General features: G+C 38.7%; 3 protein-coding genes across 3 annotated transcripts in view; all 3 read left to right on the forward strand.

Annotated features, from left to right (window-relative positions):
* Nucleotides 1-4,702: 4,702 nt before the first annotated feature.
* LOC308352485 (hyaluronidase-4-like) lies at nt 4,703-12,243 on the forward strand (the record flags this gene model as incomplete). The annotated part of the gene is made up of 3 exons (XM_080818733.1): nt 4,703-5,623; nt 9,144-9,233; nt 11,797-12,243. The coding sequence occupies 3 exons, from the start codon at nt 4,703-4,705 to the stop codon at nt 12,241-12,243; spliced, it is 1,458 nt and encodes a 485-aa protein (XP_080674859.1).
* Nucleotides 12,244-29,259: 17,016 nt separating this feature from the next.
* On the forward strand, nt 29,260-40,081 carry LOC308352486 (hyaluronidase-4; the record flags this gene model as incomplete). The annotated part of the gene is made up of 3 exons (XM_080818734.1): nt 29,260-30,213; nt 37,968-38,057; nt 39,680-40,081. 3 exons carry the CDS (start codon nt 29,260-29,262, stop codon nt 40,079-40,081), a joined length of 1,446 nt encoding a protein of 481 aa, XP_080674860.1.
* Nucleotides 40,082-70,246: 30,165 nt separating this feature from the next.
* The window catches only part of SPAM1 (sperm adhesion molecule 1), a gene marked incomplete at both ends in the record, with an annotated part of 8,490 nt that continues 6,647 nt past the window's right edge, over nt 70,247-72,089 (forward strand). The window contains 2 exons of the mRNA XM_080818225.1: nt 70,247-71,200; nt 71,872-71,961. Of these exons, the coding sequence (XP_080674351.1) occupies nt 70,247-71,200; nt 71,872-71,961 (1,044 nt within the window). The remainder of the gene's footprint in view (nt 71,201-71,871; nt 71,962-72,089) is intronic.

Raw genomic sequence — 72,089 nt, forward strand, 5'->3', positions numbered from 1 at the left:
GATAAAATGAGAAACTGGCATTCCACAGTCTGGGAAAGGGACCTCACTGCAACCTGACGGGGCTAGCGTCCCGATCTCAGACTTCCAGCCTCCAGAAGTGTGAGAAAGAAATCTCTGTTTATAAACCACCTACTGTGATATTTTGTTATTGTGACCAGAACTCACTATGCTATTTGGCCATACCTGAGACATAATTGATCTCTTCATGTTCGTGAACTTTCACCAGCCCTTTAAAATTTTTTGCCTTAAGCATACATTATGAATGTAGTCTATTATCATGTCCAGAGGTGAGGGTGGGTTTTCCTAACTAGGATCTCAGAGACAAGTTCCCCCACCCCTTTTTAAAAAATTATTTATTTATTTATTTATTTGAGAGAGAGAGAGAGAGAAAGCACAGGCAGGAGAGAGGCGCAGGGCGAGAGGCAGACACAACTCCCTAATGAGCAGGCAGCCCCACTCCAGGCTCCATCCCAGGACCCGGAGATCATGACCTGAGCCAAAGGCAGACGCTTCATTAACCAACTGAGCCACCCAGGTACTCGGAGACAAGTCCTTCTTAATCTCTGGCCTCTCTTCCCCAGGTTATTTTGGGAAGGTGGAGACAGCATGAGGCAGTAGATGCATTGCTGTGTAGTAAATAGCAAGAGTAGAGAAATCAAAAGTCCATTTATTTGGGTCTCCGATAATCTATCTCTAAATCTTGCACAAGTTTTGAATCTTCTCTTTAATTACATTTTCATGCTGTTATCTGCTGGTGAATAGAGATACATCCGACTTATATATTAATCTTATATCCAGCTACCTGTTAAACTGCCATTTTTTCAATTCTTTGTGGACCTTTTGAGTTTTCTACATAAGCAATGATGGTGTTTTTATTTTTTTCCTTTCCACTTATTAGGTCTGTAAAAGCAGGGGAGTGAGTGAATGGAATTATACTGCTGTAAGGCTATTACATTTGTGAGGTGTGGGGTGTCAGATGCCAAGTGGAAAGTGAGAACTGAAAAATGGAAAACAGAAACTGTCAGGTATAAAAGGTAAACTGTGAATATGGACAATATTGACAGGAAATGGAAATTGATGAGTTAAGTAATCCTACTGTTAGCTGTAGAACAAACATTAGCAACATAATAAAAAGAGATATAGCTATGAAGCCAGTAGATAAAATGGACCCACAAAAAAGAAAAAAAGAAGGCAAGAAAGGCATAACGGATTAACAAAAAAGAGAAGATATAAAATGAAAATAAGTAGCAATATTCGAGACTTAAATTAACTATACTGATAATTACATTATGTGCAAATAGACTAAACCACCAGTTAAAAGGCAGAAATTGTCAGACTGGGTTAAAAAAAGCAAGTTCTTATGTATTTCTGGAGAAATTATAAACCCCATAAGATTTTCAGAGAATTTTTGTTGCTTCCCTTTTTTTGGTACAGAAATTTGCATAATTTGCGGGCGCCTGGGTGGCTCAGTGGTTTAAGCCTCTGCCTTCGGCTAGGGTCAAGATCTCAGGGTCCTGGCATGGAGCCCCGTATCCAGCTCTTTGCTCAGCGGGGAGCCTGCTTCCTCCTCTCTCTCTCTCTCTGCCTGCCTCTCTGCCTACTTATGATCTCTCTCTCTCTTTCAAATAAATAAATAAATAAATAAAATTGTTTTAAAAGAGTTAGGAATTAGCATAATTTGAGTTTGCTCTAGCTTGTCATTTCATTAGAAATTGGAAATATGGCTGAATTTGAACGAAATACTGCGTTGAATCAAATCGGCTTTACTCACTCTTCTTTTTCTTTTTAGAAAACTTTTTATATTCTCAGAGAAAATAAAAGAATAATAAAATAAATAATCTGTAGGTTAAAAAAAAACAAAAACAAAAATACAAAACCTATTCTGAATGCCTTTCATAGTTCATGCAAACAAGACCCCCAGCTTGAGAGAAAATTTCATCTTTGCCTGGAATACCCCTCAATTGTAAGAGGCTCTATAGTATAGTTATGAAACTTTGTGTGTTTTTAAAAAATTATTTATTTGAAGTAATCTCTGCATCTAACCTGGGACTCAAACTCATGACCCAGAGATCAAGAGTCACATGCTCTTCCAACAGAGCTAACCAGGTGCCCCTAAACCTTTGTTGGTTTAAAGTTGTAAACTTCAAAGAGATTTTTTTAGTGGATCCTAAGTTAATACAGCATTATCATAATAAATTTAGCGATTGGTCATTTCATCACATGTAAAAAAATACATCTCTTTGGGAGACAACGAGATTTGCTATCTTTGAGTGGAAAGAATAAAATCCCCAATCATACATGAATTTGGACTCTAATATATGTACACACACACACACACACACACACACACACACACACCTGTATTTAGAACCATCTTAGCAAGTTCACATTTCAATTGAAGAAAATGTATAACAAAAGCACGGTAAAATCACATCGTTCTCACCTTTGACACGGGTCTTGGCAGAACTGAAAAGGGGGACCACAGAACTCTGAATGCTATGGGCAAAATGACGCTCTGTCCTCCTCATACCTCTCACTGCAAATATCTAAGACGTCAATGACAAGTAGGTTGTCATTGGAACGGATTATTTACCTTCCTTTAAAAGCCCATCAGACCTCCTTCCATTACGCCTTTAGTGCATAAAACCCAAACTCCCAGGTTATTTTTTTTTTAATTTATTTATTTGACAGAGATCACAAGTAAGGAGAGAGGCAGGCAGAGAGAGAAGAAGGGAAGCAGGATCCCTGCTGAGCAGAAAGCCCCATGTGGGGCTCAATCCCAGGACCCTGAGATCATGACCTGAGCTGAAGGCAGAGGCTTTAACTCACTGAGCCACCCAGGCGCCCCCTCCCAGGTTATTTTTATCACTTGTATTTTCTGCTCTGTACCTTCTCATCCAGAGAAATTCACATCACTCTCCGACCTGGCTAACTTGTCCGTTACGTCCTCTGTAACTTAAAATCTTTAATCAAGAAAATCCCCCAGATCATAGAAATGATCCGGGCAGCTATACAGCTAGTCTTTGCCAAGCCCAGACCTTAACCCACAGCCAGAGGCATGCAGTTTTCTAAAGTGGCACCACCTGGGCATCACAGGCTCTCTACGAGTTACCTAAAGTGGAGCCTTCTGTGCACCACTTTAGGGGAGATCAAAACAAGTCTTCCCACATTCCAGCCCGGGCTTACATTAACTTCCATGGGGCCTGGAACACCAGCCTCCATGGAGGTCGCTCAGTGGGCATGAAGAAGAGGGAGAGCCAAAGACAAGAGTCCGTGTCTTCAGCACTCCTACAGATTTGTCGAACAAAACCCAAAGTGTATACATATGTATACAGGTATGGATACAGGTTACAGACCAGAACACTTAGATCTAGTTTTATATTCTGAGTAATACCAATGGCTAGAACATGGAAAAAAATCTCAGTAAGCATTATGGGGAAAGAATTAATTATATTTAAAAATCCACACTGTTTAGTGACATAATTTTCTTTCTGTAATACAAGGTAATTGTAAAATGCATACTGGGGACCAAGAGAATGCTGAGGTCTTTACAAACTTAGGGTGCTATTTTGCCAGAATTGTATCCTTTCTTGCATTTAATGTGTAGCAAGAACTACACAAAAATATCCTGAGCTTAGTTACATGAGAGAAAAATCTCTGATTCCTATATATAAAAAAATATGTACATGATAAAATACTTTTGATATATAACTTCAACTGGACTGCTTTCCGAGTGAGATCTCACTAACTGGAATGCATCATTTGTCAGGCAGTCCTGGTATACTGGAAGATTCTTTGGCAGTTTTTTGGTCAACTGACGATTTAGAAAGGATTTAAAGAGCTAAGTTTCATTTGGGATTTAAGTGGTGAAAATACAGCCTAATTTCTTGATGAGAAAACCATGAAGTTAAAAAACTAGCAGGTTTTTAGGCTTATTTATGTACGTGAGAGAAGACAGGACCAAATCCATAATCAACAGCAGGTAAATGCCATGTCTGTTTCCCATTTTAACCTGTGCTAATTCCAAGGGTGATTGCTGTCCTTTACAAATAAACAAAACAGATAAACAAGTGGACAAGCAAATCTTTGAGGACAGCGCATTTGAAATAGTGAGCAAAGTATTGCTTACTGCTGGTATTACTTTTTTTTTTTTTCGGTTAATAGTTGCTAACATGCCATTATTTGTTAATTTTCAACAGGCCATGTTCTTGGTCACTTTTCCAGTCATCAAGAAGGAGATATGGCAATCCATTCATATTCTTTTTTCCTAGTTTCCCTTAAAACCAAAGTTTTGTCTGTACAGCACGGTTTAGAGCAATGCAGCCAGAATAATAGGAAATTAAAACCAGAACATCTTGCAGGTAGACTTGGCATAGATGAGAATTTGTGTGAAAACTTTAGTTCTTATCCATGGAATTTTGTTTTCACATTTCCAGTGTTTTTGTTTTTTTTTGAAAGCCTCATTTTTCTTTCTTTGTTCAAATGAAATTATAAATTAGCCTAGATATCAATAAGCCTCATAAATCTAAACCCCCCCCAATAGTCTACTATTTAAAGAACTGCTTGAACAGCACTGAGTTTACTTCATTTGCTATTCTCTGTGCAGTATGAAACAAAAAGGACATTTGACTCCATCATGTCTAATTTTTTGCCCCTCTTCTTATTTTTAAGGAGACTGCTGTGACGGTGGAAACTATAAGCCATGTGTAACCCATGGGTGGCATGGTTAGGAGTGCTACTGCCCTTGATCAAGTCTGCTCATTCAGTCCTCAAACCAGCACAGCCTCCAGTGATCAGGAACCGGCCTTTCAACATCTTCTGGGCTGCCCCAACAATGCAGTGTCAACATTTCTTCAATGTGGATTTGAATCTTCAGTTATTTAATATTATATCAAATCCCTTAGAGACTCCGAGGGGATCAACAATTGCCATATTTTACCCAAATGAATTAGGGTATTATCCTTATTTCTCTCAAGATGGAAAACCCTTTAATGGAGGGATACCACAGAATATGAGTCTTTCTAAACACCTCAAGAAGACAGCTGATGACATTGCACATGTTGTCTCTTGGTGGAGATCAGAAGGTCTTGTTGTCATTGACTGGGAAAGCTGGAAACCCCAATGGGGTAGAAATTGGGGACATAGACTAATATATAAAAACTACTCCTTAGCCTTCACCAGAAACCACCATCCTGACTGGTCAGAAATGAAAGTGAATACAGTTGCCCAACAGGAATTTGAAAATGCCGGAAGGAGTTTTATGCACACTACTCTCACACTGGCTTTAGAAATGAGACCAAAATGTTTATGGGGCTTTTATCTCTACCCAGACTGCTACAATTATGATTATAAAATAAACCCACAGACGTACACAGGTAAATGCCCCGATGATGAAATTTTCCGCAATGACCAACTCCAGTGGCTATGGGAAAAAAGCACAGCACTTTATACTTCAATATATCTGGATAAAATATTGAAGTCAAGCTTAAATGCTTTGAAATTTGTTCATTATCGAGTTAGGGAAGCCATGAGGATTGCTGAAATGGCTAGACATGACTACATTTTGCCAGTTTTTATTTTTTCCAGACCATTTTATTTGCATAGTATTGAAGCTTTGTCACAGGTAAGGAAAAAGTACACTCATCTAAAAATGGAAATTTAGTACAATGACTATACAAAATCTGTGAAAAAATGTTTTAGTATAATTATTTTCCCTTAATAATAGAATACTATTTTATTATTAAAGGTATATATTTTTCCAAATGTTAAGTCAATTCTGAAACAGTATCACTGACAATTAGATGTTTACTTGGTTTTAAGATGATGATTCTTATCAGCTTAGCATTTTTCAGGTTTCCTGAAACCCCTTGAGTTAAATGATGCAACAGATCAAGCTTGAGTTAAATGATGCAACAGATTAATTTTAACCCTGGAGAAATTTCAGAATCAGCTTTTTAATAGGGAGGAGTAATAGCAATTTTTCAAATCTAAAACATACAGACAAAGCTTGGGTAAATTATTAAGCCGTTACAGTTTTTGTTATATTGCATCATTATGTTTTTACTAAGTTCACTGAAAAATACCATAAATTCCATTGATTTTATATTGAAGATTCTACAATGTGATCTAGTGGCTAGTCTCAAGACTTTAAAAATAGTTTATGTAAATAGATACTGTCCTTTGACTTAATACAAAGTAGGAGGCACAAAGAGGTGGGAAGGAGCTTGTTCGGAAGATAATGAGTTTGCAGACATGTGGAAGTATTCAAGATATAGCTAGATTGTCATTTAGATAGGACATTATTATAGGGCTTCAATTGTTGGATGGATAGCTAGATAAGAAAACCCTTAAATCCCCATCCATACCTGTGAGCCCACAGTTCTGTTACTCCACTAACCAACACAGACACAGGACCACTGGAAAGACAACACCGCTCACTTTATTAGACTGCTTATGTTTGAGATGAGGACATTTAAAAAGCAGTATCAATTCTTCCTCAAAATTTTCAGAATAAACATCTACTGACACAAATGCTGTTGAGCAGACTTGACATTCTATCATTAAGGATTACTCATTAATGGGATGTTCATTCAATATGTTTAGGAGGAAAAGAATCATAACATCTTGACAAAAAGCTGGAGGATCTCAGAGGTGTCTAATCCACTCCTCACCCAAACATGGATTCTTACTTATCTGGCTCTGCTTCAGCACTTTTCCGTGGCTCTCCCTAGTCCAGAAGAAAAACTGCCACTTGCGGATAGTGTTAATTCCCAGAAAGTTCTTGAGTATGTTGAGTCTACTCTACCCCTGGATAACTTCATACCATTAATTTTAATTCAATCTTCTGGTGAAACCTAGAATAAATCAAATCCTTCTTGCCTGGGTGGCTCAGTGGTTTAAGCCTCTGCCTTCGGCTCAGGTCATGATCTCAGGGTCCTGGGATCGAGCCCCGCATCGGGCTCTCTGCTCAGCGGGAGCCTGCTTCCCCCTCTCTCTGTCTGCCTCTCTGCCTAGCTCTGATTTCTCTCTGTCAAATAAATAAAATTTAGAAAAAAAAAATCAAATCCTTCTTTCAGAAGTCAGGTCTCCAGGTATTTGAATACATCAGTTACACCTACCGAAATCTTCTCATAAGTCATTCCTCAACAGATCTCTCAAATCATGTCACTTTCTCAGATCCTTTTGGGAAAAAGACTAGGTTATGTTTATTCAGTCCACAGTTATTTACTGAGTGCCTATAATGTGTTATTGTATTAATAATAATAATAGTAATATTACTATTATTGTTAATGATAATTATAATGGTAGAAACTAATAATAATCCATATAGCTACACAGTTTGTCTTAAAAGAAAATGAGAGAATGAGATGAGTCACATTTTAATGAAAGTCTTATTCATAACTATTTTGTGCTATTTTTTGTGCTATTAGACTTCTGACATAAATTATGGGCTGAGTAACACCTCTGAGCTCTACTTCAGAAATCAACAGACCACATACTCTACTTACCAAAAACTATAGAATTAATCTGAGTATTATTATAGTGAAGTATTTTAATACATCCTATTGCCTTCACCAGCCAACGAATGATATGGATCTTTTTTACCTATTGTTTAAATACCATAACTTTACAAAGAAATAATTTAAAATACCAACTCTGTTTGATATTTTCTTTCAGAAGTTTCTCAATTTAAGTGAAAGACTTGATTTACATTTAAGGAATATGATACTGGCTAGTAAAATAGAAGGAAGATTTCCTTTCTTGTTATATTACCTACACAAATTATGTAACAGAAGCACTAGTGTTTTTGGAGTCTTCCCATAGTGCAGGGACACTGTGCCGTGGCACAGCCATTTTCTCATCCTAGTATTTGAACACCGTGTCTTTGCACTGGATCTCTGGTTCTCCACACCTTGGAAGGAAGGAAAGAATGCAGATTCCTTCATCTATCATCTTTTCTCTGTTCCATCTCCCCTTATGCCCTGCATCTTTGTTCTTACTCTATAATCGTGAACATAACCTTCTCAGTTTCTTGTCTTGGTAAATTATAATCTACTTAGTCGCCCAGCTTGTGTCACTTGTATCCTCCCCGCTCTTTCTATTATCCAAGAGATATCCATCTTCATTTCCAAATCACTCTTCAATCTGTCCCCTCTGTTTTACAAGGACTGACATTGCCTTCATTGAGACCCTCATCATTTCTCATTCAGCAGCGTGCATCACCTCCTAACTGGTGTCCCTCCCTACCATCTTGACTTCCTCCTTCAATACATGTTATATGTGACAGCCAAAAACATCTATCCAAGTTGCCAATTTGGGGTTTTCCAGTACTAAAACTTTTTTTGTACTTTAGTCCTAAGAATTTAAAATAGTTTAAAAGATTCTTTGCATTTGGATCCTCCCTATATACAAAGATTCAGATGCCTTCACTTCTTCCCCAGTCCCTGGTTTTACCACAAGAGCTCCTGGCAGTTCTCTGGGTGGACTGGTTTTTTCCTACATAGGAACCTCTGCCCTTATTCTTCCTACTGTACACAAAATTTTGCCCTCTCTAATCAGTCTTATGAATTTGCACTCATTTCCAAAGACACATCTAAAATCTCACCTCCTGAAGCTTTTTGAAGGAAGATTTCCCAGACTCTTCCATGTAGAATTAAGCAGTACCTCTGATCTATATGTCTAGTGGGACAATATGGAACTTAATTTGTTATACTATAATCACTAGTTTTTTTTAATCACAGCAAGCTTTGTTCTTTTTATTATTATTATTATTGTTAGTGGTTACAGGTAGTATCACATCAAAGTTAAGAATTCCAGCAAATTATAATTACTTGTTTATATGTTTGTCTCAACCATCACACTAAAGAGCTCCCTTGAGGACAGGAACTGGAATCTATTTCACTTTTATATTCTCAGTGTCTAGAATATTGCCTGGAACATCATAAATATTTATCAAGTAAAAGTGAAGTATCCAAGGCAGAATTACATTTCCTAATTCTGCTCTACAGTCTTTTGTTTAAGAAACACGGATAACATTATCAGTGTGTTTTTTTACCACAATTGATGGGTTGAGTCTTATCACTGAAATGTCAATGACTAAATTGAGTTTGGCAGAAACTACTTGTGATACTTCTCTTTTCTAGGAAGATTTAGTACATACAATTGGTGAGAGCGCAGCGTTGGGGGCAGCAGGGATAATATTGTGGGGAGGATACGAATACTCTGATTCGAAGGTAAGCAGTGATTTCTCTGTCAGTATCTTGAATATATTCCAGATACTGCTTTTTGTTTTACTTTTCCACATCAGGGACAAATGGTTATCTGTTCCCATGACGTCAATGAAGTTCAAAGAGTACAGGGACTAACATTGTTTGAAGCACCTACTCTGTACCCACCACTATGGCGAGTGTAGCCTGGAAAGAGCACAGGGTTTCCAATCAGACAGCCCTAAGGGAGAATTCAATTTTCACTAGAATTCAATTTCACTAGAAGTGCAATCTTAGGCTAGTTAATTAATCTCTCCGAGTCTCAGTTTCTTCATCTAAAAAAAAAAAGAAAAAGAAAAAGGTACCGAAATAAAACCTATTCTGCAGGGATTTCAGAAGATGCAATGATATAATGTATATGTGACAAAGAAAAAGAATAGTAAATTTTAAAAACAAATATTATTTCATCCACATTAAGGGGGATGAGTTTTCTAAAAATGGCTCTTTATTGCCTGATCAACGAAGATAGAAATGCTCGTGGGAGGAAAAAAATATATGTGTATAAAGTTTTATTAACAATCTGCTCTTGATCATAGTAGTGCCCACACAAAATAACTATTATTTTTCACAACTGAATTTGAACATATTCTATTGGTCGCCGGTCACACTGCCTAAGTGAAAATTCTGAACCACAGCTTTTCTTCACTTGCAGGTATGAACAGATAGTCTCAATTTCAGGTATTAAAACATCCAGTCTCATAACACATAAAAAGGGCCATCTCTTTCTCATTCAGTGTGGCATGAATGAGAACCCACACAGAAGAGCTGTTAAGAGCCGGAGGCCAGAAGTTGGGTTGTCTGGGGTCCGCTGCGTGCTTTTTGTCACCTACTAGCCATGTGACCTTGAGCAGCTCATTGACTCTACAATTCCTCTATCTGTAAAATGGGGGAAATAATAGTATCTTCTCACTGGGCTCTTATGCGAACTGCATCATAACATGCGTAAAGCCCTTAAAACAGTGCCTGGGATGCGGGATGTGCAAGGTACGTGTTGGCTATTATTCGGGTAAACATTTCCTGCCCTTTGTCCCCATACCCCCTGCTTAAGTCTTAGGTATGGGGAAGAGGAACGTGGGGCAATTTCTTTGTTCATTTGCTTTAAGGAAGGGTGTGGGAAACTGGGTTGGGAGGAGACAAAGTGGGCAATGTAATTTTTATTTATTTGGAACTTTTATAATTATTTTTGTCTTTTGAAGTTCTTCCCACACAACTGCCACATAGGAACTGGCTCTTTTTTTGCATGAGGGGTCACTGAGATTTGGTTAGAGACACTCCTACACAGCATGCAACTCAAGCATACCCCCAGACTTTGCTCCTGAGGCCTTGGTAAGAGGAAACTGTCGAATGCTCAGATGGGGAAGGCTGCCGGAGCTGCAGGCTGGCAAGAGGATAAGGAGATCACACTGGAGTGTGTTAGGTTTGAAATGCTTATAAGACTTGCAGGTGGAGATGTCACCCAGGCAAAGTCTGGGAAGTACACTTTTGGGAGTTCTATTTAGAGCAAGGAGATGGGGTGAGTGAGTGTATCCAGAGACTACAGCTGAGAAGAGAGGAGGTCTAAGAATTAAGCCTGAAGTTCTCCAGTGCTCAGAGGTAGGAAAGATGAGCAGAACCTAGCAAAGGACACTATGAAGGAACATCCAGTGAGGTAGAAAAAACCCAGGAGGGGGTAATGCCCTGGAAGCTAAGTGAAGAAGGTATGTCAAGAAAGAGGGCAGAATGGGAGATGCCCAAGTTGAACTTGATTGTACTTACCTGGGTTCTATGCTCTCTTTGATTATAGTCTTCCCCCAATCTCTCTCTCTTGTTCAATGGTTTGCTTGTTTTTATTTTATTCCATCAGTTCTAGAACCTCCCCTCAGATAAGGAGTCTGGTCCTGATGAAAAATAGCATTTGTTCCTAAATATAGCACGAGGCTAGCTTAGATGGATGTCCCTGGACCAAAACATGACATGCAAGATTTTCAGCCCTTGTTACCATCCGAAGCGACACCTTGTTAAACTGCCTGTCATCAGGAGTTTATTCTGCCTTGTAACTTCCCATTTGAACCCTCTCCGTCCTTACTAGATGGATTCACAGTACTGATGCCTCTTCTCACTGAGAAAATACCCCACTTCTTTAATTTAATTGGTGTTTAATTATGGACCAGTGTTAATATTGATCAAAATCACTGAAGTGCTAACGGAGAATTCAGTGTATGTTATTAACGAATCTCCTAGGATTTTCCCACAGTTCCTCCTATATGGATCAAGGCAGGAATTTATCTGACCTGTAATATTAGTGTATATTTAGTATGGATGGTGAGGACGTTTCACAATGAAAGTTAAATTTATAAAATAACCATACCATATTAATGCTGATCTTTTTAAGGCGCTACTACAAATATCTCTTTATATGAATTCCTAGTTAAAGGCATAGATCTTCCTCCTCAGCCTTACCAAATGCAAATCTTCAGGTATTAAGACCACCTGTATGATAATAGAATCCCATTTTGAGAGTGAACTAAACAGATCTCTACTTTTCCTACAGGAGACCTGCTTATCTGTGCAAAAGTCTATCCAAGGGTCATTGGGCCATTATGCTGTTAACGTGACATCTGCGGCTAAATTCTGCAGTCAAAGTCTGTGTCACAATAACGGAAGATGTATCCGAAAAATCCCTGAATCCTCTTCCTATCTGCACATGCCCGGAAGCAGCACTAAGAAATACATCCTAAGTAAGAGTTTTAGATTCATCATTTCTCCAACCAGTAAACTGAAGACAATAAAGACCATGAAGAATGGATTTGTGTGCCACTGCTATCATGGCTGGCACGGAGAATCTTGCCAGCAACACTCTTCAGATCTCTTGAGAAGGAATAATAAGGCTCTTAGGGCTAACTTTAATTTATCAGTTTTTCTCAGCGTGACCTTCTCTACGATTCTGTGGAATTCTCTCACCTCCTCTTTCAAGGTCCATTTTTCTTTGAAATACTGAAGAGTAGAAAATGCTGTGTTTTTTGTTTTTTTTGTTTTTGTTTTTTTTTCCCTTCCGCTTAAGCTACTTCTAAAATAGTTATTGGCTTTAAAGTAAAAAAAAATTTCAAAAGTGATCATTGGCTCCAGTCCTTGCCAGAGTGATTATTTTATGGGGCGCCTCCTTCGTGCTAGGCGCTGGGGACGAGGAAGTGAACACCCAGAAGTCCCTGCCCTTGTGGAGCTTAGATTCTTGTGAGAAACTGAACAATAATAAGTAAGCCATAAATAAATACGTATATATCAAATGAAGATAAGTGCTGTGGAAAATAATAAAGGAGGGTGAAGGGACCAGGGGGTGTGGTGGAGTACAGGAGATTGTATAAAGGTAGACAAATAAGCCCGCCAATGTGATGACCTGAAGGCGGAAGCACAGCCCAGCTACACCCACATTCTTGGAATGGGGAATAAGGAAGAGCAAAGGCAAAAACCTCTAAGTGGGAGCAGATGCGAAGTGTTTCAGGACATCAAGAAGGCCAGTATGGCTCATGCAGGAGGGAGAGGAGGGGGCGTGGAGAACCAGGTCATTCATTAACTTTGTAACAGACTCTTGGTCCAAGCAAAGGTATTTATTTTTTTTTTAAATAATTAAATAGAAATTTCTGGAGGAAAGCCAGTCAAATAAGATATAATATCTACATTTAAAAAATAAATACACACTTAAATTGGATAGAAACAATAGCATCGACTAGGATTAGATCGATACTGCTACAATGTTCTTGAGACTCTGATCATTTATAACAAACCGGGAAATTTGTAGTTAAGTCATATGGAATATGGAGCAGGCAATAACATGGGAGCTAAAGAAGGCAAACATTATGTTCTAGCTCTTTGTGCTCCAGGGATTGGCAATTTCTAAATAATTCAAGTGATCCCAGGATACCAAGTCATAAGGCAAGAGGAATCGATTCTGAATTCTGTCGGGTTCAGTTTTTATCAGCAGTATCTCCAGGGCTCTTAGAAATTGATTTGGCAATCATACTCATCAGATGGTGAGTCCTATTAGAGCCCTTTAAAATGGAATTTATATTAAAAATCCTTTGATATTTGCTGGCTTATTAAAATATACTATATCTAAGCAACTCATTTTCTTTCAATTCTTGATGCATGTTAAGTCATTTGAAAAATTTATTTGGTCACTTGGGCTGACCTAGTTATAATTCAGGTCAATGTCTTTCATAAAGAGAGATTAATTTCAAAACAGATTAATAGTATCCTAAATACTGTTTCCTTCAGCTTAGGGAGGATATGGTCTGACACTTTCCAAATATTGCACTTTCATATGTACTTCATCTTGGCCCACATATAGATTGTGGATACGTAGATCACACTCAGATTCGGACTTCATTTTTTCTATTTGTCCATTCATTCATTCATTTTCAAGAGGAGTAAAAGTGAAGGAGACAGTGGAATAGAATAATTCAAATTGAGGGTTCTTTGCCAAATTCCCCTATTTTGTTGGTATTCTGTTGCACCAAGGCTGAAATTACAGTCATTCAATGCTTTTGCCCAAACAAGAACTGTTTTTACAACTATCAAAGTTGGCGCTAAGCCATAATAAGTGAAAAGGAATGGCTCTTATCCTTACAGGGATGTTTTCAATTTTATCCTATCAAGGTTTTGATATGTAATGAACTCCACTAAAGCAGGAAAAGGCACATATTAATAAGTATTATTACCATTTTGAAGATGAAGAAAGTAAGATATGGAGAGAATGAAAGGTATAGGTGATTTTACCCACTTACCAATGAATACATCAACTATAGGATACACATCACTGCTCTCTACTGTTTAAACTTACAGCGCATCCAAAATAATCAAGAATAATAAGAATTAAGGTAGATGAAAGAAAAAGAGAATACATATAGAAGATACATAGAAGAAAATAGGAAATATCCCCAATTCTATAATTCACAGATAATCATTTTTTTCTAAATAAAAATGTTAAATTTTATGTCACTTAAATTTAATAGCAAGCAAAAGAAACTAAAACCCAAGGAACTACCACATTTCAATAACTGATTCTTCAAAACTTTGTTTTTTTAAAAAAATCTTGTTAAAAATAGATTATGAAAAACATTTAATTTTGTTGTAAATTTATTTTGACTTGTATAATTTTGGGTTTCCAGACTATAATACTTAGTACACTATCTCTTAAAAATGGGAAGTCATCAATTATGTCCAATCTAAACACAAATATGCACCCCTCTATTTCTCTTGTAAAAAAAAAATCTTGCTACTGGGATGGAGCCCCACATCAGGCTCCCTGCTCGGTGGGAAGCCTGCTTCTCCCTCTCCCACTCCTCCTGCTTGTGTTCCCTCTCTTGCTGTCTCTATCAAATAAATAAAATCTTTTAAAAAAATCAAAATTTATACTCTATTCCTATGTAATAATTCTTCAGGAGACATTAATAAAGGATACATCTGTAAGAAAAATAGCTTTTTTAAAAAAAGTTATTTATTTATTTGACACAGAGAGAGAGAGATCACAAGTAGGCAGAGAGGCAGGTAGAGACAGGGGGAAGCAGGCTCCCCGCTGAGCAGAGAGCCCGATGCGGGGCTCCATCCAAGGACCCTGAGCCAAAGGCAGAGGCTTAACCCACTGAGCCACCCAGGCGCCCCGAAAAATAGCTTTTAAATAGTACAGATCACTTTAAAAATGAAACAGAATTTCCAAGATGATAGGTACTCCTTGTTAGAAACCCCAAAAGCACCTGTTTCTCTCCTGACTTGCCTGAACAATGGCACTGTCTCTTCAAGGCACTGGTGTTTCTTATCACCCATTGTTCAAAAATTATAATACCTTTTATTTGGACACAAACTTTTTGATCAGGTCCTTGGTTTTTTCCAGTCTCTTAACTGTTTCACACCACAATCAGATGGAATGTATGTCTTCATCTCAGAAACAGAATGTCATAATCATACTTTCTGGTCCTTACTAAATTCCTGTCATCTTTATTTTAAAGTAGAGATAGTCTTTTACAAAGCCTTGTAGCATTCCCTTTTAATTTAGACTCTTGTCTCTAGCTCAGGACAATTTTATTTCATTATTTTTCAATGGTTTCCTTTCTTCCATTTTCTCTATCCACTTACAAAATTACTATTAAACGGGTCTTAGTTCCAGATCTCTACAATGTTGCTTTCCTTTCTGTGATTCTAAGTCTTTGTCCTTTTTGCTTTGTAACAGTTTTGCCCACCTTTTCTTCTAGAATAGTTGTTTAGTCTTCATCATATTTTTAATTCCAGAGAACTCTTTTACTGTGTGTAAGGAAATTGCTCTTTTTTGTAATAGGCTTGTTTTGGTTTGTGGATTTGATAGCTTCCTGAATCTCTCTGAGAATATCAATTAGATTTTTTAAATGGCAGGGGCTGTTAGACAGTTTATTCTGTCCCACTTTCTCTAAGATCAGCTGTTCACGTTATTGATTTCTGCTCTTTCATACTGTCCATGTGTATCAAATGTTTGGTGATCCTCGGCCATCTCCTTACATTCACGAAGGACCTAAGTGACTGGAAAAACTGTCCTAGGATTTCCCCTCCCCACATTTCTTTGGGCATATTTACGCAACAGGATTCTTATGTGGAACAGGAGGATGGACTGTATGTAGACAGTGAAAGGGGCTGGGGCAGGCTGACAAGTCAGATTTCATGTGGACCGTGTGAACAGAAAACAGGCAAGTCTAGTAGGAACCCTCACAATTATCTAAGTAAGGAGAAACTTACCATGGAAGAAGAGTATAATTCCTCATGGGTTGAGAAGGCTTTCCTTTTTTGTCCCCCCATGCCCACTAGGGAGACCAGTTCATCTTTTATAGTTCCAGGAGTCAAACTCTGAACTCTACCTAGGAAGATCTTTGTATTTAAATGTCCTGGGGTCATGGGGCACCTGACTGGCTTAGTCAGAAGAACATGTGACTCTTGATCTCAGGGTTGTGAGTTCAAGCCTCACATTGGGTGTAGAGATCACCAAAACAAATAAGTAAATAAATAAACTTAAAAAAAATGTCCTGGGGTCAAACGTCTTTGCTATTTCTCATTTTATATACTCTGGGGAGTTAAATGGTCTGACTGGTTCTGCTGTACTGGAAGAAATATTTAATTGATTGCTCTGATAATTAGTCCTCAACACACTTGATCTTTTGGGTACCTTGTCTCTGTACTTAGGGTTTCTCTCTCCAAAGGAAGGAATAGCTCATACCTCTGCAATAACTTTCTACTATTTTTTTTTAATTTAAATTTCTGATTCAATTTCATCTGGTTTCAGTTCTTTTTTTTTTAAATAGATTTTTATTTATTTATTTGACAGACAGAGATCAGAAGTAGGCAGAGAGGCAGGCAGAGAGAGAGGAAGGGAAACAGGCTCACCACTGAGCAGAGAGCCCAATACGGGGCTCGATTCCATGACCCTGAGATCATGATCTGAGCCACCCAGGTGCACCTGGTTTCAGTTCTTAAGTTATGTCACCACATCTTATTTTCAGGTTTATATCATATTTTTTCTAAGGGCATACACCAAAAACAATGCAGTAAATACATGTGCTTAGTGCATCGTCTTGAACCATTGATTCCAGTAAATTAATGTTGTATTTACTCAGGATGATAGCTAATGCCTTGCTAAGAGTTAGTTATTCCATTATCATCAAAGACAGCCATTAGAATCTATTTTTCAAATAATATATATTGTAGTACACATAGCATTTGACCTCCCTTTTTCTCTTTAATCTGGAAATCTTTTAAATATAGTTTTCTTTACCTCTCTATTTTCCAACTAAAGTCTCAATCAAAGTTTTCTTTCTTAAGTCAGTGAATTTAAGTTGGGTATTTTCAGAAAGCAATGGTCACTTCTACCAATATGCTTTTAAAAGAGTCTGAGTTTGGTTATAAAGAGATTTAATGCAAGCCTCCAGTTTAACTTGGAGGACTGAGTCACCCCTGTAATGACATGTTTCTCTGAACCACCACAGGGCATCCTTTGCCACTCAACCTCTGTTTGGCATCAGGTGACTAAAGGGCCAGGAGCAAACAAAAGCAAAGGTAAAATATACTTTTTGTTCTGTTGGAAAAAATGTAAGGACTGTTTTTTAGAAATATGTTTTCTTAGGGGAGTTAAAAGAAAAGTAATTTGTTTTATTTCTTGGAATACCCCAATTTATTTTCTGGACTAACTTTATTTACTTTGCAAATAGCTTACCTTTCAAAATGTGAGCTTGCTTTTATGATCCTAACACTCTACAAAATATATTTGTCACTGATAGTGATAAGTTTCAGTTAGTTTTTTATTTTTTGTAAATTGATATTTGAAACTGATTCTCCTTTGAGGTTTATTCCATTTCTCCTCTACAAGCACAGTTTCTTTGAAAAGTAGCTTTTTGCAGTACGTTGGTTATCATAACCTCATACTTATCTTATAATAGCATCAGAATGTATTCCCTGGAGTAGATTAGAAAACTAACTGTAAACAAGCCATGGGAGGGAGAGCACCACAACTTTGATATTTTTTGTAACATAGCTGTGAGGAATTCCTCAAGCTAACTTTATATACCTAAATAGTTATCTTTAGAATGTAATTGCATTTCTTTATTGGATAAATATTTTATTTTTGCTTAATTTTTAGTGAAGGACAGTTTTAAAGATATGTTCCATTGTTATCATATCTACCATGACATGCAGTATTAGAAGACTGTTATTCAGAAAAAGAAATTCAGTTTTGGGGAAATATAGGACATTTAAAAGGGTTCAGAAAATGGATTTTTTTGTCATATAAGTAGATTTTGAGTTTTCTTTCCAGACACTAATAATGGGACTGAATACTTAGAGATGACAATCAGTAGTCACTTCAAATAAGAAAATCTCTCAGTAATTGGGAAGAAGATATATACATAGGTAGATAGATTTAGATTTTCCAGAAAAGAAAGAGCAGGTACCAAAATAATATAAGAAAGAAATCTAAAACCATTTAATCTGGAGACAGAAAATCTTAGAGTCAAGAAATTTCCAAATGATGGAGAAAAAAGTCTACTTCAGTGGTTACATATATCAAAGGCAAGGTGAAAGATCTGAAAAATTATGAGTAGAGTAAGGTAGTGTAGGCAATAAAACTTGGTGTCTCTAAACCCCTTTGCCAGCTCCTGAATAACTAACTTTAATCTAGAGCCATAGCTAATTGGGATACTTATCTTACTGATAGATACTGATGTAGTAACAGCTAAGAAAGTTTAGTCATATGATTTATGTCAGCCTTGTCTGTAAATTAGGACCCAGTTCGATGCTGGAAGGAAGATACGTTGCTGAGGTATTCACAGATTCTTAACATCTAAGTAGAGTCACAAGCAAAGAGTTGAAATGGTGTGAAACAGAGAAAGTTAAGAAAAATTAGAAACTAAGTTATAAAAAATTCATGTGTAGAGACTCAGGGTTCATATTCTTCATGATTTTTTTTGAGAATTAAAATGCATACCAGATTTTCTTAGCAATAGACTTCTTTGTGAGCCTGATTCTTTGTCCGAAAAAGCTTTATCAAGTTCAGTGAAGTTCTATTTATATGTACATCATCATCTATAATTACTTGTTTGTTGAAATGTTAGTCTCCTTGGTTTAGCACATTCCTTGACTTTTTCTATGTAAAACAGAAGTGTAGATGCTGTGAATTTCTAACAGGAACAGTCTCCAGTTGTCTTTTTGACAGAATGAAGCCTTTCACCTGAACACAGGTCCAGTGTTCATAATAGGTCCAAATGAATGAATTCCATGTTCCCTCTTATCAAGTATATTTGAAATATACTACTCTTCAAGGAGCACTATTTCTTAGACATATTCTATTGGATGGCTCAAGAACTGGCTATCATTCTAGGCTGGGACTGCTCTGTCTCTGTCACAGGCATTCCAGATCAACCCTGCTGCATCTTTAGTCCGACTCAGAACCTGCCACTGGAACATTTCTGAATTTCCTCTTTGTGAGAGGGGACCCTCTCAAGGTTGTATTTGGAAATTAAAGACTATTTCCTAATATTTTCAAGTTACATGGTTTATATAATTAGACTGCATGCAATTAATGGCTGTGAATAAATAAACTTATTTTTAAATTAAAAAGTCTTTGTATAAAGAAGTATTTATGCCATATTTATTGTTGATGATCGTTAATGCAGAAGCTCAACTTTTTTTACTAATATCCAAATGTAACCCAGTTCTCGTTTCTTGTGAATGGGCAACCAGAGTAGAGAATGCTTTCTTTAATGATCTGTTATAAATGCATGCAAATTATTGATTAGTTATATATTTGGTGTTTCAACAGTTTATTATTATTTTATTAAGAAACAAAACATAAGGGTGCCTGGGTGGCTCAGTCAGTTAAGCCTCCACCTATGGCTCAGGTCATGATCTCGGGGTCCTGGGATAGAGCCCTACAATAGCTCCCTGCTCAGTGGGGGCCCGCTTCTCCCTCTCCCTCTGCCTGCCACTCCCCCTGCTTGTGCTCTATCAAATAAATAAATAAAACCTTAAAAAAAAAAGCATAATCCACTTGGTTGCACAATAATATATACTATTTGTTATTCAAACCTGATGGAAATTAGCCTAACTGGCACAGTTAGTTGCAATCAAGAGCTCATCATTCATTCAGCAGGTGTACCCGGAGTGAAAGCCTAGTGCCTTAGAAAGAGCAATGAGATAGCCCTGTAGCTCATTATACAAAATCCACACCTAAAGGCTGAAGAAAAATACACGCAAACAATTTCACCAGCTCTTACTTTCTTCATGTGCCATAATCTTTTCAGATAACTTAATGTTGATGAGTCTGACAATTTATCATCAAGTTTAGCAATGGTTGATAGCAAGATTTCAGGTAGGAAACATTAGTTGCAAAGCCAAAGGGCACTGTAAACCCGGGTGTGATTCAGTTGAGCACCAGGAGATCCGACCATAGCGGTGAGATGTTCCGAGAGCAGTCCAACTCAGAAGGATGGACATCTTGGGTAGAAAATCTGTCCTGTGTGAAAAGCGTCAGCAAGAGGGCTACAGAGCTGCAGAGAGGCGGGAGGGAAGAGCTGGTGGGCAAGATTCCACCCCACATTCATACATTTTAAAGATCAGAACTAAATTTTAATTTTCAATGGCCAAGACTTTAGCTCATAGGCAGGCAATAGACGTCTATACTGTGTTTGGATTTATAAGATGCTATCATTATTTATCATCATCACCCCCAAAGAGACAGTATCGTGACACGCAGGAAAGGCCACTTGAAACAATAAAAATAAAAACCGAATGGGTGAGACCACGGAACTTCTTCCAGTGTGTTAAATGATAACTAGCCATGGAGTCGAAGATTTTTAACCTCGGCTTTATACTGCCTTCTCTTATGTTGAAATTTCCTTATTTTGTCTTGTAAAATAACACAGAAGGATAGTTGGACAGAATTTTTAAAAGAGCAGTAAAAGTTGAGAAAGGATTTATTAGAGGAAAGTGAGAGGAAGAATAAAAAGTAAAAATAATGCCATGAACATTTGAAGAATTAAAAAACAAATGTCAGATTTTCAGCTTTGTCAGAAAGATAATTGGATAAAATACAATGGAACTGAAGTGCTTAAGAAAATTCAAGGAAAATGATCAAGTTGAAAAGGTAAAATGCAGCTACCTGAGTTATTTAAAATTAGGTTGGATAAATCACCGAAACGAATATATAGTCAAGGAAATAAGAAGAACCAAAGCATCTTTTTCATATTTGATCCCTCCAAGAACTTTTATTGTTCTAACTAGAGTTCTGCATTGTTTGCAACCAGAGAAGGCCTATATCTTTCCACTTGTAATAAATAACACACTCATATCGTGCACCACATTTTGTGGTACGTAATAATACTAATCAATTTCTTCAAGCCTATCTTCTGTGTTTCTACTGAACATCTATAAAACCATTAACCACTATTAGTTCTTCTTTACCACAGGTAATTAACCAACCTATAATTAGCTCTTAATACCCACATGTCAGAATAGAGTGGTAACTTAAAGCTCTGGCTGCTGGTGTTCATGTCAGCTACCAAAAAAAAAAAAAAAAAAGGAGGGGGCTTATCTCTTGAAGAGGGCTTTTCTCGCCAGATTTTGGAAAAGCATAGCATTTTCTCAACTAACTTTATTAAAAAAAATGATCTTTGTAATAACATCCAACTCAGACGTTACCTTTTCAGGAAGCCATGCCTGATTCCTAATGGTCAGAATCAAATTGGATCTTCTTTTTTTGTTTCGAGAGAACTCGATTTGTTTTCTAAAGATTTTATTTACTTATTTGACAGAGAGAGATCACAAGTAGGCAGAAAGGCAGACAGAGAGAGAGGAGGAAGCAGGCTCCCTGTTGAGCAGAGAGCCTGATATGGGGCTCAATCCCAGGACCCTGGGATCATGACCTGAACTGAAGGCAGAGGCTTAACCCACTGAGCCACCCAGGCGCCCCTCGATTCGTTTTCTAATTCAAATAATCATTTTGGATAACGGCTATGTCAACATAGGACAAAATCCTAACAGAAGTTGCCACTCAAAGAAATTTCACCCACTTCTTTCCCTCAGCCGCCAGCTCTCCTTCCTGGAGGAAAGCAACATCATCAATTCTTGAGTGTCCCTCCGGACTCCGGACATATTCCTTAGTTTGTTTATACTTATATTTATTTATTTATATTCCTCACCAAACTACATACATACGATGCGCTCATAAATATAAACACAAATGGGGCACCTGGGTGGCTCAGTGGGTTAAGGCCTCTGCCTTCGGCTCAGGTCATGATCCCGGGATCCTGGGATCGAGTCCCGCATCGGGCTCTCTGCTCAGCGGGGAGCCTGCTTCCTCCTCTCTCTCTCTCTGCCTGCCTCTCTGCCTCCTTGTGATCTCTGTCTATCAGATAAATAAGTAAAATCTTAAAAAATATATATATAAACACAAATATAAATATATCTCCTTCTCCAAAAAATAATGGCAGCTTCCTATACACATCTTGCTTTTAAAAAATGTTAAATATGCATACGAATACGTGTGATAAAACATATACATATACCTTAAAGAATACTTATGGTGGGGCGCCTGGGTGGCTCAGTCGATTAAGCCGCTGCCTTCAGCTCAGGTCATGATCCCAGGGTCCTGGGATCGAGCCCTGCATTGGGTTCTCCGCTCCGCTGGGAGCCTGCTTCCTCCTCTCTCTCTCTCTGCCTGCCTCTCTGCCTACTTGTGACCTCTGCCTGTCAGACAAATAAATAAATAAATAAAATCTTAAAAAAAAAAAAAAAGAATACTTATGGTGTCTGGTGAGTGTCTGCATCAGTATGTGGAGGCAGCCTCACCCTCTGCTGTAATTGCATAGACCCCATTGTGTGGAAGTCCACAGCTGAACCACTTCTTTGATAATGGCCATTTGTCTCCAAACTTAATACTTACAGGCAATGCTGCAGTGAATAGCACAGAAGCAGAATTTCCAGGTGAAAAGCTGTATGCATTTGTAATTCGGATAGAAGTGTCCAGTTTTCCGCTTCAGTCGGGAATGTGCCCTAGCTCTTTACTCTCTCCTCACTACAAACAATCTGGAGTCTGTGCATGTACATGTCACCGTGCTCAGAGGTGTACGTTGCCAGAATATGGCTGCTGTACAGAGAGAGGAGTGCCAGCTGGAAAACCAGGCCAACCCCAGTTTCCCCCAAGATATCCCCATCAGGACTCGGGCAGAAAATGAAATTAAGCCATTATACTCTATTAAAACATTGTGATCTGGCTACAACTTTTGGCCTCTCACGTGCCTGCCCTTGGGCACCCTGACAGTCCCATCTAGTATCCGGAGAATCCAGATCCAAGTCTCCTGTTTAAATATGGTTGCGGCCCTCAGGCCTGAGGTTCGGCTTCGCTCCCCGATCCTAGTTTCCGTCTGTTCTCCCTGCCTGGTATCCCAGCTCTTCCAGCCAAAGGCTTGGCTCATCCCTTGGAGGAAGGGGGTGTTTTCAGTTATTATCTTGACTGTGGCCACTGAAAGGACCTAAGTAACATTTCACAAACCACTTGATTGCTTTACAGTTCAACCACTTTAATTAGAAACCTGAAGATTCAAATCAACCTAATGTTATTTTAAGGAGCTTAGTTAAAAACAGGTTGACAGAGGGAACATTTTATTCAAAATGTGGTCCCTAAGACTTTGGGTGCTTTTCCAAGAAAGCTGTTGATCTTGGCTGCAAGAAATTTTAAGTCCTAAAGGAAAGTCATACTTTTTGACAAAGACTAAGTATATACTCTTGCATAAGGACAATTATATTCTCTTTCAGATCACATTCCCTAAAACGGAAATTGTTCTTGTTTCATAAAAAACCTGGCCTTTCCCACTGAAGAGTGAATTTTCCATTAGCACGAGCGACAAAGACATAGTCATTTTTATACACTTAACAAAACTGAAGCTCATTTTTTAGTAAGATGGGAAGGGAAGCAGTTTTATACAATCAAGGTAATCCAGTAGTTTTAAAATTTGTTCAGAAGGAGGGACATTAGTTTTCTTTGACAATGGCATGAAATAGAGTTGTAATAAAACTCAATACCTAATGAGGAATTTTGGGACTTAAAGGGATATTATCATCTAGTGGATTATATTATAAACCAATGGGCACCAAGTTTTTAATGAAAATGTATGGGAAAAACTTAATTGAGAAACTTCTATCCATTAAAGTATATTTTTTCTTCTGCTGGAACACACAGCTTTCACAATACCGGTATTTCATGAGAGAAGAACTTACAAACCATCAGGATAAGACACTGATTGACAATCAGACTAAGGCACTAACATCCTTCAGAGGAAAAAACGGAAGCCTATTATTGGCATTTGCTTTAATGAGCTTTTATGAGAAAGCAGGTTAGCAATTAGTTCTGCAGAGCTGAGAGTATGGCTTTGAACTCAGTGACTCTGCTGTAGCTTCCATTCTGATAAATATTTATGCATATATTTTTATTGTTAGTAACAAAATATCACTTTGGTCAACACTTTCCTTAAAGGTTTGGAGATAAAACATAGCCTTTTAAAATGTCCCCCAAAATGGGCTTCGTTGGGATCCCCATTTAGGGTTCATGACCTTCAGGATATCTTTTCAAATCTTATTGGATTTGGGGGTAGACACTTGGCATCTTAAATGTTTTGATAGCAAAATCTCAATATCATGAAAAAAAGAAACAGAAGAATTATAGATTTGGAAAATTAATTCCTTTCACCAATACATTAAGAGATAGGTGTGTGGGGTGCCTGGGTGGCTCAGTGGGTTAAATCCTCTGCCTTCGGCACGGGCCCTGGTCTCGGGGTCCTGGGATCGAGCCTCACATCAGGCTCTCTGCTCAGCAGGGAGCCTGCTTCCCTTCCTCTCTCTGCCTGCCTCTCTGCCTACTTGTGATCTCTGTCTGTCAAATAAAAAAATAAAAAATCTTAAAAAAAAAAAAAAGGAGATGGGTGTGTATGTTTTTAAAAGCCTTCCCAGAGTCTTCCCTCTATTTAGAATTTAGAGTTGCAATCAAAATTAAAACAAAACTAGCCGGATTAATTTATAGATCTATAATATTACTATTTTTCTCTTGTGTGTTAAAAATACTGTGAAATTCTGAATATCTGGGTTGCAGAACTCTCATCTCTGTCCTGGATTATTGCAAGAGCCTCCTGACAGGCTTCCTGCTGCTTCTGTCTTGTGCCCTTTCCTTTTTGGGCTTGCCTAAACACAGCAGCCAGAGGAATCCAGGAAACCCAATTCAGACCAGGTCATTCTTCTCTCAAAACTTTTTAATTCTTTCCCATCTCACTTTGAGTGAAAGCCAGAGTCCCAGCAAGGCCCTACAAGACCCTCTGTTTTACCTCTCTGTCTCTTCTGTTTCTTTGAAGTTCTTCAAACATGGTAGGCATCCCCCTGCCTCAGGGCCTTTGCACCTGCGTTCCTCCCATCCCATCCCAGGATGCTTTCCCAGACATCCTTCAGGCTTACTCCTTTTCTCTTTCAGATCAGTGAGGCCTTCCCATCTAAAGTGATCCCTGCATTATTTTTTTCTTTGCCATTACCACCTTCCAATGTACTATATATTTTATGTACTCATCTTGTTTATTGTCTCTTTCCCTGCAAAGATTTAAGCCTTGGGAGAGCAGGGGTTTTTGTTTACTTTGTTCACTATTATTTGTTAGTACTTAGGGTGGGCCTTGTATACAGAAGGTGCTCAATAAATATTTCCTCAGCACTAAGTACTGCCTTCACACAGGTGTCAATGCCCCTAAGATCACCAGGAACACACCTCCAGTTAAATGGGTTGGCTTTATTACACGTTACCGCAGGGGAAAATGTCCAGCACAAGGAACTGGGACGGTAAGACGGTATCAGGAAGAGCCTGTGATAGAACTTTGGTTTTAGTTAGGTCATCTGACAGAGGGCCCAAGAACATGGAAGTTTGCTCCATATTGGATGTTGTCAGAAAGGAGGTGCATATCTATAACTGGGTAAAGAAGAGCCGTCACTCATTCAGCAAGAGAGAGGGATATTTGGTATTTTACAAGTGGCACACTGACCTTGTTTATACTTGTGTTTGCACAAAATGAAAAAGTGGCCTCCTTTGTCTCATTTTATCACAGTCTGAGATGATACTTAGTTGACGTTGGTATTCTGTAAAATTGTCTAACAGGAGAATAACACAGCCATAACTTTAAGTGCCTCCAGCTTCTGAAATCTGGATGTTGCTTTTCTCCCCCTTCAGTGTATCACAAGCAGCTGTACTTTTGTGGGAAAGGAATGAGAGGAGAAATAGGAGTACGCAGGAGATAGAGACAACTCTGTTCTCTGCGGACTCTTGTATGTGCATGTGGCAGGCCTGTCTCCCTTCAGGGGACCCCCCCTTCTTCACCATCCTTCACGTCAGGATGGGGTGAGGGCTGCGGCCTGCTGGATACAAGGCAGGCCCCAACTTTTTGTTATTTTTGTCACCTTCCCCTCTAGTGGGCTAAGCCAAGTTCCACACTGTGGCTCCTCTTTCTACCAGGGGAAGGGGCTGAGGAGAAAGCGACCTCCCTGGACCTTCAGGTTTTCAGGGAGCTGTGGCTTTGCTGGGAATCATCCGTTCCGGGGCCTTCAAAATGCCTTCACAGAAGTTTCCCTGCTGAAGGAAGGGAACTAGTTCCTCACATATGTTCCCAGAACAAATCCTACTCCTACAAAGAAGAACCTGGGGGATAAAATCTAGGGGAGAAGTCCACGTTAAACTCCTCACTTATCCCCACCCCAAATATCTTGCCGACTTTTCCTAAAATTCCATCAATTAAAGATTTGCTTAAGGAAGCAAACCTTCCTGGGTAGACTATAAGGGGGGGAAGGAAGGAAGAAAAGGGAGGTGTTTCTCCTGGTGACTTGCGGTTAAGTGTGGGTAACTGCACAGACTGCTATGTTGTAACAACCAGTCAAGAGACGGGGAAAGCTCTAGGCCATGGGGATTTGGGTGGCAGGGGTGGGATGAGCAAAAGGGGTCCAGAAGAGTTCTGAGGCCAAGAGCACGTTTGGAAGGGCAGGTGTGGGGAGGTTCCCTGGTGAGGGAAAGAGGGTGGGAGAAACAGACAGCCAACGACTGCATAGTGCGGGTAGGGGACCAGAAAAGTTTCTAGGATGTGCCAAGAGAAGGAAGGGATCTTCTCTCAGCCAGCCATGTTTAATAAGGTGAGTGACAGAGCTTACATCAGCACCCTGTCCTGCCTGTGGGAAGCAGAGAGCTGAGACAGCAGCAAACAGAAGAAATAGGCACTGAATTTTTCTTATTTATTTTGCCTGTATTGGTTGTATAATCCTCACATTTTATCAGGTGTACTGCCTGCCATCTGCCATGGAATGTGTACCTTCCATTCACCATAATAAGGGGAATGATAAGGTTCCAGGATAAGGGGGAAAGAATCACTTGATAACTTTGTAATGAATGGGTGAGGATTTCTGAGGCAGTAATGTGGGGGCTGACCAAAGGGGAAACAATAATCAGTGGAAAGCAATGTTTTGAATAAAATCCAAAGCAGGAAGTGTTCTGATAGGTGAGATTTTTTTAAATACATATATAGCCTTCTCGAACATGAACTGAATTTTAACTTTAAATAAAAGCTCTTTTCTCCCCTATTACTGAACACATATGCAGATAAATCCATTTTTCTTATCCTGAGGCAGAACATAATAAAAAATCAAAGATAAGGAATACTTTTGAGGACCATGACTCTTATTGTATTCACAAAATTATATTCCCTTGGAAATACTGTTCTCTTCAAATCTTTTTTTTTTTAAGTTTTTATTTATTTATTTGACAGACAGAGATCACAAGTAGGCAGAGACGCAGGCAGAGAGAGAGCAGGAAGCAGGCTCCCCACTGAGCAGAGAGCCGGATGCGGGGCTCGATCCCAGGACCCTGGGATCATGACCTGAGCTGAAGGCAGAGGGTTTAACCCACTGAGCCACCCAGGCACCCCATGTTCTCTTCAAATCTTAATTTATACCTTCAGTATAACATATTTCTTGTTACTAAGTGAAGTAATCTTATCCATGTTTGTGTTGTGGAGAAATACATGCATTTATTCAATTCATGGATGAAGAAAATATCTACCTCCATAGTTCTTAAAAACTAATATTATATGTGTGTCTCTGTGTGTCTATATGTCTATATGTCTATATACATGTCTATATGTGTGTATATATATATCCATTTACTTAGTACTTCTTAAATGTCTTTGAATAAAGTTTTACACATTATTTTAGTAATTTGTCTGTTCAGATTTTCTGTTTTTCATAAATTATTTTATTTTATTTATTTTTTCCATAAAGTATTTTAAATTTTGGTTTACGTAGTGTCCTATGCCTATCAAAAGTTATATGGTATAGCTGGTGACATCTAGTGGTTAAAATGATAATTACATACAACATGCTGTGCTCAGCTTTGCTGATTATTCACAAGCCTTAGATTCCATGGAAGAAACCTATGGACTCTGAAAAACAATCTGAGGGTTTTGAAGGGGCAAGGAGTGGGAGGTTGGGGGAGCCAGGTGGTGGGTATTAGGGAGGGCACGTATTGCATGGAGCACTGGGTGTGGTGCATAAACAATGAATTCTGTTACGCTGAAAAGAAAAAAAAAAAGAAAAAGAAAAAAGAAACCAGTGTCAGTTGGAGTTCCTGGTTGTAACCAACCAAAATGAAACCTCACTGACTTGAGCAGAAAAGTGCTGTCCCATGACGATGCTGCCACTTAACACCAACACCATGGCTATCTGGTTCTGGATACCTCTACAGGCACTGCCACTCCTGGATATGGGAACTTCTGGCACCACCACCATTTAGGCTCTTTGATTCCTAAAATCTCAATCCAAAGTCTGGAATAGGAAAAAAGACACACACACACACACACACACACACACACACGATCTAGAGCAGGATGGGTCCTGGCCACAAACACATATCAGTACCCTAGCTGCAAGAGAGCCTGGGAAAGCATCCAGACATCTGGGATTACTTAAAAGTTATTGTAAGATTAAATGAGATGAATATTTTATTTTATTTTATTTTTTTTTTTGAGATGAATATTTTATAAAGTACTTAAGCATGGTGCCCAGGATTTGATGAGTTTTCCAGAATGAGAGTTGATATAATTTTACATTCTTTTTTATTCGATCATGAGCCTTTTTTTGAGGGCAAGGACCACATCTTGTTCATTTTGTATTCTGGACATAGGGCCTGAAGTTCCATGAATGTTTACCGAATTGCACTGCTTGCCTCTGAAGAGAAGCTCCGTCACTACCCTTGCTTCTACATCTCAATTTATTTATATTCAAATCTTAAAATAAAAAGCACTTTAAAATATAAATATGGAACAACAATAATAATCTATCCAGTATTTGAGTCTTTTTCCTCCAAATATCACTAATAGAGAAATACATCTCCCTACAGGTCTTCCACAGTATATTAAGGCAGAAGATAAGGTTTTATCTTATCATGAGAGTATTATCTGAAGGACAATTAAAGTTTTGTGCTGTTCAACCAATACATCTCACATCATGGCTGCTCATACTCTTCATTCTGAAGTCTATCTCTTCTCTGAAACCTGCCCGACTTCCAATTTATCAAAGGAAACCTTTTATAGCTGCTTGGAATGCTCCAACGGATCAGTGTTTGGTAAAATACAATATAGGACTAAATTTGAAGATGTTTCAGGTGATTGGAAGCCCACTGGCCAAGGCCAGGGGGCAAAATGTCACTATATTTTATGTCAACAGACTGGGATACTATCCATGGTATACATCCCAGGGGGTTCCCATTAACGGGGGTCTCCCCCAGAACATAAGCTTGCAAGTGCATCTAGAAAAAGCTGACCAAGATATTAATTATTACATCCCTGCTGAAGATTTCAGTGGACTTGCTGTTATAGACTGGGAATACTGGAGACCCCAGTGGGCCCGTAACTGGAATACAAAAGATGTTTACAGACAGAAGTCAAGAAAACTTATTTCTGATATGCAAGAGAACGTATCAGCTACTAATATTGAACACTTAGCCAAAGCAACATTTGAAGAAAGTGCAAAAGCTTTCATGAAGGAAACCATCGAACTGGGAATGAGGAGTAGACCCAAGGGCCTCTGGGGTTATTATTTATATCCGGATTGCCACAATTATAATATTTATGCCCCAAATTATACTGGGTCATGCCCAGAAGAGGAAGTTTTGAGAAACAATGAGCTCTCTTGGCTCTGGAATAGCAGTGCCGCTTTATATCCTTCTATTGGTGTCAGAAAATCTCTTGGCGACAACGAAAACATTTTGCTCTTCTCACAATTTCGAGTGCATGAATCTATGAGGATCTCCACCATGACATCCCATGATTATGCTCTGCCTGTATTCGTCTACACAAGGTTAGGCTACAGAAATGAACCTTTATTTTTTCTTTCTAAGGTAAGATATCCCTTGCCAAAGATGGGGGGCTTTCCTCCCTGTCTTTAAAAGAGACTTTTTTTTTTTTTTTTTTTTAAGATTTCATCTATTTATTTGAGAGTGAGAGCATGAGCAGGGGGAGGAGCAAAGGAAGAGGGAAAAGCAGACTCCTCACTGAGCAGGGAGCCTGCCAAGAGGATCCCAGGACCCTGAGGCCATGACCTTAGCCAGAGGCAGACGCTTAACTGACTGAGCCATCCAGGGTGCCCCCTAAAAGAGACATTTCTTTGTTAATTGTGTTCTTTGAGGAATTCCCAATTAGTGGTCTCTTAGAAAGCAGGATAATTGTTCCTTCGGTTTTGGGGGTTTTTTTGTCTTTTTTTTTTTCCTTAAGATTTTATTTATTTGACAGAGATCACAAGTAGGCAGAGAGGCAGGCAGAGAGAGAGGGGGAAGCAGGCTCCCTGCTGAGCAGAGAGCCCGATGCGGGGATTGCTCCCAGGACCCTGAGATCATGATCTGAGCTGAAGGCAGAGGCTTAACCCACTGAGCCACCCAGGCGCCCCCATAATTGTTCCTTTGATTAGCCATCCTTTTAGACTCTTCGTTTATGCCAACTGAATTTTAATTATTTATTATTCTTTTGAGAAACATGTTATGGAGGGAACGTTAAAAGGCAATGAGAGCAACTCCTCCCCCCTTCCTCCCCAGCTTTGATGGTGCTCCCTCATGACTGGCCTTTATTGAAGCAGTTGGTGGTGAACAGGCTGGAAAATCAGAGAGGATATTTTAAAATGGAGTAGTTTGCCCTCACATTTGGAAGTATAATTGGAAGCATTCTTGCTTCTGGCCTCACCACCTAATGTCAAGAAAAAAAAAATGTTTTCTTTTTAATGCATAATACCAGTTTTGATAAAAGGTACAAGGGAGGCACGGCAATGTGAATATATGTAGCCCTACTGCACTGTACACTTAGAAATGGTGAAGGGAGTAAATTTTATGTGTCGTCTTACCACAATTAAAAAGTTTTTAAAAATAAAAAAAATTTCAATCATAAGTTCATCTCTAGCAGATGGTTTTGCAACCCTAGGGTAAAACTTACAAATACAAGTTTTATTGTTTATTTTACTATTGTAGCCAAAGGCCTCCCACAAACTATAAGGGTAACTTTTAAAATAGATGAACTTTCAGCTCAGTTTCCTCTCCCTTCTTCTCCCTTTGCTACTCTGGTAACTCAAATGGAACTTTCTTGAGATAAACACTTAAAAGTAGATGCTGCTCTAACGGCTGGACTTCAATAAGTATGTGTAAACTTTCTTTTTAATTTCTTTTTCAAGATTTACTTATTTATTTATTTGACAGACAGAGATCACAAGTAGGCAGAGAGGCAGGCAGAGAGAGAGGGGGAAGCAGGCTCCTGACTGAGCAGAGAGCCCGATGCAGGGCTCGATCCCAGGACCCTGGGATCATGACCTGAGCTGAAGGCAGAGGCTTAACCCACTGAGCCACCCAGGTGCCCCTGTGTAAACTTTCTACAATAAGAAGACCTGAGACTTGTTCAGGCCTTCACATGGGTGGTGCAGTGGTATTTTAAGATATTACTGGATACCATCGGTTTATCACATTTCCTCCTTCTCCACCATTGCAAGTTTCAAATCACCAGAGTATATTTTAATACACTTATGCTTAGAGATGTTCTGACTGTGAAGCCTCCAAAGAGTGAGGCTCAGGAACCCAGATGAGGGCTTTGGCATGACTAGTAGGTATCTACAGAGTATACAGAGAATACAGCCTAATCCTCAGAAGAAGAAAAGGCACAGATGTATCAGGATTTGGAAAATGCTATTCCTTGGACATCATTCATGAGATGAGTAAGAAGAGAAAAGTCTCCATTGTGAACTGATATTTGTACTTCCCAGAAAAGGCATCATCAAATGATTAAGAATGATAGGAATTAGTACCACCTGGGAGGCTTAAAAAGTCCTCTAGATCTTCTTGACCCTGGAACTGAAAGTTAAATATTACTTTCTTCTGTGAAACTTCTTTCCTTTTTTATATTTGGCTTAAACAAGTTTCTATCTTTGATGATAATAAATTTACTTTTAGAAGAAACAATAAACTTTAAGGGATAAAGTGTTCATTTTCAAAGATTAGTTTACACTACTGGTACATTCTGCACATTCGATAAACCTAGATAAGCTTCCTTGAGTAGCTACAGCCTCAGAAATATTTGTTTTAAGAAAAGAAGGAACAACAGTTAGGGTCTCGTCAAGAAACAGTTTTCTTTGGCAGTCCCAAGAATCATTTGGTATCATTCTGAAAATTTCTGAATGGTAAAGTACTTCCAAATGTTTTTTTTTTTTTTTTAAAGATTTTTTATTTATTTATTTGTCAGAGAGAGAGAGTGAGTATAGGCAGAGGCAGAGAGAGAAGCAGGCTCCCTGCCGAGCAAGGAGCCCGATGTGGGACTCGATCCCAGGATGCTGGGATCATGACCTGAGCCGAAGGCAGCTGCTTAACCAACTGAGCCACCCAGGCGTCCCGCTTCCAAATGTTTTATACCAACAGTTTACCCACCATTTTATTCTATCCTCCATAAAAATCTGCCCACAAAATTTTAAAAACCTGACATTCATTTGTACCAAATCATTAATGACTAGTAATGGTTTGTGTCCATTTTTAATCTTCCGAAAGATAGCTGCAATTTATTATTTTTTTTTAAGATTTTTAATTTTTTGGGACACCTGGGTGGCTCAGTCGGTTAAGCGGCTGCCTTCAGCTCAGGTCATGATCCCGGGGTCCTGAGATCGATTCCTACATCGGGCTCCTTGCTCAGCAGGGAGCCTGCTTCTCTCTCTGCCACTGCCTGCCACTCTGCCTACTTCTGCTTGCTCTCTGACAAAAATAAATAAATAAATAAAATCTTAAAAAAAAAAGATTTTTGATTTTTATTTTATTTTTTAAAAAGATTTATTTATTTGACAGAGAGAGACACAGCGAGAGAGGGAACACAAGCAAGGAGAGTGGGAGAGGGAGAAAGAGACTTCCCACCGAGCAGGGAGCCCTATGCGGGGCTTGATCCCAGGACCCTGGGATCATGACCTGAGTTGAAGGAAGATGCTCAACCGATTGAGCCATCCCAGATGCCCCGACTTTTTATTTTTAAGTAATCTCTACACCCAATGTGAGGCTCAAACCTACAACCCTGAGATCAAGAGTTGCATGCTCCACTGTCTGAGCCGGCCAGTGCCATCTGCAGTTTAGAGTGTGTTTTTGTATGTGCATGTTTATGCATGTGTACACATACATATATAGTTAGGATTAGAGAAACGATTTACCAATAAGTAGCGAACTTCCTCACCTGTCCAACCTTGGTGCCTAATTATCTTAATAAATAAAATGAGACAGTATTACCCGCCCTATCTAACAAGCAGAAGTATTATGAAAATCAAATGAGAAAATACATATGAATATTTGGGACACTAAAAAATATATGTGGTGCAGCTGTCACTTTTTACCAGGTACCAAAGCCTTAAACTTGGAAAGGGAATATCTAAGAACGGAATCATAATCAGCAGCCGTAGTGGGACGATATAGGGGCAGTTAACACCTCATTTCACACGAAAGATTGCCTACACCACTTACATATACAAAAACTTGATGTTATGTTTTTAAAAATAATGAAGGGAGTTTTCTTGACTGTAGATTTAAAAATGTCTTTCCCTCTAATTAATTAGCATTTCCTCTGGCAACACGCAAGGAGCTCATTGGTGATGCTCCAGCTCCCCACAGTGGGCACCTTACTTACATGCACCATGGTGAGCATCAGGGAGAGCCGGAGAAAATGCTAGGACTTGGAATATTTGTTGCTCTTACAGCATGCACCATTCCTTATTTCTTCTTTCATGTGACATCACTCACAGAGCTCATACTCTCATGTGGTCCTTATCTATTCCCAGAGGCATCTTACCTGTCACTTCCCTCACTGAATAGAGCCCTTGCTCTTTTGGTCCCCAAAACATATCTGCTCTGTGATTCATTCAGCACCCTGCTCTCAGCTAGGTGACAGTGAGCTAATCTGGTAGAGAAATTTGCATTAATATCTGTTATTGACTCCCTACCTGTAGTCAACATGTGCATGAAGACTCGTCATGTTGAATCAGTTCCAATAAACTCTAAAGGACACATTGGGAAGAAACTTAACATTCCCTTTTTTTAAAAAAAAAGATTTTATTTATTTATTTATCTGAAAAAGAGAGAGAGAGTGAGAGACAGCTTAAGCACACGTGTAGGGGGACAGGCAGAGGGAAAGAGAAAGGCAGAAGACTCCCCATTGAGCAAGGAGCCTGATGTGGGACTCGACCACAGTCCCCGGGATCATGACCTGAACTGAAGGCAGATGCTTAACCGACTGAGCTAATCAGATGCCCCAGCATTTCTTTCTGATAATCAGCCTCAGAAGGTGTGGGTTTCACAGCAAACATCTATAGCTTCCTTACTTATAACCTGTAAATGCTGTGTCTCCCACTTCCCTCTGATGTCACTGCTTTAGCCCAAAGCAATTCATGAGAGATTTAGGGTTTCCAGTTCAGCATGGTAAGAAGCTTGGAAGTTACCACACCATCCTAACAAGTAAAAAGCTAAACAGACTGAAAAATCAAGTCTTCTTTAAAAAAAAAAAAGAAAGAAAGAAAGATCAACTCTTCTTAGATTCATGAGATGGGAAGACATGGGGCAAATTGCTGCCCTAAAAATTCAAGAGGAAAACAGGTGAATATAGAGAATCACAACTTACCAGATCACAAACCTCTGTGGGAACCACAGCCAGAGTAGGATAACTTGAACTATAATTGACAAATTGCTGGAGACTCAGTGAGGACCAATCTGAGAGATAAAAACTCCAGGGGAGGGGCGCCTGGGTGGCTCAGTGGGTTAAAGCCTCTGCCTTCGGCTCAGGTCATGATCTCAGGGTCCTGGGATCGAGTCCGGCATCAGGCTCTCTGCTCAGCAGGGGGCCTGCTTCCTCCTCTCTCTCTGCTTGCCTCTCTGCCTACTTGTGATCTCTCTCTGTCAAATAAATAAATAAAATCTTAAAACAACAACAACAACAACTCCAGGGGACTCAGTCATGGGTAGGGATATAATTTTGTGAGTTTTCTCTCCAAAAGCTTATCACATACTCACAGTGAATATCAGAGAAAAATCTTCTAATGCATCTGGTAGGGGGCAGGAGAAAAAGAACTGTTTTGAATACTCAAGAACATTCTGTTCTTAACAAGTTCTGCCCTCAGGAGAAACTAACCAGTACCAAACCTGCTGGGGACTTATCAGAGCCCAGGTGAACTGGGAGAGGGGAAATACCCAACTCCAGCTGGCTCTAGTCTTCCACTTGCAAGAAGGGAAATGCCCGGCTCTAACCCCATCTAGCCTGACTATCCCACCTAAGAAGTGGGAAACACAACTGATCAACCTGTGAATTTCACAGTCCAGAGGCAAAGGCTCACTAAAAGACCAAGAACTAATCATAGGACTACAAAACACTTCCATTTCCTCTACATCTTACTAGCACATTACTGAGTACCTATCTATAGCAGTTCCTTTTACCTAGTATGAGCTATTTGCCCATCAAGAAAAAATTAAATCATGTCTAGCTATCAAGAAAAAAACTACAAGACATACTAAAAGGCAAAAACAGAATTTGAAGATATAGAGCAAGCATCAGAAGCAGACTCAGATATGGCAGGGATGTTGGAATTATCAGACTGGAAATTTAAAACAACTCTAATGAATATTTAAAGGGCTCTAATAGATAAAGCAGACAGGCATGCAAAACAGATGGGCAATGTAAGCACAGAGCTGGAAATGCTACGAAAGAATCAAAAAGGAATGTTAGAGATCAAAAACACTATAGCAGAAATGAAGAATGTCTTTGATGGGCTTTAGAGTGCACAGGGCTGGCGAAAGATTTCCAGAGCCTCAGGATGTCTCAATAGAAACTGCTGAAACTGAAAAGCAAAGAGAACAAAGGCTGGGAAAACGAAACAAAACATACCCCAGAACAGAATATTCAAGAATTGTGGGGCAGCTGAAAAAGGTGTAACATACATATAATAGTAATTCATGGAAGGCCACTGGGGGATTTGGCCCTTCTGGTCACATGATGTGATTATGGCTTCACTAACTTCAAAGTGAGTGGAGGGAGGTTCCCTGTTCCTTGTATCTTTGCCAAAAGAGGAAATGGGTATAAACCCAGCAGAGTCCTCATTCTGGGCACTACATGGCTGGTGCCTCCCATATTCACCATATCATAGATAATTTTCAAAAACATTTCACTTCCCCTATCTTACTAGAGCCTCATGAAAACTTCCTTTCTTGTTATGTCAACTCTGACCTATTCAGCAGACTCTGTGGTCACAGAAATGGAAATGGATCTGAACCTGAAAGGGAAAGTCCTTTAAACCGAAATGTCCACCCTTCTTAAAAATTTCCAGAAGAATAAAACTTAAGACACTGAGATTGTAAAATCTTTGAGTGGACCATAAAAGCGAACAGATAAGAAGATGTATCTCTCGGGGCGCCTGGGTGGCTCAGCGGGTTGGGCCACTGCCTTCAGCTCGGGTCATGATCTCAGGGTCCTGGGATCGAGCCCCACATCGGGCTCTCTCCTCGGTGGGAAGCCTGCTTCCCCCTCTCTTTCTGCCTGCCTCTCTGCCTACTTGTGATCTCTCTCTCTCTGTCAAATAAATAAATAAATAAAATTAAAAAAAAAAAAAAAAAAAAGAAGATGTATCTCTCAAGTGTTGATTTTAATAGAAAAGGTCCCAGGTAAAATACAATTATAAAGTTCTGCTTTTATTTCCCAGCAAATCACCCAGTTACATTTTCCAGCATGTAACTGATAGAAATTCATCCTTGGAGTAAAAGGTGAATGCTTAGGATCCTAAACCGTCGGAGAATATACTATAACTTAATAAACTTATCTAGGAAACCTACCACAGCACCTTAAATTAGGAAACCAATTGCATACCTTCAACTCCTAATTTCCTTCTGAAATGGCCTCAATCCATGTTAATCCTTAAACACTTAAATCCTTTAGGATGACAAAACCAAAAATCCCCTACTGAAGTTTTGTTTTCATTTACTTAACATACAGAGAAAAAGTCAGGCAGCTCTATCATGACTGGATGAGTCATAAATAGAGCCCATTAAGTCAGGTACATTGAAATCAGACACAAATAGTTTCAGAGACCAAACATAAGGGTGGACCAAATCAGAGCCTATAGGTCCTTAACACTGAGTCACTTTGCCTGACCTTGGGATCCAAACCACACAAAACCCCTCTGGGTCCCTGCAGAGGCGAAGTCCTCCCGGGAGTGTTGCAAATTGGGAAGAGAATTTAGCTAAGAGGAATGTGAGGTATTCTCCACATTTGAAGAAAAATTTTCAGATTTTGTTTCTGGGTCACGTACATATGGCTGGTTTGTGTGTATTAGCCCCAGTTGACTTTGATTAGACAGCTTCTAGTGGCTATTTCTAGGCTGTCATCAAAATGATATCCTGTTTGGCAAAATGCAAGTTTTTCTTTAAAAATATTTAGTATGTTTCTCCATATGATTATGGAGTATGATTTTTGAGCCTTGGTTTATTCAACATTTGTGTTACTCTAAGAACATGGAGAATCATCCTATTATATTATATTGCACTCAGCCTCTAATCCTAATCCCTGGAGTGCTGTTTTATATCATGAATAATGAACTCTAATCTCTTCAATCTAGCAAGATCTAATCAGTACCATTGGAGAAAGTGCTGCCTTGGGAGCGGCAGGCATTGTCATCTGGGGAGACATGAATTTAACTTCATCTGAGGTAAGGCGGAACCTTGAAGGTATAGTTAATATTATTTAAAGTATTTGCTTTTTCCTTGGATAGTTAACTCCAGTCAGAGCTCTCATGGCTCCCACAATAAACTAGCTTTAGAATTAAAGTCTAAATCAATGCCTAATAATTGAAGGAGCTCAATAGTATTATTAACTTCTGTTAAGACAATAATCATAATACTGACATTCGTTGGCTACTTATTATGTGCTCAGATTGTTCTAAATGCTTTTTGTTTTGGATCTGTTCACTTACTGGCCATAATAACCCTTATGAGGTAGGGACTGCCATCCTCATTTATTGATGAAGAAACAAGAGAGGAAATCCAACTAGGGTAACAGCTAGTTAGGCTACTTACTGGTGAAGCTGGCATTAACCACAGTTTGACTCTGGAGCACTTGCATTTAACTACTACATTAAATGTGTTATATCCTATTTTGAGAAGAAGAAACAGATGGTAAGTTTTTAATCTCTGCATTGAATCTATTTTTCCTCTGTGGGGAAATTAGCTGAAAATTAATAGCATTTCAAGTGAGATGTACAGCTCTCTTCAAATTTCTCCCAGCTCAGATATTATTTACTCTAATAAGTCTTTCTAGTTTTTCCCAATCCATATTAGTCACAATCTCTTCTGTATTTCCAGATGCTGTTTGTTTATATCTCTACAGTATGATACATTTGCCTGGAATTGTAATACTTGTATCCTCAACACTTTTTGTTGAATTGAATTTTTTGCAAGTTCGTGATGATCTGATATTACTCTGAGAAGTGCACAGGTTCAATTTGTTGCTGTCAAGATCTCTTTCATGAAACTGTTTGTTTTAACCTGACTTTTAAGCTGACAATATCAGCTTAAAAGTCTCCCCTGTCTAATATAAGAATTAGGTAGAAGTGGGAAGAATCAATTCTTGACTCTCTAGGTGTTAATATTTCCTCTCCAGCCTGTGAGGCTGCTGAGAGGAAGCAGAGGGCACAAACCGGGTGGCCTCTGTTTAGAACACATAATAGGAACCATAAAAAAAAAATAAAAAATAAAATAAAAAATAAAAAAAAAAACCCTAGTCAGGCTTTCCCGTGTTTGAATTGTATACAGAAGTCCAGAACCCAGGGCAGTTGCTTTTGAGTGTAATTGACAGGAAAATCCAGGAACCTACTGGTCGACTGCTAACAATAAATCAGTAGACTATGAGAATTCAGGTTCCTACACAAGTATGAAAGGTACAGAACACCCCAAAAAGCAGCCAGAGGACGGCAGCTCTGGCATGATTTCTAATTTGGGTTTGTTCTTTTTTTTCACACCCATTAAGTTGGGGGCTAGAAAAAAAAGGAGGTAAATTGGAAGAAGGCAGGGTCCTTATACGATGACTCTGGGACCCATTTGCAAGTTCAGCTGCTTAGCTCCCTTGTACCCCATTCTCCATCTCCTGCCCCTTGGACCTTTCGTCCTTTCTGATCGGCAACCCTGTGTTTTAGCACCTGAGCCTCAGAGATCAACCAACTGGAGCCAAGATGTTAGGTTTCACTCAAGGCCAAAGAACTGCCTTGGGGGCCTAGATGCTCAAACCCTATCAGTGCCCAAACCCACTAAAGCCCATTTGTTTCCACCTTTCTAGGGCAACTGTACAAAGGTGAAGCAGTACCTGAGTTCTGATTTAGGGAGCTACATAGTCAACGTGACGCGAGCAGCTGAGGTGTGCAGCCTTCACCTCTGCAGGGGGAACGGGAGATGCAGAAGGAGAGTATGGAAAGCCCCGGATTATCTTCACCTGAACCCTGCAAGTTACCACATAGAGGCCTCCGAGGATGGAGAATTTATTGTGAAAGGAAAAGCGTCGGATACAGACCTGGAAGCGATGGAGAAGAAATTTTCCTGTCATTGCTATCGGGGGTACGAAGGAGCCGACTGCAGAGGGACCAAGATGGCTGACGGGGGCTCCGGGGTTTTCTCTTTTTCTGGCTCACTGATAACACTGTGCCTGCTGGTTTTAGCAGGTTCTCAGAGAGCTTGGTTGTGAGATAGTTGAATTTAAAGGGAGATTTATGGCCTATAGCATAGTCACCTAGAGAAGAGATGAAACTTAGGATTTTTTTTTTCTTCTGAAAGCCACTGAGAGGTATCCTAAGTAGACATTATGTATGTCACTTAACATAAACACGAACATATTGCTTTATTTGGCTCTGATTTGGCTAAGAAACCAGATCCAGGAATAAAATCAGTACAGTCTTCATTACTCTGGAATGTTAAGTTGTATTTAAGCCAGACCTAGTTTATTTTCGTCTTTATATGAATGTGTGTGTGTGTACATATACATATTAAATTATTGATTTCAAAGTCTGGTTTTTCTGGTCAGCAATGTATTACGAACAGATGACTAAGTAATCATCTGATTCCATAGAAGAGGTCACCTCAGAGTATGAACTGGTCACTCGATCTACTGAAAGGAACCAAAGGCAACGTTCCTTGTTCCGGCCTTAGGTTCACTCTGGGCTCTGTTCTTCACCTGAGCACACTGACTGCAGAACCAGGACCTGATGTGGCTTCTCATGGAGGTGCAGAGACTGAGGCAAGGGGAACTGTTCCCAACTCATTGCAAAGCCATCTATTCCAATATAGCACTTGTCTCACCCACTACGAGTCCTTCTCTCACAGACCCTGGCAATTTAAACACTATGAACAGCTGCAGGATAGTATTCATACTTGCCTAGGCTGACATTGCTCTAGATCCAGAAACTAATGTCATGCTAATAAAAATGTGGTTGGTGTCTTTTGTAAGCAAAATCATCACTAAAAAATATTTAATAAACATTTAAGGGACCCAGAAGTGCTACTGGGAAGGGGTTCTACCAAGAAATATTTGATATTTTGGTCCCCATATGTAAGCTTTTAAGCAGTGGTTTTTGAGTCAGTTTGCATCTAATTTGAATCACGGTTTCGTTGCTCATCTGGATGTGGGACTCCAGGTATTTATATTCCCCATTTTCTCATCCAAAATTTGGTAATACAGTTCTCTCCTCAGTGAATTAATTCTAAAGAGTAAATAGAATAGCATATCCCATGCGAACTTTGGCTTTTTTTTTTTTTAAGATTTTATTTATTTATTTGACAGAGAGAGAGAGAGATCACAAGTAGGCAGAGAGGCAGGCGGGGGGGGGGGAGCAGGCCCCCTGCTGAGCAGAGAGCCCGATGTGGGGCTCCATCCCAGGCCCCTGGGATCATGGCCTGAGCCAAAGGCAGAGGCTTTAACCCACCGAGCCACCCAGGCGCCCCCATACTTTGGCTCTTAATACATGTTGCTAATCTTCAGCTATCCTCCCTTGATCACCAAAGAAACAGAAACACTTAGGATAAAACAGAGTCTTGGGCAATTTCCTTTTTCTGATGTTATGTTCTATTTATAAATCACTTGGGCATTGTGTTTTATTGAGAGGGATGTTCAGTTGATAGGATTTCCTACCCCTGGAGAACATCTATTTGGAAAGTAAACTCCAGATAGGTATGATGCTATAACAGAAGGCATGAGACTTGACTCAACCTCATCTGCAGCCTCTTTTCTCTCTTTAGGAAACATTTGCAATCCAGGTGTGCTGTTTTCAACTCTGGGTCCAGCTTGTCCAAATTAAGGAAATGGTTAAGGTCTAATTTCTAAATGTGAAATACAAACGAAACAAAAAACTTTTATAATGCTATGAATGAGAGATATCATTACATAGACTAACTTTTTAAAAATTAAATTTATTTTCATATCAAAGATGATATAATCACATTCTAGAAAATTTGGAAAATAGAAAAAATAATAAGGGAAGTCACTAATAATCACTATTAACATATACTGGTAACTTTTGATGTATTTCTTCTTAGCCTTTCTTCTAATGACTTTTTTTTAACATGATTGTAATAAAAATATGTGCATAATTTTGTGTCCTGTGTTTTTCACTTAACCATGTTATAAGCAGTTTTCATACTATTTCATAATTCTCATGCCATTTGAATGTCATCCTTAAAGCCACATAATAGATGGAGCAAAATTTAATCAACAATTTTCCCTAAGTTTTATTTATTTATACTTATTTATTTGAGAGAAAGAGAGAGACAGAGAGTGGAGGGAAGGGGCAGAGGGAAAGCGAGAATCCCAAGCAGACTCCCTACTGACCAGGGAGCCTGATGCAGGTCTCCATATCATGTCCCCTGACCATGACCTGAGCCGAAATCAGGAGTGGGATGCTCGACTGAATGAGCCACACAGGTGCCCCCCATAACTTTTCATTTTTAAATGTCAAGCTTCTAACATTAGGTCACCTCTCAGAGAATACTTTCCAGATCCCCCTCCTAATTCATTCATTCACCTAATAATCAGTTTTTACATTCATCAATTTATTAAGCATTAATAAGTCCCTTACTAGAATGTAAACCAGAAAAATGAACACTTCATTTTGTTCAGCATTTGCTAGAATACTACTTGCTACAGTGCCTAGCACATAGTATGTGTCCAATAAGTACGTTAAATGAGTGAATCATTCAATGATTCAGAAACCTGAATCCATGGAAGCTATATATTTGTTGTAAGGGCTTTTTTTTTTTAATTCTTTTTTTAATTTAATTTAATTAATTAATTAAATTAAAATTTAATTAATTTTAATTTAATTTTTTTAAATTAATTCTGCACATGAATAGTAAGCCATACTCAAGTAACAGTAAGCCATACTCAAACATTAGTGTTCTATTCTAGTCCTAGCACGTTAGCTTCTGAAATACGTATTTTAACTCCTCTGCTGAAGAACTCAGGCCTAAAGATAACAAATCACTTGGCAAAGTCAAAAAGCCAGTTTGTAAAAGAGCCCAACCTGGGGGTGGGGGATGGGTGAAATAGGTGATGGGAATTAAAGAAAGAGTACACTTACAATGATGAGCACTGAGTAACGTATAGAATTGCTGAATCACTATACTGTACACCTGAAACTAGTAAAAAACTGTGTTTTAACTATAGTGGAATTAAAATAAAAAGCTAAGAATACTCCTCCATCCTCACCATCCCCCCACCCCCAACCGCCACTGCCCACAAAAGAAGCCCCAACTGGAATCAGAGTTGCCGGGTTTTCTTCCACCATAATTGGTTGTAATGGAATCCAAATATATTCTTTCATCTCTTGACCATGAATTTAATGCATTAAAAATAATTAATTTGGGCTACTATTACTAATTATGTTCAATCAAATTCTAAATAGTCCAGTTGCAGATTCTCTATTTAATTTGGCTCATTTCTCCTGGAAAGGAAATCTACCTTCTGAGCTGCTTAATGACAATAGTTTCTTTGGATCATCCTAACTTCCCTTCATGGAAACAGCAAGGTTCTTAGCCTCTCTAATCTGAATAGTCTCCTTTACAAAAGGGAGATAATAATGGTATCTTTTGTCCTTTTATAGTAATTTAATGAAACAAGTAGGTAAAATACTTAGCATAAAACCTGGCACATAAAAAATTCCTAGCAAATGTTAGCTATTATTATCACATACTTCAATATTGGTCCCCATAAAAGCTGTGATACGCAATATTATCTCTATTTTGAAGTAGGAGTTATACATGATTCAGAGTACTGAAATGAGTAACTTAATACCACAAAGAAGTACCCAGCCTTTGAACCCTTTTTGGGGAAACTTTTTTTTTTTTTTTAATTTTTTATTTTAATAAACATATAATGTATTTTTATCCCCAGGGGTACAGGTCTGTGAATCATCTGGTTTACACATTTCACAGCACTCATCATAGCCCATACCCTCCCCAATGTCCATTTCCCCACCACCCTCTCCCGTCCCCCTTCCCCCCCGCAACCCTCAGTCTGTTTCTTGAGATTGAGTCTTTTATGGTTTGTCTCCCTCCCAATCCCATCTTTTCATTTTTTCTTTTCCTACCTCCCCCCAAACCCCCCCACCTTGCATCTCCCCTTCCTCATATCAAAGAGATCATATGATAGTTATATTTCTCCGATTGACTTATTTCGCTAAGCATGATACCCTCTAGTTCCATCCACGTCGTCGCAAATGGCAAGATTTCATGTCTTTTGATGGCTGCATAGTATTCCATTGTGTATATATACCACATCTTCTTTATCCATTCATCTGTTGATGGACATCTAGGCGCTTTCCACAGTTTGGCTATTGTGGACATTGCTGCTATAAACATTCGGGTGCACGTGCCCCTTCGGAGCACCACGTTTGTATCTTTAGGATATATACCCAGTAGTGCAATTGCTGGGTCGTAGGGTAGCTCTATTTTCAGTTTTTTGAGGAACCTCCACACTGTTTTCCAGAGTGGTTGCACCAGCTTGCATTCCCACCAACAGTGTAGGAGGGTTCCCCTCTCTCCGCATCCTCGCCAGCATCTGTCATTTCTTGACTTGTTAATTTTAGCCATTCTGACTGGTGTGAGGTGGTATCTCATTGTGGTTTTGATTTGTATTTCCCTGATGCCGAGTGATGTGGAGCATTTTTTCATGTGTCTGTTGGCCATCTGGATGTCTTCCTTGCAGAAATGTCTGTTCATGTCCTCTGCCCATTTCTTGACTGGATTATTTGTTCTTTGGGTATTGAGTTTGATAAGCTCTTTATAGATTTTGGATACGAGCCCTTTATCTGATATGTCGTTTGCAAATATCTTCTCCCATTCTGTCAGTTGTCTTTTGGTTTTGTTTACTGTTTCCTTTGCTGTGCAAAAGCTTTTAATCTTGATGAAATCCCAATAGTTCATTTTTGCCCTTGCTTCTGTTGCCTTTGGCGATGTTCCTAGGAAGAAGTTGCTGCGGTTGAGGTCAAAGAGGTTGCTGCCTGCATTGTCCTCAAGGATTTTGATAGATTCCTTTCGCACATTGAGGTCCTTCATCCACTTTGAGTCTATTTTCGTGTGTGGTGTAAGGAAATAGTCCAATTTCATTTTTCTGCATGTGGCTGTCCAATTTTCCCAGCACCATTTGTTGAAGAGGCTGTCTTTTTTCCATTGGATATTCTTTCCTGCTTTGTCGAAGATTAGTTGACCATAGAGTTGAGGGTCTATTTCTGGGCTCTCTATTCTGTTCCATTGATCTATATGTCTGTTTTTGTGCCAGTACCATACTGTCTTGATGATGACAGCTTTGTAATAGAGCTTGAAGTCTGGAATTGTGATGCCACCGACTTTGGCTTTCTTTTTCAATATTCCTTTGGCTATTCGAGGTCTTTTCTGGTTCCATATAAATTTTAGGATTATTTGTTCTATTTCTTTAAAAAAAAATGGATGGGATTTTGATAGGGATTGCATTAAATGTGTAGATTGCTTTAGGTAGAATAGACATTTTCACAATATTTGTTCTTCCAATCCATGAGCATGGAATATTTTTCCATTTCTTTGTGTCTTCCTCAATTTCTTTCATGAGTACTTTATAGTTTTCTGAGTATAGATTCTTTGCCTCTTTGGTTAGATTTATTCCTAGGTATCTTATGGTTTTGGGTACGATTGTAAATGGGACTGACTCCTCAATTTCTCTTTCTTCTGTCTTGTTGTTAGTGTAAAGAAATGCGACTGATTTCTGTGCATTGACTTTATATCCTGACACTTTACTGAATTCCTGTATAAGTTCTAGCAGTTTTGGAGTGGAACCTTTTGGGTTTTCCACATATAGTATCATATCATCTGCAAAGAGTGATAGTTTGACTTCTTCTTTGCCGATTTGGATGCCTTTAATTTCTTTTTGTTGTCTGATTGCTGAGGCTAGGACTTCTAGTACTATATTGAACAGCAGTGGTGATAACGGACATCCCTGCCGTGTTCCTGACCTTAGCGGAAAAGCTTTCAGTTTTTCTCCATTGAGAATGATATTTGCGGTGGGTTTTTCATAGATGGCTTTGATAATGTTGAGGTATGTGCCTTCTATCCCTACACTTTGAAGAGTTTTAATCAGGAAGGGATGCTGCACTTTGTCAAACGCTTTTTCAGCATCTATTGAGAGTATCATATGGTTCTTACTCTTTCTTTTATTAATGTATTGTATCACATTGATGGATTTGCGGATGTTGAACCAACCTTGCAGCCCTGGAATAAATCCCACTTGGTCGTGGTGAATAATCCTTTTAATGTACTGTTGGATCCTATTGGCCAGTATTTTGGTGAGAATTTTCGCATCTGTGTTCATCAAGGATATTGGTCTGTAATTCTCTTTTTTGGTGGGATCCTTGTCTGGTTTTGGGATCAAGGTGATGCTGGCCTCATAGAATGAGTTTGGAAGTTTTCCTTCCATTTCTATTTTTTGGAACAGTTTCAGGAGAATAGGAATTAATTCTTCTTTAAATGTTTGGTAGAATTCCCCTGGGAAGCCGTCTGGTCCTGGACTTTTGTTTGTTTGGAGATTTTTGATGACTGTTTCAATCTCCTTACTGGTTATGGGTCTGTTCAGGTTATCTATTTCTTCCTGGTTCAGTTGTGGTAGTTTATACATCTCTAGAAATGTATCCATTTCTTCCAGGTTGTCAAATTTGTTGCCATAGAGTTGCTCGTAGTATGTTCTTATAATTGTTTGTATTTCTTTGGTGTTGGTTGTGATCTCTCCTCTTTCATTCATGATTTTATTTATTTGTGTCCTTTCTCTTTTCTTTTTGATAAGTCTGGCCAGGGGCTTATCAATCTTATTAATTCTTTCAAAGAACCAGCTCCTAGTTTTGTTGATTTGTTCTATTGTTTTTTTAGTTTCTATTTCATTGATTTCTGCTCTGATCTTTATGATTTCTCTTCTCCTGCTGGGTTTAGGCTTTCTTTGTTGTTCTCTCTCCAGCTCCTTTAGGTGTAGGGTTAGGTTGTGTATTTGAGACCTTTCTTGTTTCTTGAGAAAGGCTTGCACTGCTATATATTTTCCTCTCAGGACTGCCTTTGTTGTATCCCACAGATTTTGAACTGTTGTGTTTTCATTATCATTTGTTTCCATGAATTTTTTCAATTCTTCTTTAATTTCCTGGTTGACCCATTCATTTTTTAGAAGGATGCTGTTTAGTCTCCATGTATTTGCGTTCTTTCCAAATTTCCTCTTGTGATTGAGTTCGAGCTTCAGAGCATTGTGGTCTGAAAATATGCAGGGAATGATCTCGATCTTTTGGTACCGATTGAGACCTGATTTATGACCCAGGATGTGGTCTATTCTGGAGAATGTTCCATGTGCACTAGAGAAGAATGTATATTCTGTTGCTTTGGGATGGAATGTTCTGAATATATCTGTGATGTCCATCTGGTCCAGTGTGTCATTTAAGGCCTTTATTTCCTTGTTGATCTTTTGCTTAGATGATCTGTCCATTTCAGTGAGGGGAGTGTTGAAGTCCCCTGCTATTATTGTATTACTGTCGATGTATTTCTTTGATTTTGTTATTAATTGGTTTATATAGTTGGCTGCTCCCATGTTAGGGGCATAGATATTTAAGATTGTTAGATCTTCTTGTTGGACAGACCCTTTGAGTATGATATAGTGTCCTTCCTCATCTCTTATTATTGTCTTTGGCTTAAAATCTAATTGATCTGATATAAGGATTGCCACCCCAGCTTTCTTCTGATGTCCATTAGCATGGTAGATTGTTTTCCACCCCCTCACTTTAAATCTGGAGGTGTCTTCGGATCTAAAATGAGTTTCTTGTAGGCAGCATATTGATGGGTTTTGTTTTTTTATCCATTCTGATACCCTGTGTCTTTTGATTGGGGCATTTAGCCCATTAACATTCAGGGTAACTATTGAGAGATATGAATTTAGTGCCATTGTATTGCCTGTAAGGTGATTGTTACTGTATATTGTTTCTGCTTCTTTCTGATCTACTACTTTTAGGGTCTCTCTTTGCTTAGAGGACCCCTTTCAATATTTCCTGTAGAGCTGGTTTGGTGTTTGCAAATTCTTTCAGCTTTTGTTTGTCCTGGAAGCTCTTTATCTCTCCTTCTATTTTCAATGATAGCCTAGCCGGATATAGTATTCTTGGCTGCATGTTTTTCTCGTTTAGTGCTCTGAATATGTCATGCCAGTTCTTTCTGGCCTGCCAGGTCTCTGTGGATAGGTCCGCTGCCAATCTAATGTTTTTACCCTTGTATGTTACAGACTTCTTTTCCCGGGCTGCTTTCAGGATTTTCTCTTTGTCACTAAGACTTGTAAATTTTACTATCAGGTGACGAGGTGTGGACCTATTTTTATTGATTTTGAGGGGCGTTCTTAGCATCTCCTGGATTTTGATGTTTGTTCCCTTTGCCATATTAGGGAAATTCTCTCCAATAATTGTCTCCAATATACCTTCTGCTCCCCTCTCTCTTTCTTCTTCTTCTGGAATCCCAATTATTCTAATGTTGTGTCGTCTTATGGTGTCACTTATCTCTCGAATCCTCTCCTCGTGTTCCAGTAGTTGTTTGTCTCTCTTTTGCTCAGCTTCTTTATTCTCTGTCATTTGGTCTTCTATGTCACTAATTGTTTCTTCTGCCTCATTTATCCTGGCAGTGAGAGCTTCCATTTTTGATTGCACCTCATGAATAGCTTTTTTGATTTCAACTTGGTTAGATTTTAGTTCTTTTATTTCTCCAGAAAGGGCTTTTATCTCTCCGGAGAGGGTTTCTCTAATATCTTCTATGCCTTTTTCGAGCCCGGCTAGAACCTTGAGAATTGTCATTCTGAACTCTAGATCTGTCATGCTACCTATGTCTGTATTGATTAGGTCTCCAGTCTTCGGTACGGCCTCTTGTTCTTTTTTTTGAGGTGAGTTTTTCCGCCTTGTCATTTTGTCCAGGTAGGATTTGCTTTCTCCTGCTGTGGAATTCCGCTGTTCTTGGTGACTGAAGTTGGTTTTGGATGGTTTCTTGTTGATCTTCTGGGGGAGGGGCCTGTTGTAGTGATTTTCAAGTGTCCTTGCCGCAGGCGGAATTGCACCGCCCTTGCCAGGGGCCGGGCTAAGGAATCCGCTCGGGTTTGCTTTCGGGAGCTTTTGTTCCCTGAGTGCTTTCCGTAGAGTTCCGGAGGACGGGAATGAAGATGGCGGCCTCCCAATCTCTCGGCCCGGAGGAGCCGAGAGCTTGGGGTTCCGCTCCTCAGTGCGCTCTCAGAGCAAAGCGCCCAACAGTCCCGCCTCCCTGGCTTGCGGTCGCGCCTCGAGGAAAGCAGTCAATTGTTGGAGCTGGAGAAAAGCGCCGGGTCGCTTTTGTCTCTGTGGCCTCCGGCCGCGCTCCGAGCCCACCCAGCCTGCGACCGGCACAAGGTAACCCTGGGCTTAGAGCGCACTCCTCGGCTTTGTCGCTATAGCCGGCTTCCCCGCTCCAATACCTGCGAGCTCTGTGGCACTCAGACACCCCCAGTCCTTCTGTGACCCTGCGGGTCCTGGGGTTATGCTGACCCCGCCTGGGTTTCCCCCCAGTTTAGCCTCTGGAGCGATGTCTCCCAGTGGAGCCGACTTTTAAAAGTCCCGATTTTGTGCTCCGTCGCTCCGCCGCTTGCCGGGTGCCGGCCCCTCCCCCCGGGGTCTATCTTCCCGTCGTTTTGGATTCACTTCTCCGCAGGTCCTACCTTTCAGAAAGTGATCGATTTTCTGTTTCTGGGATTGTTGCTCTTCTTCTCTTTGATTTCCCGTTGGATTTGTAGGTGTTCACAATGGTTAGATAAGCTATCTAGCTGATCTCCTGCTACCCGATGTCGTCTCAGCCTGCTACTTCTCCGCCATCTTGACTCCTCCCTCTGGGGAAACTTTTTAAAAAAGATTTTTTAATTTATTCATTTGAGAGAGAGCATGCACACACGAAGGAGAGTGCAAGCAGGAAGAGGGTAAGAGGGAGAGGTTAGGAGGGAGGGAGAAACAGACTCCCCATTGAGCAGGGTGCCCAATGTGGGGCCCGATCCCAGGACCTTGGGATCATGAGCTGAGCCAAAGGCAGATGCTTAACTGACTGAGCAACCCAGGCACCTCCTTTTTTGGGAAACTTAAACTAGTTATCCTTTCATCAGATCTCAGTAGAATACAGGAGTCTTATTTGTACCAAATTTCTTTTTACTGACTTATAGAGATATATAATCTACAAGTATACTGATTCTGGTATCAGGTAATCAGTGATTTTTTTTTACCCCCTGTAAGATTAACCAATCTACTAGCAATGTACCCTTAGCTTGCATACTCTAAATAACATTTACCTATAAAAGAAACCAGGGTCTCTTAAGAAAATGACCAACTCTAGGTTTAAGACAGGAAATGTACACAATGAATCAGAAATATCTTGTTATACCATTAAGCAAGGATGCTATCAAAGATCATTAGAATTGTATCAAAAATACCCACTAGCCAACTTAAAGAGTCTTCTGCTGCCAAAGGTGGGAAAATTCAAGAATCACTACAGAAATAACCACAGTGGATTGAAGTGCATCAAATGCATTTAAATCTATGAGGCCAAAATGATATTAAAGAAAAATCTTCATTGACCACTTTTGAAGAATGTTAAGGGACAAACTTTATTACTCTGAAAACTGGTAAATTCATGGGAAAAATCAAGAACATTTCCTATATGAATTGTATATATAATCTCAGGGTAACCAAACAGTGGAGGAGGGAAATTTTCTTATTCAAGCAACAAATGAAGAAGGTATGATAAAACTAGAATACATTCTTCAATTCTTAATGAATTAATGAATCAGGCACAGATTATCAATGGCTGCTAACATCATGAAAAGAGATAAAGCTAGACATTACGTACTACCTAACTGAAGTATGTAACACCAGCTAAAAAGAAATCCTTCCAGAAATCTGATCAGGCTTCTACAAATTCACAGGAAAGATTAGGAACAAAGGAAAATGCAGAACAATATGACAGGGATATAATGATCAAAATTCAGCTCCTAAAGAGCTCTATAGGTCAAATAATCTGGTTTTATCAGCAAATAAATGGCAAAAAAAAAAAAAAAAAAAAAAGAGGGCGGGGGAGAATGAACCTATGTGTATATAAACGTGGGGCCTGTTAAATGAATTCTAATAGATCTATACAACGGGATAACATTCAGCTTTAAAAGGGAATGAGGAAGTTCCCTGTATGCCGATGTCAAAAGATCTCTAAAATACAACTGTCTTGTTTAGGCTTTATTTTCACTTCTATCTAATCACACTAGAGGCGACCCACGATCTTATATATTAGAAATGTACTTCCAATTACATTTTAGAAAACACTTCCTGGATACAGCTAGTCTAAAGTTTCTTAGATCTAGTGGGAATGGAACTCTAAAGGGATACAGATAAAAAAGCCAAAACTGACCAACCAAACTCAAGGAAATGATAATATCATACAGAAAAAGGAACCAGAATAGGTCATTACTAAGTCATGTACCTCAAATACAAAGTAATATGTACTTCTATCAAAATTTTTTAGAAATTTGCTTATTCTAAATCTTGAGCAGCAGCTCTATTTTGTGATTATAACTTAAAATGATGAAATAAAATTTAATAATGGGAAAATAACTGTTGTGTCGAAGGGAATGTTAATATTGTACTTTTTTGTTTCTACTAGAGAACTAAATGTATAAACTTACTGCTTCCTTTGTCTTTAATGCTAATTTTAACAACTTGGAAAATTTTTAATGTTGCTGAACATTCGCTTATTAACTTGACAGTTTGTTCCTCTCTGCAGATCCAGAAACCATCAATTTTTCACTTCAAATATCCCTTTTATTATGAAAACAGAACAGAGTACTCCATTCTTTGTATTTGTAAAGTAAAAGTCTTAGGTCATCATTAAGACTGCTTATGGCATTCTGTTCTATTAATATACTAAGAGAAGTAATTTTCTGCAATCAAATTTACTGCTACCCCCAAATAACTTCATTCCTTTTTCAAGGAAAAATAGATAATACATATTTTATTTCTACTGTATTATCTATTGCACTGTGTTTGTACACTTAAGTGTAACATGGTGCTATACTCTTTCACTTAGGAGCATTTACTGATTTTAATTTGTGTGTATTCTTACAATCTATATTTCCCTCTGGGCATATGAAATCTACCCTTACTCGCTATTAAAAAATATTAGTTGATTTTGCCCTTTGGAGGCAGACAATGTAAGACTCTCCTACAAAGAATACAGGGACTAAGAATCCTCAGACTCACTACTTGATCATCTCAAGATGGTGTATGACATTCTAGCTAACCCATCTGAATTCCAGGCAGCACAACAGAGGGAAGTCCAAAGAAGAAATAAAGCAACACAATAAATCCCTTTAGAATATTTCCCAGAACCTGTCTGGGGAAATACTGCACCAGTTTATATTCTTTGGCATAATTTGATCACTGACCCCATATAGCTACAAGGAAGACTGGTAAAAGTGGTCTTTATTATTTCAGACAGCCATTTGGCTAGATTAAAATCTATTACTATTAAAAAAGGGAACAGGAGAGGGATGCCTGGGTGGCTCAGATTGTTAACCGTCTGCCTTTGGCTCAGGTCATGATCTCAGGGTCCTGGGATTGAGTCCCACATCGGACTCCCTGCTCAGCAGAGGGTCTGCTTCTCCCTCTCCCTCTGTCTCTCCCCTGCTTGTGCTCTCTCTCAAATGAATAAATAAAATCTTAAAAAAAAAAAAAAGGCAACAAGAGATTGGGGAGTAATGAACAGTCTATGCCATTCTATATCCTGTACAATGGACACTTTTTTCATTTCATTTTTCCTCCCCCTACTCACTAACACTTCCTGAAAAGCGGGGTTATCTTGTTTGGCACTGTATCTTGAGGTCAAGCTCAGACCCACTTAGGAGGTACTTGGAAACTGTTTGTTAAAACAGAGAATAATAACTTGCTAGCCAGAGATGCATATTAAAATCACTTGGGGAGCCATCCCAAAACAAGCACTCCTGGGCCTACCACCTACTGTGGAGTCAGATGTCCTGAGCTTACATACATATTCTGAAAAAGTTCCCCAGTCCACTATAATGTGTAATCCTAGTGAGAAAAACATTAAACTAAATAATAAGGGAAGAACAAGTAATATAATCTTTTTAAAAAACATTAATTGGAGTTCTGCTTCACATCCTAAGCTCTAGTAACAGAAAATAGACTGTTCTTAGGAATTGTGAGAGCCATAATGTGGGGATGCTTGCCTCTACCTCCTTCCTTCCTCCTCCTTCCTTCTTTTTTCTTTCTTTTCTCCTTCCTTCCAGTTAAATTGCATTTCTGTCCAGTATTTTAATTCATTTCAATTTCCCAAATTAAACATCATTATTATTTTTATGATAGATAGACACAGTTTATTTAGATTTCCTTATATTTGTTTAGATTTCCTTTTATTCCTTCATTTTACATTTTTATATATCAAATTTCTGTCTAGGATCACTTTTCTTTTTACTGATGATCATTTTTTATAGTTCCTTTAGTGAAAGTCAGCTGGGGGAGAACTCTTTATGTTTTTAATTTGATCAATTTTACCCTTTTTTTTTTTTTTTTTTTTTTTTTTTTTTTTTTTAAAGATTTTATTTATTTATTTGTCAGAGAGAGAAAGAGCGAGAGAGCACAGGGAGACAGAGTGGCAGGCAGAGTCAGAGGGAGAAGCAGGCTCCCTGCCGAGCAAGGAGCCCGATGCGGGACTCGATCCCAGGACGCTGGGATCATGACCTGAGCCGAAGGCAGCTGCTTAACCAACTGAGCCACCCAGGCGTCCCTGATCAATTTTACCCTTAATACAGAAAGATAGTCTCAATGAGTATAAAAGTATAGATTGATACTTATTTTCCCTTAGCATTTTGTAGAACCTTATCCTAGTTTTCTATTGTTTTTGTTGATAAAACTCCTTTCTATTTAATTGCCTTCCTTTGTAAGTAATCTGGCCCATTTTGCAACATTCTGTCTGGTTTTGGAGTTCTATAGTTTTGGTGTAGGGTCTAAGTGGGTTTTTTCTGCTTATCCTGCTTATCATTTGGCTTAATCATTTTTTTTATTCCATATTTTTCCTTTTTAGTATTTTATACATAGATATTTAATATTTTATAATTCCTTGAACATTATGAAATCTATAGAGATTCTAATAGATTCATATAGATTCTATCTAACAGATTCATATAGAAATCTATATGAGATTCTATATTTGTTGTTTTTTATTCTTGCTAACCTCACCAATGGTAGCTTATTTATTTGTGTGTTTGACAATTTTTAATAATGAATTAATATTTTCTTGATTTTAGTCTGTGAGAATTCTAAGTGTCAAAATTTGGGTTGTCTTCCTGTAGAGAGGATTTTTTAAAAATTATACAACTTAATTGAGATACAATTCATGTTTCACAGAATTCATCAATTTGAAGTATTCATTTCAATGGTTTTTTACTATATTCACAGAGTTGTGCATTCATCACCCCATTAAATTTTAGAACATTTTTATCACCCCCCAAACCCCATAAACCCATTAGTAGCACTATTCATTTTTCCCCAATCCTCTCCTCTAAGCCTGGAGAACCACTAATCTACATACATGACATGCCAGAAAGTGACCAGTGGAAGAAGACAGCCCTAAATTGGTTAACGCTCTGTGCTAGAAAAGTGTTTGTCATTAGGAGTCATAGGAGTCTTCCCAGTGCTCTCAGCTTGATATTTACAAGATAAAATTTTACTTCACAAGAGGATTAAGAATGACATTTCCCCCTGCTTGTGCTCTCTCTTTCTCAAACAAATAAATAAAATCTTAAGAAAAAAGAAGAAAAAAAAAAGGCATTTCCTCAGTGGAGCCTAAGAAAAAATAGTCTGAGATGCTAATGTGAGTCAATAACAGGGGCTATTTTCCAGTTGCTCCAGAAATACAGCAAAGGTGTTCCTTATCAGCAATAGTACAAGGCTAAATTCTGTGTTCCTCAACGGAGACCAGACCTTCCCTTTTCAATGCATTACCTCTTTTCATAGACTCCTAAGATCTAACCTACAGTTATTTACTTGACCTTCAACTTATTCAAAATTGATTTTCTCCACAACTTTGGCACCATTGGGATTGATTGTCAAAATCCAGGAAGGGGTGAGGGAGAAGAGAAAACAAATTATACATGAGTAATCATTAGTGACTAGGTCAGGGTGGACTAAATTGTCCTCACTGGGTAGGTTCCTTCTGTTGCCTAGTTTAATAATTAACAAGTAAATAAGAGATTTCCACATTGAAATCAAATGTTGGGTTTGAACTTCCCTATTCTTTCCTTTCATTGACCCTTGACACACACATTATTAAGAGACACTTGCAATGACCACAATTCCCCAAGGTTCCTTATATAATTTATTATGCATCCAATTCCCCATACTCGCGGTGCTTCCCCCAACCCCAACCACCTTCCTTCCAGTTCAGTGTGGTTTTGCTTCCTGTAGTCCTTAATTGGATCCCTTGAGTGAGCAGGCTTATGCTGCCCTCCTCAGGACCTTATTGAAATTGCATCATTCCTTGGCTAAGTCTCTCTGCCTCTTTCATTCTCCTAAGTGTTTTCTCCTGAGAAAACTTCTTTAACAAATCGCTGCACATGAAACCGTATCTTAAGTTAGTTGCTAGGGAATCTGACTCAAAATCCTTGTTCTCCAAATACTTAGAGACAAGCATAAAAAAAGGAAGCTTGCCTTTTACATGGAAACAATTATTACAGACATGTTAAAACATAAATTGGAAAACACATTTAGAACATGTGACGAAGTGCTAAATGCTCTGTAAAGAGCTCTTCAATCAATTCAAAACAATGCAGATCTAATATGGGAAAAGGACACAGACAGAAAATCACAGCAAAGAAACAATGAAATGGCTCAATTTCTCAAAATAAAAGAAATTGTAATTAAAATGACAATAAGATACCATTTTTACATTACCTAAATAGGCAACTTCTTTATAAAGTATAAGGATAGAGTGTTAGTTTGGGTATGGGGAAGTCAGCCTTCTTAATTTTTGGAAGGAGTGTTAACCAATACAATCTCTTTAAAAGTCAACATTATAGGGCACCTGGGTGGCTCAGTCATTAAGCATCGGCCTTTGGCTCGGGTCATGATGATCCCAGAGTCCTGGGACTGAGCCCCACATCGGGTTCCCTGCTCATTGGGAAGGCTGCTTCTCCCTCTCCCACTCCCCCTGCTTGTGTTCTTTTTCTTGCTGTGTCTCTCTCTGTCAAATAAATAAATAAAATCTTAAAAATAAAATAGTCAACATTATACATTACACTTTGAAGTGGCCTGGACTTACCTTTTCAACCTTGATTGCTGTCTTTCTCTCTCTTCTTTTCAAGTTTTGTAAAAGCATTTGCTATAGTCTCAATATTTGTGTCCCCTCAAAATTCCTATGTTGAAATCCTAACATGCAGTGTGATGGTATTAGGAGGTGGGGTCTTTGGGAGGTGCTTAGGTCATGAGGGTGGATTCCGCATGAATGGGATTAATGTCCTTATGAAAAAGCCCCCACAGAGCTTGCTAGCCTTCTTCCGCTATCTGAGGATACCTGGAAGAGGGCCAATACCCAACTATGCTGGCACCTTAACCTTATACTTCCTAACCTTGACAACTGTAAAAAATAAATTTCTGTTGTATACAAGCTATTTAGTCTGTGGTATTTTGTTATAGCAACCCAAATGGATTAAAACAGCATTTACCATTCTGAAATTATTTGCTTATTTACTTGCTTATTGTCTCCTCACACTAAGTGCAAGCTCCATAGAGCAGAGACTAGGCTATGTGGTATCCTTCATGCCTATGCTTGACTTGTAATAAACGCTCCATTCAAAATAGTTGAATCAGGGAGCCTGACTGGCTCAGCTGGTGGAGCACATGACTCTTGATCTCGGGGTTGAAAGTTCGAGCCCCACATTGGGTGTGGAGATTACTTAAAAATAAAATCTTAAGGGGCGCCTGGGTGGCTCAGTGGGTTAAAGCCTCTGCCTTCGGGTCCCAGGGTCCTGGAATCGAGCCCCGCTTCGGGCTCTCTGCTCAGTGGGGAGCCTGCTTCTCCCTCTCTCTCTGCCTGCCTCTCTGCCTGCTTGTGATCTCTGTCTGTCAAATAAACAAATAAAATTAAAAAGAGAGAGAGAGAGAGAGAGAGAAATATAAATAATTAAGATTCTTTAAAAAAATCTTAAAAAAATAAATTAGTTGAATCAACAAATTAAGAAATCAGCACCTATGATATAGTCTGAGATGCCCCAGGGACTCTAGAACATCTCAATATTCTTCCTTAATGTCTGAAATTCTCACTTAGGCAAATAAGGAAGACACTAAGGGAGCTCCTTGAATGACTACATCATGAAAATCTAAATAGAAGTAAATTAGCTTAGGAACTGGAGCAAGAGAGAAGTAAGTTGTAACTGAGGTTGTAGGTCAGGTAAGATCAGAATCATGAAGTAGATCTTAATTAATTGCAAACAAGTAGATGGCAGACCTTGACAATAGTTTGGGGAGCCTTACTTGGGTTGTGGAAATTATAGCCACGAGAAGTTTTAAGATAAAGTACAGAGGAGAAACCAGAATTAAAACCAAAGCAGGCAGATACTACAGTGTTTACCAGAATGTTCTAAGCAGAGAAGAGAAAACCAGGGCACAGGGGAATATTCTTCAGGCTTCAGAACAGATGAAGCAGGGAGAAGTAGTGGGTTACAGCCAGAGCCTACAGAGCAAAGCCCCTGAGAACAGGCACAGAGGAATTAAGGGGATCCACAACATTACTTCTGGATGAACAGAGAGATATTAGAAGTGCCAGCCAATTTAGGCAGATTATGACAAAAGTAACAGAGACTCCCAGTTTTGTCACTAGTAGGAATATGGAAAGGGACAAGGTTGAGGTGTGGAACAACTCTGTCCTTTGGGCAGTAACTTATACATGACTACAGACACCAACACTATAAGAGACCAAGCGTTTCTGGACACAGACTAGTTTTAGCCAACCCTCTGATTTGGGACCTTGGGTCCAGCCACACCTCTCTGGGCTCTTTCTGGAGTTCCATCCTTGAGATTTTAAAATTCGAGGCTGAATTTGTGAAGATAGCCAGAAACATCTCACATATCACCCAAGTTAGCTTTTTGATGAAACAAATCTCTTGAACTGAAGAACCCACCTGGCCTCATAGCAACTGGTTTATTTTCCCCATCTGAACTGCTGAGCTACGGCCCTCAAGAACTTTGGCAATTGAGTAAATATGGTTCTGAAATCTGAAGTTAAGGGATTCAACTGAAACTTGCTTGCCTGAGGTGGGGGGGAAAAAAAAAGTTGAGTAGCATCTGTAAAACAGGGACAACATTTGTGCCTACTTAGCATTATTATTGGGAAGAAATGTGTTAATATGTGTACAGTGTCTGAGAGAGAGCAGGGCAGAAGGGAAAGGGAGGGAAGGAAAGGAAGAAAATTAAAATATTAGTGACTATTCAACTCTCTTCTCGGAGTTGGGACTGAGGCTAGACTCAAGCCAGTGCCCTTTGTCCTCTGTTTCCTCAAATACATGACAAAAATGTGTAGGCTCCGTGCTGATGGGGGCAGACTTCACACGTCCAACACTGTATTTTTCCAAGAAAGTTACATGACAAGGCTGTGCTTGTTTATCACTGTTGGCAAAGGTAGAAGGTAATATGCACTAACCAGGAAATAAAAACTCCCTTAAATAATTCAAATTTACTTCTAATTTGGTAAAGGGTTGGACTTTTAGTTTAAAGGACTTCTTATGCTAGTTTCTTTGGTCCTGTGATGTGGAAAGTTAGTAACTATGAACACAGCATTTCCATTTTCCTGTTCAAAACTGAATAAATGAAGTCAAAACATAAAACACGATCGCCACATTAATACCACTAGTCATTTGGAGTAAATGAACAAAAAACATGAGTTGCACCAAAAAACTAATAGAAAGGGTAACCATTCTGTTAAAGTTATTGAAACCAAAAGCAGGCAGGGTTTAGGAGCAAGCACACTGCAAATGCGGTCTAACTGCACACCTTTGAAGATACTTACAGCGGGCTTTCATTCCTTTTTTCTCAAGTGACTTGATTCTAATAGCAAAGTATGATGATTAATTATGCCAGTGCAAATATGTCCGTATCTACATGCTGTCCTAGACAATTAAAATACTCTGTCTTCCTTCTCAGAAAATATCCTGTTTTATATTTTCATATCTGTAATGATAGTGACCTGTCCAGGAGAGGACATTGTGAAGAGTATCATCTTCAGAATTAGCTAGAACCGGGTTGGTGGGCAAGTTACTTGATTTTTGCTAATGCTTACTTCCTCATTTAGAAAATGCAGATGATAATTCTTACCCCAGAGTGTTACGGAGACGTTCAAGTATCATAACTAATTGTTAACTGAAAACTCTTAGATGACTTGCTAATTAGTTGTTGATTGTCTGATTTTAAAGATTGGTGAAACTGCTGCTTTCCTGTAAACACTCTCTCAATGACATTTTAATGAAAGGCTTTCTGTACTCACGTTAGCATTTAAAATATAACAAATACTGCACATTTGTTTAAAGCAGTTTAGGCGACCGATAAATATTACTTATATCTTGGGTTTTTAAAACTATAGCTATTGCATGTTAAGAATTAAAAGCAAATGAACCATACACAACTGAATAAAAACAATATTTTTTTTCTCAAAATTATAAACATTCATTAAGTAACTAAAGTACTAATTAGATTCAACCTCGAGAGACTCACTACCCTATAATTATGTTGACAAGTGAACACGTGCCTTGGAAGTTTCTTTTTAAATCTTTGAAGTTATCTTGTCATCTGTCTATTCTGTTTTGCCCTTGTTTGTTTGTTTGTTTGTTTGTTTCTAGAAAAATTGTGGGTCTTATAAAGAACTTGTCCCCAACCCCCACCCTCAAACTTGGTCCATCCCCCAACTTCATAGTTGGTCCAAACTCTTCAAAAATTCTAAAGCAGAATTTCTGCTGCAGAAATTCTGATTTCCCCATTCTCTCAGAATTCCTTTTTTTCCTTGAGCCGTCTCCCAGTAGGTGAGTCTTAGGGACACTCCCATCCCGTCATAAATAAGCCAGATCCTTAGTTGCCCGTCACTCTGAGTTCCTGTTTCCCTTGTCTCAGGTGAGAATCACAGGGTCCTTCTGCTCTCCTCCGTTCTTGGTGAAGACACAAGTACAACTGCCGGCTCTTCTCATTGACAAGGGTAAATGTACTAAGGTTTTTATGGAATAGCATAGGGGGGCAGAGGTAACTATAAGTACTAATGGATCTTTATAATGGCATTAGAAGGTTGACTTTGTAGCTAATTTTTCTTTTTGGATAGCATCTGTCCCACATTTTGATATATATGATGTGTTAAATGTATTGTTTATTTTAATAACAACAACAGTAATGATTACGAATGAGTACTCATATCTTGTACAGGTAATAAACATGCTAACAGCCAAAGGAAATTTAATACCGAGAAATAATTTTGTTAACTATTGCTTCTTTGAGTTTTGGTAACGGCTCTTACTCCTCTTTTATGAAATGGAAGCAGCCAGCTCGTTTAGCCAAACTGATACATAATCGCCAAACATTGTAGAGATATCTGAATTCTATGTTAATAATTTTTGTTACTATTCATTTTAAATGTCACTTATTTGTATGCTACTTACTTATTTCACTAATCCAATATCAAGGCTGAAAACTGTCCAGATAAATCACATTTGACAAGTTAGAGAAATATTTCCATCAGGCTGAGTGAAGAGTTTGAAGTTTGAGCTTGAAAAGGTTGCTTTCTTAGTGGACTCTTCCATAAGATGCGAAGAAGCAGTCACAACCGAATTAATGCAAGGCACATGAAGGTTAGAGCCAGTCTGATCTGCTGATAGAATCATGATTCATGAAGACCATGCTATGAGCTGAAGAATGCCATTGCTGATGAAGGCCATCATTAGATCTGGCTCCATGGTGGTATGAATTTGTTGACTATCTCACTTCTACCAGAACAATTCCAGAACGCTCACATATTTAAAGTAAAAAAAAAAAAATTTTTTTTTTTAAATTTCCTAGGGAAGCTTTAATGCTAGCAGGTCTGTGAATCATGAAATAGTCTTGGACTTTGTCTCCTTTTGTCATGCTTTTCCCTGCCTTTCATACAAGGGGGTGGAGGCAAGGGATAATATTATTAATAATAACAGGAACAACTTACGTTTATTTGGTATTTACTCTGGATCAGGTGTATGGGAGAAAAAAGAACTTGCCTTTACCCTGTTAGATTCTGCACCTGGAGCCTGTGAGTTGAACTGACAATAGACAGATTAAAGGGAGAAAAACATACAAACTTTAATATTTTTATATGCACATGGGAGCCTTTATAGTAGTTCAGTCATTTATAGACATTAAAGAATCTTCAGACAGATCAGAATTCTATTCTGGTTGTGAAGAAATTAAATGAATGAGGTTTGAGAACTCTGTGGAGGCCACTGAATAAGTAAGGGTCTGTTCTCAGTACTCAAAACCCAGGTACGTCAGACTCCAGAACTTCTGCTATCAGAGTGGCTTGATCCATTCGTTACTCGGTAAAAAAAATAAATAAATAAATAAATTTTACGTTGTGACCCAGTGCACACATTTAGAAACATACAACAGACAGAAAAGGTCCATAAAACAATTTTCTTACTACATGTGATGATGGTATTCTCATGCTTCCAATTCTGTTCTGCCCTATTCTCTCCTAGCCTAGCCATTCCACTCTGTCAGAGTCAATTTCACTTCCTTTTTTTTCTTAAATGGTCATTACAACCAATTAAATCAGTTGTATGGCCCGCTAATAGTTGGTGGCCTGAGCTTTGGAGAAAAAATTCTAGAAATAGGCCTCCCCAACATCACTTTCTTGGATTGGATAATCGTGCTCACAACTCCTCTCCATTTTTGCCTAAGATGCCCCTAAAATGCTTAGGCAATGTTTAACCCTTGCTCTGCAATGCTCTTTGTAATGACATTTAGGCCAGAGGTGATCTCAGTGTGGAGGCATTATCTGAGCTCTTCTATTTCCTTGAACTGGAAGCATGTGATATCCGTAGAGGCCAAATAGCAGCAACCTCCCAACCTCTAGGTGAAGTAAGAGGGCGATTTAATTGCAAAGAAATACATTTTTTACTGAGTTTCTACAATTTGAAGTAAATTTTGTGGCTATGACTCATTTTCTTCCCTTTTGCCTTTTTCACTGACCATGCTCTTTAAAGAAATTAGAGTCCTGCAATAACCCCCAAACTTCTCTGTAGCATCTAAAAATTTCAGCATCCCCAGTTAATACTTCTTTGGCATTCTTGGACTAGGAATTCACAACCCCTAAATTTTTCTAGAGATATCCTTACTCTAATTATATATATTGACTTTTCTGGTTGCTGTAAGTAAAAAACCACTGTCTCCACACCTTACTACAGTTGTCTTTCTTATAGTTTGGAGGAAATGCAAATGAACCATAATAAGCAAGATTTCATAATATAGGTAGTCCAGGGGTAACAATACTGCACTCTAGATTTGCATAGCTTCTTGTAAAAAAATACTTCATAGGTATCATTTCACACATCATCCCAGCATCCCTCAGTGTGAGACTGATCTGGGTATCACCAATATATTTTTAAAAAATTAATACCTAAAGATTGAATAATTTGAATCTTCCAGTTCTTGCACGATAGACCTAAAAATGGAAATAACATCTCAATCTTTTTTGGTCTGGGCTCCTTAATCCCTTTAACTGTGGGTGTCACCAGCCTTCAGGTCCCATTGGCAGGTAGAAGACTCAGTTAAGATGGGAAGAAAAAAATTAAAAGTAGATGTATATATATAGATGTAAAAATCAAAACAACAAAAAAAGTAGATGTATGAAGAGGAGAGAAGAGTCTTTGTAAAGGGAGACACCAATAAATGTTACTAGCTATGCTCTATGGCACAGTTGTTCTAATCTTGAGCTATAACACATCATCAACTGAAAGAACGGTGGCAGTTAGGGACTGTCCTGAGAGTACAGGTTAGATTTGAATTAGTAGTCTTAAAAATCCCTGCTAATTATAATCTCTAAGATAAATCTTACTTTCCATACCACAATGCAAGGTCAAAGTAGCTACCTACTGTTACTTCTTCAACTCTCTTAACTCCTTATCTTGTTAATGTTTAAGATAAAACAAATTGTATTTTAACCAGTAGGTGAACCTGTGCTTTGGGAGAATGGTAGGAAATGAAAAATAATTTAGTGAAACTGGGGAAAGGAAAAAATAATCTGATCAAAGAATTAATTGATGGATAGATTCACTCATTCACCCATACAATTAAGTACTTATGGACCTTCTACTGTGTACCAGGCACAGTACAGGGAATTGGGGACACAGTAGTGAGTTCACAGTTTAGTGAAGAAAGATAGACTTATTTAAAATGGGAACACAAACTATGACTGGTACTAAGAAATAAATACAATTTTTATGACAGCCTTGACACATTTAAATTCACCTTGGTGGCAATCAGAATGAATACTTCAATAGTCAGATGTGTCTGGAAAGGCTACACAGTGGGAGCAGTCATTGAGAGATCTATCTCTAGGTTCAGAATAGATTTTTACAGATTCAGGGCAAAGAGATTGATACAAGATGTGCAAGGCAGGATCCCATTGGAATGAAACATATATAATTCTCATATGGAATTCATAAGGTCCAAAAGAACCTGTCACCACAAAACTCTTCTTCCTCAAAGAAAGAGGGACTTTCATGTGGCTAATGAAAGATTTGAGTTTTATTTTACTTTACATCCTGGCCAAAAGCTAGACTAAACTGAGTTGCCACACGTTCCTCAGAAGTGGAGAAAGAGGGGCTCCTGGGTGGCTCAGTGGGTTAAACCCCTTGCCTTTGGCTCAGGCATGGTCCCAGGGTCCTGGGATCTGGCCCCGCATTGGGTTCTCTGCTCAGCAGGGAGCCTGCTTCATCCTCTCTCTGCCTGCCTCTCCACTTACTTGAGATCTCTGTCTGTCAAATAAATAAATAAAATCTTAAAAAAAAAAAAGTGGAGAAAGAGATGAATAGGTTGGGAGGACATTTGCTTGCTTGAGAATTCATCCATAGTTTTGCTTTCACAAAATGTGCATTCTTAAGGTGGACTGTAGAACATGTACTTTTAGGAAGATAAATACTAAATTATTTAGAACACTGACAAGATTTTTGAACCAGTCCTCATTCCTAAGAAGAAAAAAAACCATCTGCATCCTATGTGCAGCATTGAGTAGCCTGGTATCTCTATAGGCACCAAATAAATTGATAAGAAGGAAAACATCTGTTGTGTTATCTTTTGAAACTGAGCTCATATGTTTTTCTTCAATGGTATTTACCTTCAGCATTGGCAAATGTGTTTAATCACATTTGATGCAATTGGGTCCCTACTGCCTTCGAAACAGGACATTTATGAGCAAATAGGTGTTTTCTGTTTGAATTAGACTATAGTGGTCATTGGGATCTTTGCTATAATCCCACACGCAGATTTAGTTACTATGACTTTGACAATTCAGAGAAACAAAACCTAAAAGTCACCTGACTGGTCAAGGAAAGAGAAATATTAGTTCTTGCTAACAGGAGACCGACTGTAAACTCATAGCCCCTATCAAAGCTGGTATACCTTCGTGACCTTCATTGTGCAAGGCACTGGTTATCATGGAGGCGCTTGTTACTCCTCAACGTTGACTACAGTGATACTAAGGCTTTTTGCCTATTTGTGCAAGGCAGCTGAGACACTGTAATTACAGAAGAACTAGGACTGGCCCCAGGTTTTTGGTGGTGGGATGCTGGGTTGACTGTAAGTCAGGCATTACGAAGCTCCGTCTGAGGCTTGACAAATGCCATTGCAAAGGGTATGCCTAGTGAAGCTATTGTGTTTTTAACTAGCCTCTAGAATTTTAGAGACTTGATTCAATTATTCAAGTACTTAGTTTCAGTCATATCTAGGTGTGTCAGTGCTTCACGCAAAGCTATAGAAGACATAATTGTCTTCTGAGTAATGTTTGAACTCTATGGCTTCTGGATGCTTATAGTTCATTTTTTATTTGAACATTTTCATCTTAAAGTGGTACCCTAAGCCATAATTTTGAGTTTACTGAAATTCAGAGTACATGAAGTTCATTTACTTAATTAAACGATGAACTCACCCAGCATGTACCACAGTGGGGACTGACAAACACCCTCTACTGACCACGCTAATCAGGCTCATTGAACTCTCTTTCTGACTAAGCCTCAAACGCTGGGCTTCCGTATCCTTCCTTGTAGAATTTAGTTCTAGCAAGAATCTTGTTAAGTCATTTTAGTAAGAATTCCCATCCTCCCTACCTGGTCACCTTGTATATCTGAGTAGGTTTCCTATCTTCTACTATACCCCTGGTTTTGCCTAATCACCCTGGCCTAACTGTTAGGTCAGTTTAGCCAAAGTCTCCCCTTACCCCTGATGTTCTTAGTAATTTTCCATCCACAGACACCCCTCTGCCCCCACTTTGCTCTTTGGCCATAAAGTCCCAAATTTTCTTGCTGTATTTGGGAACTGAGTCCAGTTCTACCCTCACTGCTTATCCTTTGACAGCTCTGTGGATTCCTGGTGATATGTTTTGATTTGTTTGAACACCTTCATTTTAAGGTATCACCTTGGCTGCAATTTTGAGTTTACTGAAATTCAACGTATATCAAGCTCATTCATTTAGTTAAATAATTAACTCATGTATGTATCTACTGAGTATCAAGTAAGTGGCTTGGAAATTCAAACAACAACCTAATCCTACAATTAAGGATATATTATGTACCTTCTGTTATAAGGACTCTTGGGTCTACAAAGACATTATGGACACAGAATGTTATTATAGGCACCTTTACCATCTTTCCAAAGGAATTTCCTTCTAAGATTTAGATGAATTACTTTCTTGTTTTCAATTAAACACTCTTGCTATTGAACTATCTTGCATTTTCAAAAGATGAAATATTAATATCTTTTATACCTTATCAATATAATTTGCTTAAGGCTTCAATATTTAGAATTCATGTTTAATCATGTGGTGGTTTTCTAGCTTCTTAGATGTATTACCTTCTAATTATATCATGGCCGTACGGGAAAAACTTTTATTGCATAAAAAGTACATGTGTAAATTATATCTCTTATGTTTCACTATAGCAATTAAATAAAATTTGATTTTGGGAACAGCTTTTGAGGGATTTTATTATTTATTTGGTTCTCTTCTTTCTCCTCTCCCCTCTCCCTTCCCACCTTAGGGAAAGGAGCAGGATTCAGAAAACTAGCATTTTCCTATAACTAACAAATGTCAAATGTGGCTTTCTTAATCACTTTGAAAATATAACTTCATTTTAATTTTGTAATGAGAAATTACTTCTACAGTAAATGCTGTACTTCCTTGAAACCAGTTCATTCTTTATCTACTTTACACTACGGAAATCTTTCATTAATTTAACAAAATGGTTAACAATCAAAACAACTGCAATTAGGACTTGTTTTACCATTAAACTCATTTCAAATGCTAATGAAAAATTTATAGCATTTTTGTGTTAATTTGCCATCCTTACCAATCCTTTTTTCTAATATAAGGTACTTGAATTTGCTGGGATCCAATGCATGCACGCATTCTCACACACACACACACACACACACTTCCCCCTCCTCCACCACACAATAACATCTCAAAAGAGTAAGTCTTTTCTAAATTCCTTAACTGACTGCGCAAAGAGCTGTTTTTTCTCACCCAACATGCTGAATACTGAAGAGCATTTAGATGTTTCTGGAACAATTTCTGACCTGCTGACACTTTAGAGGAACTTATAAAATGTTGCTTCAAAGGAAAAAATGTCTTTTTTTCCTTTCTACTGCATAGCAGGATAGGGAAAAGCAGATTACAAAAAATTGGATAGAAAAAGAATTAGAAGTTTTGTAATGTGCCATGTTTTTAAAGCTACCTCTTTAGTAGGAATAGTTTGTCACTTAGTGCTTAGTAGTAGATACACAGATTAAGAATGAACAATTTCTTTTTCTCATTTTTAAAGATTTTATTTTTAAGTAATCTCTACACTCAACATGGAGCTCCAACTTGCAATCCCAAGATCAGTGGTCACATGCTCTACCGACTGAACCAGCCAGGGGTCCCAGGAATGATCGATTTCTTTAGCCTTGAGGAGCTCCGCCCTGTGCAAAAATTATCTGTGGGAGATATTGACAAATTTAAGACACGAGTAGGAGAAGGAACCAAAGGAGAAGAATAATAATGATGATGATAATAATAATAAAGTAAAAGGGGAAGGAAGAGGGAGTTGATGGAATGCTGCCAAAAATAGTATTAACTTCTCTTGCTTGGTTTTTAAAGATTTTACTTATTTATTTCTCAGAAAGAGAGAGAGCGCACACAAGCAGGGGAGCAGCAGGCAGAGGGAGAAGCATGCTCCCCACTGAGCAAGGAGCCCAATCTGGGACTTGATCCAAGGACCTTGGGATCATGCCCTGGGTTGAAGGCAGATGCTTAACTGACTGAGCCACCTTGGTGTCCCTTAACTTCTATTGTTTAATCAAGTTTATCATCATATCTATTTCTGGCCAAGTTATTTATAAAACATCATAGCTTAAGAAATTTCCTATCAAAAAAAAAATCTTGCTTAAAGGCTCCTTTCTTTCCTGAAAGCAGGAATACATTTTTGCTTTAAGAGAAGAAAATGGCCGGGGTGCCTGTGTGGCTCAGTGGGTTAAAGCCTCTGCCTTCGGCTCAGGTCATGATCCCAGCGTCCTGGGATGGAGCCCCGCATCAGGCTCTCTGCTCAGCGGGGAGCCTGCTTCCTCCTCTCTCTCTGCCTGCCTCTCTGCCTACTTGAGATCTCTGTCTGTCAAATAAATAAATAAAATCTTTTAAAAAAAAAGAGAGAGAGAAGAAAATGGCACATGGATTTTTCTGCTTCCGGGGTATTACGCTGGTCTCTTAAGTTTGCTCAGAATTCGGCTTAGATCCAGAATGACTTGTAACTGGAGGTAGAAGTCAGCCTTTGAGTTGAAATTAGAGACCAAGTAGTACTTCAGAAATGATACACAGCCTACCAAATGTAATTAGTATACAATTAGTATACAGTATACTATACTGTAAATAGTATACAAGGGCTACCAAGGCAATAAATTTGGGGCCAGCTGCTCACTTGAAGTTTTGCCTTTTATTTTTCATATTAAAGAATGATTCCTGAAGTATTTACAGAGGTAATTTAGATACATTAAAGTTACCTTCAGCATCCTGAGGCTTGGGGCTATTTGATAAGTATTGTAACCATACTTCTCTCATGTGCAGTTGTTCTGGGCGCAGTAGGGTAATGGGGACCTCGAGGTGCTTTGGAAAGACACCTTAACCTTGGGACTCTCCACTCTGTCTTTCCTTTCAGTCCTCACTGAGCTTCTACCAAAGTTATAATCTTGGCTTTATCACTATTTGTCCACATTTCTGAATGTTCACCTTTATATTTATAATAATAATTTATCTTAAAAATCTATAACAATTTTAATAGTAAGAGAGTTTTATCTAAATTCAGTTCTTAATTCCACTGAGATAATATATATATAGACTCCTTACAGGAAGTAAGACTATCAGAAGAGTGGTTTCTGAAGACAGTCCTGTGACTGACTTCTACATCTGTTAATTATGATTTTCTAGAAAGAAAGAATTTGTTGTAGAAAAGAAGAGCTTAGCATTGAACCAAGAAATTTAGCTGTTTTGTTTGGCTTTTTCGGTCTGTGACTGTCTTCTCCTTACCTCAAAAATTCCAACTAGCAACTCCTTCAAAACGTAACATGAGGGGCACTGGGTGGCTCAGTCTGTTAAGTGTCTGACTCATGATTTCGGCTCAGGCCATCATCTTATGGTCATGAGATAGAGCCCAAGCCCCATGTTGGGCTCCACTCGTCTGGAGTCTGTTTGGGATTCTTTCTCTCTCCCTCTGCGCCTCCCACCATATTCACGTGCCCACACGTGCTCTTTCTCTCTCTTTAAAAAAAAAAAAAAGGTAAAATGAGAACCCAGTGAATAAACAGTAAGAAAGTGGATGGTTATTTTCTTCTTCCCACTAAGGAGAAGTTGAGCTTCAAATCTGTTCTGACAAACAAAATTCTAGCCTCAAATTTTGACCCTGGGATTATGAACCGAGCTGAAGGCAGCCACTTAACTGGCTGAGCCACCCAAGTTCTCCTGGAAGATGAGATTCTTGTGTAAAGTGTCTAGTAGATAGATCTTCTAAAGAGATGCTTTTCTAGATGCTAACCCAGGTCTGTCCCCAATTCTGTGACCCAAGGCTTTGTCCAAAAATGTATAAAGAAGAGATATGTTGTTTCATAAAAAAAAATTACCTATTTTTTGTATCTATACATAAATTTTGTGTGTGTATGTATGTGTGTCTATATACATATAGACACACAGATATCTACAAATATAGTGCATCTTTTACTTAATCTTTTACTCAGTTCACTTTGACATATGATGGAGCACTATTCCAAATAACACTTAAACTTGTTCCTCAGTAGGAGATTTTGATTAACTCAATCGTTTCAAGCACATTTTTGATACACTACTTCTGGGAGAAGTGACTTTTGCCTCCTCCCCTACTTGCCCCCCTTAAAAAAATAAGATGAAATCTCATAATTTTATGAGAAGTTGTTTTCAATTTTTAGCATGCCACTATAAGGCATGTTATTTCAAGAAATGACAAACAAAAATGAGAGGTTCAACTGGAATTCTATTTAACAAGGCTTTGCTTGTGCTTGGCATAACATTCTACACAAGTGGGAAGGCAAAAGGAAAAACAGGTACATTCACCTCCCTGTAGGCTCAGTAATGATTTGGAAAGATGAGACAAATGTTAGCTATTACAGGATTTGAATCATACAAAAGAGAATATAATTTTATTGATTCAAACACAGGAGTTCTCCAGTTTCAAGAATGGAATTAAACTCCTGCCCTTCAAGTTGAGAACTTGGTAAAGTTGACAGTCTTGATACAGAAATGTAACGTTAACCATGTATTCTATATTTATTTTTTTCCAGTTATAGATGAAGCAACTTGCAAAACATTCTTGAAATATGAAGCAAGAAGAATAATATTTAAACGTATTGTGATCATTATACCTCTTTATCCATCAAAGTGGCTTCATCCCACTATCTCTCTTCTGTGCTTAGATCTTGCATGAAATATCGGACAAGCTGAAGTGTTTGGGAGAAAATTTTCATAGTCATTCATCTTTGCAATGGGTGTGCTCAGGTTCCAGCATAACTTCTTTAGGAGTTCTGTGGGATATAGTGGAGTCACGCAAGCCGTGCTCACCCTCCTTCTGATTATATGTTGCTCAACTCAGGAGTACAGAGCACCCCCTTTTATTCCAAACATATCTTTCCTCTGGGCCTGGAATGTCCCAACTGAACCGTGTGCTATAAATTTTAACGTGCATCTAGATCTGAACCTTTTCTCTCTAGTAGGAAGCCCTCGAAAAACTGCCAGCGGACAAAATATTACAATATTTTATAATAACAGACTTGGCTACTATCCTTACATAGATGACAAGACCGGCAAAGGTATGAATGGAGAAATCCCCCAGACTGGAAACTTGATAAAGCACTTGGCGAAAGTCAGGAAAGATATTGACCATTACATAGAAGTAGACACGACGGGCCTGGGTATCATTGACTGGGAAAACTGGAGGCCTCTCTGGATGAGAAACTGGAAACCTAAAGATATTTACAAGAACCTTTCTATTGAGTTGGTTCACCAACAACATGCAGAACTTAATGACACAGAGGCCACCAAGAGAGCCAAAGCAGATTTTGAAAGTGCAGGAAGGTGTTTCATGGAAACGACCTTAAAACTGGTAAAAGAACTTCGGCCAAATTATTTATGGGGTTATTATCTTTTTCCTGAATGTTACAATGGTTATAAAGAAACCAATTTCAATGGAAGTTGCCCTGATATAGAAAAGAAGAGAAACGATAAACTCGACTGGTTATGGAAGGAAAGCACGGCCCTTTTCCCATCCATTTATTTGAATAGCAAATTCCAATCTTCTCCAAAAGCTGCTCTCTATGTCCGCAATCGTGTTTTGGAAGCCATTCGGATATCTGAAGAACACAGTGTTAAACATCCACTTCCAGTTTTTGTATATACCCGTCCAGTTTTTGCTGACATACCTTTGAAATATTTTTCTGAGGTAAGTCAAGGTGTGAAACCTGTGAACTAGCAGCCACAAAAGGTGTTTAGTGGAATTCAACATCATTTTTGAAGGGAGTGAGATTTGACTTTTAACATCCTTTACAAATATGCACACAGATAGTACTCCATTTTTATGAGAATGCAAAATAAGAGTATATTTCATTTGTTTATTTATTTATTTATTTAAGATTTCATTTATTCACTTGAGAGAGAAAGAGCGCGTGCACAGCAGAGGGAGAGGCAGACAGAGGGAGAAGCAGGTCCCCCACTGTTCAAGGAGCCTGATGAGGGACTCAATCCCAGGACCCCAGGATCATGACCTGAGCTGAAGAGAGCCGCTTAACCAACTGGACCACCCAGGCATCTCAAGAATATATTTCTTTTAAATGTAATCATATAATACCTTAGCAACGATGAAAAAACTAGGTAGCACAGACAATATATTAACTCAGTTCCCTTTTTTCCCTTTCATGGGGTTTGTCAATAGAAGTAATTAAAATAATAACAGAAAAATCTGTATATTTGTTATAGTAAGGATGTGGTGGCAACAGAAATAGTGGGGAAATATTTGAATTATTATCGTTGTCAGAATTCTTAGCTTTGGTGTTACTGTCTTATGCATAGCGTTTCTATTTTATTTCTGTTAACTCTTTCTGTCACATTCACCAGGAGGACCTTGTGAACACAATTGGTGAAACGGTTTCTCTAGGTGTTTCTGGAATGGTTATATGGGGAAGCCTCAATTTAAGCCAAAATGTGGTAAGTTGAATTGATAGGAAATAGATGAAAACATTTCTACTTTTAATGTTTTTGAGGATGGTTGTACTGAATAATAAAAGTAAGTACTATGCTTGGCACATAGTAGTATGTGCTCAGTTAATACTGGT

Source organism: Martes martes, assembly GCF_963455335.1.
Source record: "Martes martes genome assembly, chromosome: 11".
NCBI lineage: Eukaryota > Metazoa > Chordata > Mammalia > Carnivora > Mustelidae > Martes > Martes martes.